General features: G+C 35.2%; 2 protein-coding genes across 3 annotated transcripts; one reads left to right on the top strand and one right to left on the bottom strand.

Annotated features, from left to right (window-relative positions):
• The first annotated feature begins 11,717 nt into the window (after window positions 1-11,717).
• On the top strand, window positions 11,718-13,547 carry NCED1 (9-cis-epoxycarotenoid dioxygenase 1). The gene is given in 1 exon segment (NM_001281270.1): window positions 11,718-13,547. A coding segment is annotated over 1 exon segment (1,830 nt).
• Window positions 13,548-34,386: 20,839 nt separating this feature from the next.
• Window positions 34,387-66,520, bottom strand: LOC100253154 (ubiquitin carboxyl-terminal hydrolase 25). Of its 2 annotated transcripts, XR_009465248.1 has the most exons (10): window positions 65,993-66,520; window positions 65,453-65,915; window positions 65,285-65,360; window positions 65,089-65,181; window positions 53,237-53,323; window positions 52,356-53,119; window positions 50,492-50,620; window positions 34,941-35,072; window positions 34,731-34,829; window positions 34,387-34,630 (listed from the first exon to the last, which is right to left on the bottom strand). XR_009465248.1 is itself a non-coding variant. In XM_059735313.1 (8 exons), the coding sequence occupies exons 1-8, from the start codon at window positions 66,165-66,167 to the stop codon at window positions 34,952-34,954; spliced, it is 1,908 nt and encodes a 635-aa protein (XP_059591296.1). In that variant the 5' UTR covers window positions 66,168-66,520; the 3' UTR covers window positions 34,387-34,951. The 2 variants fall into 2 exon arrangements, 1 of the variants encoding a protein (XP_059591296.1); XM_059735313.1 differs by having other exon boundaries at window positions 34,387-35,072.
• Between the last annotated feature and the right edge of the window lie 5,569 nt (window positions 66,521-72,089).

The following is a 72,089-nucleotide window of genomic DNA, read 5'->3' as shown; positions in this document are numbered from 1 at the left end:
AAATATTATTTTAGTAAAAATTGTTATTAATACTCATAATTGTGGGTTCTAACATGCGGTATCCAAGTTAGGAGATTAAAGAAGATGTAAGGCAAGAAAACCGATGCTGGAATACTAAAAAATATGTAGAATATCAAGAAAGTTGTAATTTTTTTAATAAAATTATGGTTACAGATAATAACTCAATTCAACCATAATTTCCAAAATTCATAACTAAGAATTTAAATAACTAGTGCATTGGGATCGATGTAGGTCTTATTTAGATCTCTAGATTTACGAGATCTAATAATTAATGATTACAAAAAAGTGGTTGACTCGAAAAAATTTAAAGCACTATCAAAACAGCAAAAAGATTTATGAAAGAGATATTAGAAAGTACTCTATGCAAGATTCCAACTAGTACATGAATCCAAATATGAAAAAGTCTCAAAGAAATGAGATATTCTACAAAAATTATAGAAAAATGGTGATCGAAGAAAATGAAGTTGTTGACATTAATTAAGTGGTAAAATCAAAGTCTCTCCTCATAAATAACTTTGAATCAAGATTAGATTAGATTAATCAACTGCAAACTATTGTAAATCATATGTAATGGTGAGAAGTTTGATGATAAAAGAAAAGTAAATAAAGTCATTTAATCTCTAAAAGCAAAACTGAAATATGTTATTGCTACGATTGAAGAAGGAAATGATGTGTTCATTCTCATATTTGAAGAGCTTATGAGTTTGTTGTGTTCACATGAACAATGGTTGAATTAAAGAATCAACTCTATTAATTTGGAGTAGGCTTTGCAAAGTAAAAAATAAAGTTGTGAAGACAACAAGTTGGCAAAGGTCATGGTCATGACCTAGGTAAAGCAAGACACAACAATTCTACTAATAGAGATGGAGATCATGACAAAAACTCTTCTAGAGGGAAGAGCAACACTCTCAAATCTATAGACAAGTCATAGATATGATGTTTCAAATGTAAGAAGCATGACACTAAATGTCAAATAAAATTATAGAATGAACTAGTAGAGTAGGCAAACATTCCTAAGATGGATTAAAATTTGGAATTTAGTTTTACACTGTAATGTAACAACATCAATTGTAGAACATAAAAATGTGAGTACCTTGATGCAAGAGGTAGTAACCACATGTGTCATAAGAAAAACACTTTTCACAATTGGATGACTCAATTAGGAGAAGTTAATTTTAAAAATAAATCTAAAGTTCCAATCATTAACAAAGAGAATATTAAAATAATTTCTAAGGATGAACTTGATGTTACTATAATAGATATATTTTAGTTTCAAATCTTTCTTGGAATTTATTGAGCGTGGGATAATTAACAGAAAAGCAACATATTATTATTATATGTAATAGAATTTGATAAAAATAAATAAAAATAAAAATAAAAAAGATGATTGTTAAAGTGAAAATGAAAAAGAATATGATGTTTCTTATATTTCTTCAAGCAAAAATTTTATTTAGTTTGAAGGCAATAGTGGAAAATAGAACTTATTAGTATTGAAAAATAAGGATTATCAATATACCTCTGAAGAATGTCTCATTGAGAAAAAAACAACACAGGAATAATTTTCTAATTGAAAAATCAAGAAATGTTAAAACTAGAGGTGACAATTCTTGTTAGTGGATTGTGTTCATGTTATGTGAAAGTTTAGGGCAACCCAAACATGACAAGAATAATAACAGGGTTAAACATATAAACTCAAATATAATTGAATTATCAAACAAGTAACACGTTGCGTAACCATTTAATAATCAGGTCTTCCTATTAATAATCAAATTCAATTAAGTCATATATAAGTCTATATAATTATTCTCCTAACCTAACATGTTTGCTACTAATTGACCTATTTATTCAAAATTAAATTTAAAATGAATCACATATTGTTAAATATGGTTAAATATTTAATTTGGGTCAAATTTATGTTATACAAGTGATCCAAAAATAACTTATTTATTAAATAGGTTATTCAAATTAACATAAATTTGACCTGAGCATAATTATATTCAATCTAAATTCACGGAAAGCATGTTGTATTCAATTCATATTAGCTAATCGTATCAAATTTTGTTCATCCTAATTAAAACAATCTTTAATATTGGTTCATACAATGTATGTGACCATAGTAAGGTAAATTCTCTAAGTCACGATAAATATGTTTTGACCTTTATAGATGATTGTATAAAAAAAATTTAATTTATTTATTAAAAGAAAAGTTGGATTTTTAACAAGTTCGTAAAGGCTTATAGTAGAATATTTGCAAAAATAATTGTCAGAAACAATTTTTAAATATAATTTTATGATATTTTCCAAAATAAAAGTTTGTTTAAAAACTTATAATGTTCTTAACCAGTTTTATATGTTTCTAAAAATTTTTTATAAAATGAATTTTATCTGTAGTGCTACATTTTTAATTATTTTTCATATTTGTACAATTATTTTTAAAAATAGCCCCCATAGAACAAGAGAAAATAATTAAAAATAATTAAAATATGTTCTAAAAAAAATATCTTATTTTTAAAATAAGTTCTCAAAAAAAATGTTTACTATTCAAAAATTACCAAACATGTTTCAAGTCTAGAAAATATTTTTGTTTTTGAGAATAAAAAATTGTTTTTAAAAATAGTTCACAAATAAGGTCTAAAATTTTTATTGAAAAACAAGTACTTATAGTATTTAAACATTGAGATCTAATAGAGGAAGGGAATTCACCTCCAATAAATTTTATAAATATTACAAAAGTCAAGGTATTTGATAATAGTTGATAAATAGTCATTCGCCTTTGTAAAATGGTATACTTGAAATAAGAACCAAATAACTATGGAGATTTCAAGAAGCATGTTGAAAGCCAAGTGATCACTTCCAAAAAAAATTAGGCAAAAAGTCATGTAGTGTTCTTGTTGAACAAGAGTTCAACCAAATCAATTTTTGGAAGAACATCAAAGGAGTCTTGAAGTGGACATAAGCTACGTGCTTCTTTCTTACAAGTTTTTAGGTATATTAATTACATATTCTTGTTAGGATAAATCTCTTAAAAGCATGATATGATATAACAATAAATGGTTTTTATAAATATTTATATTACAATTTAGGTTTTCCATTCACTATCTTATCTATGCATTATGTATGTTGAGCATTCAAACATATATCACTTGCATTGTACATGACTTAGGGTGCATTAAAAGTTGCATGAAAAATCTAAGACATGAGTTCCTTACAAGTTAATGAGATGTTCACAATTGGTTCATAAACTTAGGGAATCCAATTGGGGTTATATCTCTTATTAGGAGGGAGGATCTATCTTAGTCATCGGGATGAATTTCTTATGTTGAATGCACAAATGTGTATGATTACACATTAAACAAGACCTATGGTGAGTTATGATATTAACAAGTAGTCATGACTTCACTAATCTACTATGTTGCATAAGCTCTCAACCTTGAGAAAATATTGAGCTAGTGCTTATATCTTCAGGGTTTTGATCAACTAGTGAGACCCTAAGATAGTCATATATTCCTTTGAATTAGGTCATTATGGATTAGGTCACTAGTGATTACGATAGGTTGCAATACATATTCTCAAGACAAATATCATGATATCTCATAGATTTAAGATAGTATGTCCCCTTAGGTGATCCTAAGGACATATGATTCTAAAAAATGTGACCATAGTAATTCCTTTAGTGGAATTTGATACATGCTCTTCGTGAGCTAGAGTGAGTGGTCAATTTATTACAAAATAGAAGGGTCTAAGACTCAAGGATGGTAAAAATGATCTTGAGAGGTTGATGCAAACACTGGTTCATGGGAAGCTTGAATGTGGTTGTTAGTAGGGCATAGGCTTGAGCTTTTATATCTCGATTTAATATCATAGGATATTAGGGCACAATTGGCTATATATAGTGAAATGTTAAGTCAACTTCATAATTGGATTTTAAAAGAGCTAGTATTTTCTTGTCAATGGTTCCCACTCAAGCTTATCTTTCTTGATTACACATTATTTAAGGGATATTTGGGTTCTTTATTCATATGTATGCATAATGACACTTTAATAAATACGTAAGGATGCACAAGAGCTTATAAATGACCTTTTTAGATTGGGTTAATTAATTAATTGATGCCTAATAGGAATTAATTAGAAACCAGTGAGTTGTATTAAGTAACTTAAACTTAAGATGGACTTAAGTCTCTTAAGCCCACAAGGAAGTCTTTATAAACCTTCTTAGAGGTTTAGGTTTAGACACTTCATTCATAAGTTCCTCTAAAGAGAGAGAGGTCTAGCCACCATTCCAAGAGAGAATTCCACCATTCTCAAGTGCTAAGATCCAAGAGAAAGCCATCAAGTGAAAAATCACAAGGTTTCTAGATTCGCATTATTTATTATTATTATTATTAGAACTTATCTAGAACATCTAGATTATAGTTAATATTTTTTAGAGCACATAGATCTAAAGTTTTGTTTTTAACGTTTCCATTGCTTTGATTTAGTATCCTTAGGATTGTAGATGCATTCACCCCATTGATTCAAGGCTTTGAATGGATAATTGTAGATATTCCAACAACTCTTTTACACCAAAAGAGTGTAGAAACAAGTTTGATAATAATTAAAAGCAAGAATTGTATTTTTGGTGGCTATAAAGATGCAACTAAGTGTTACAAACTATATAATCCACAATCAATTTCCTTGATTGTGAGTAGAGATGTTCAATTTAATCAATAAAGAAGAATAATACATGGGAGCAAACCACTTTACCAAGTAGAAAACAAAAACTATTGGTATTAAATGAGTTTATATGACAAAGTATACACTTGATGGTAAAGTTAACCAAGTAAGATTAGTGGAAAAAGACTACAAACAGAAGTCAGGTATTGATTATTTTAAAGTTTTTGCACCAATTCCCAAACTATACATCTTTCATATGATAATTATACTTGCACCTCAAAAAAATGTGGAAATTTTATCAAACAAATATTAAGTCAGTCTTTCTTAATTGTATACTTGTAAAAAAAAAATTGTTGAATAACCGACTAGGATATATCAAGAAAGGGCAAAAGAAACAAGTTTATAAACTCAAAAAGACATTGTATAAGTTAATACAAGCAATACTTGCTTGGTACATGTAGATTGATATCTATTTATTGCATCATGGTTTTCATTAGGTCAAATTCTTATGTTAACTTAATTGTTGTATGTCTCGTGGATGATTTAATTTTTATAGGAAACTATTAGTAGATATTTGAAGATTTTATGTAAGAAGTGATGTTATAATTTGATATGACATATTTGGGATTAATGTTCTATTTTCTTGGAATCGAAATCCAACAAACATATGATAATATCTTCATCTTGTAAAAGAAGTATAACATAGACATTTTAAAACAATTCAAGATGGAATTATCAACAATAATTTGCACTCTATTGTAAAGTAATTAAAGATAAAAATAAAAAATAAATAAATAAATAAAAATAAATATATAAAAAGCTATTGGAGAATTAGTAAATCTCACATAATTCAAAGGTAAAGTAGTAATTCTTTGTTGAACTTCTATTAGACCAAATATTATTTATGGAGTGGGAGTTATCAATCAATTTATGAAAAAAAAAATTCATAAAAGTCACACTTGAAAGCAACAAAACTTATTTTAAGGTATATAAATAATACTTGCGATCATAGAATTTTATACTCCTACTCAAGTAACCTTAGAATAGGAACAATCTCACGATCATTAAAGAAGTAATAAGTTATGATATTATTGACTATGGAAGTTAAATACATGACAACAACTTCCGTAACATGTTAACCAATTTAGCTTCATAGACTGCTTAGTGAGTTGAAGCATGAATAAAAAACACCCTATAATGATTTAATGTGATAATACGTTTGGTATCATAATGACTTTATAGCAACAAAAAATAGATAAGAATGAAGTTTCAAAATACTAGGGAACTAATAAAAAAAATGATAAAATCAAGTTTAAATTTTGTAGATTAAAAAATCAAGTTGTCATTTTTACAAAACCATTAAAGAAGAATATGTTCGGAGATTAAAAATAATACTTGATATGATTAATTTTAAAACTTGTTTCAAAGGAAGTTGTTGAAAAAGTTAATCTGAGTTAAAGTCAAATTAGAAGAATTTTAAAAAATTTACAAATATTAGAAATTATTATTTATTTAGATTTGTTATGTTATTTAAGATTACTTGTTTAATTATGAATTAAGAATTAGAATTAGTAGGTGTTTGGTAAACCAACTTAATAACTTAAAGTGACTTAATAACTTAATTTAAGTCATCAAGTAAATTAAGTATGTTTGATAAAATAACTTAACCGTATGACTTAAAGTCAAAAACAACTTTAAACAATAAGTAAAAACAATTAACTTATTATAAAATTCACATATTTATTTTACTTTTTATTTCTATTTGTCATAATTACCTCTATGATATATTTTACTATTTGACAACCTTCATTGTTACTTAACTTCATTTACACCAATTATAATTTTTGAGGATAAATATGTCAATTTGATGATTTAGAATAAAATTTAAATTAATCTTATCAAACAACCATAGTATTTAAAATAAAAATTAAGTAATAAGTTTTAAATCAATATCTTAAATACAATTTAATTTAAAGTCAACTATTAAAATTTACCAAACACTCCCTTAATGTAAATATACGGAGAAAAAAAATATTATTTTAATAAAAGCCATTGTTTGATAATGGGTTAGGAGGAAGAGGTAATTTGTGCCTGCAACATGGATTCACCTGGTGGCCACACAGATGTTTATATGGTTTCGTAGTTGATACGGACATTTCATGAGCAAGTGGGTTGATTAATGATTATAGGAGTAGATTTCACATGCAGCATCACCAATTATGGAGAGGAAATATGAGGAGGTTTTCCCATTGGGAATACATAGAATACATTATTTGTGAACTTTATGGCGCGTGACGCCAGCACCTCATGTGGCAATACCCAGCATATAATAAAACTAAACTCTATATTAATATAATCCAACAGATATTGTACATGATTCAAAATGAAAAACTAATAGTCAATTGTTACATGCTCTATCCACATGAAACACGATGGTCATCTCTCAAATTATTTTTCAAAGAAATAATATTAATGATTGTGATATTAATTGTATGTTTGGTTTCAAGGAAAATAATAATAAGAAAATCCTTTTATCATGATAAAGATGAAGGAAAATTTTTAAAAAAAAATACATTTTAATCATTTTTTTTTTTTTTTTTTTGGTCTTCTAGTTAGGATGGAAATAGATTATGGATGATAATGGAACAGATTCAAAACAAATAGCCCCTATACCAATCCCACCCCATTTTGATCAAAATGATTCACATCCTCGTTCCATTAAAAAAATTAAATGGAGCGTGAATGTGCAAATACAAAAAAAAACTCACTTCATTCTCATTCATAAAATAGATATGAGTAATCAGAATGAGACTGTGATCAGAATCACCCGCCTCAAATCCAAAGTTTATTAATAAATAAAATATTTTTTTCTAAAATTATGAAATAAAAAAAATTAAATATGCCTTAAAATCACAAAATATATTATTCCGTTACTAAATTGATTTTAAGTAACAATTTAAAATTCAAGTTTTAATATTTACAAATATTTTAATAATTAAATAAAAAAAAAGTTATTAATATAATATAATTAAAAATGACAAAGCTTAAAGTTCTTTCATTATTGCCTTTTACATTTTTCATATTTTTAAATTAAATAAAATAATAGAATAAAATAAAAGTAAGAGAAAAATAATTTATATGTGGGCTCGAATTCGGATTGACATTTTTCTAACATAAGCCTAACACAAGCACGTTCACTTCCTTGCTCACACCGGAACTTCGATTGGGCACAAGTTGAGTTGGTTCGGCCTAAGTTTGGCAGAGGGGAAGAAAAAGGGAAATTGATAGAATTTTATTTTTGAAAGTTCAGAAAAAATTACAATGAGTGTTAAATAAGAAAAAATAGGGCATTTCATGTTCGTGATTTATCTGCATATTTAAAGCATCCCAAACTTCTCAAATCTCTTTTTCCCTTGTTTGTTACTGGCTCTGTTTGGTTCCCAAAAAATTAGAGAGAAAATGTAAGGGAAAGAAAATATAAAGGAAAAATAGAAGAAAAGAGAAAATTAAAGAAAATAAAAAATAGATTAAAAATTGATAAATTATTATTTTTATTACTTTAAACTCATTTTATTTATTTTAACTCATCAATATAAAGATTAAATAATTTAAAAATACATAAATTTTTAATTAATTTTAATTATATTTGATTTTTTTTTTATATTTTTCATAGGACAACCAAATATGAAAAAAATCATTTTTCTTTTTACATTTTTTTTCTTTCCTTAGTATTTTTCAGGAATCAAACATAATCTTAATAATAGGAAGGTACATAACATTATGTTGGTGAGAGCATCACATATGTGTTCTTCATGATTTTCATTCTTCTCAAGAATTTTAAATTTTAAAAGAAAGAAGTAGAAATCTTCAACACAATGACCAAGAAAGATATGGACAATCGAGGGAAAGAAAATGCTAAAATCCATTAGTTGGATCAAAATTTGTGTTTTGGATTAACTAGTTTATACTTAGAAAATAAATTATGGATTATACTTTATAAAAATTTTAAAATGAGGGGAATGAATTAAAGGTGAAGTAGATTTAGATGAATAATAGAATAAATTCTCTTGAATGGAACTTCTATAGGTTGAAAGTCAATCCAAGTCTAACTCAACCTCGCTTTTGACTGAAGATTCTCAACCCAATTTTGATCTCCATTGCTTTTAATACTTATATTAAAGTTATATTTAGTCCTCAAAAAGTATTAAGAAAAAAAATTTAAAGAAAATGATTTTCTTATATTTGATTGTTTTATGAAAAATATATATAATTTAAATTACTAAGAAACTTGTGCATTTTCAAATTACTTAATCCTTTTACTTTTTTTTCTCTATTTTATTTTCCTTACATCTTCCCTAAAATTTTTCGAAAACTAAACACAGCCTAAAATTTTTTCTTTATTTTCTTTTACTTACATTTTCTTGCAAATTTTTCGAGAACAAAATATAGCTTAAATTTTTTTAACCAAAGTAATAATCAATCTTTTATAAAACATCATAAATAAAAATGAAAAATAATATAACTTAAAACTATTAAAAACCTCAATTATTAATAAGATTTCTTTTTATGTTAATGTAAAATAAATTAATTATTCCCTGTAATAATTAATTGAAATATTTGGTTTAAAAAGATGAGATAATCCCAAAATCACGAGTTTAACAATTTTCATGTTTTTTCTTAAAAAGAAACTTATTTCTTGACATAAATGTTTTTTACCATTTCAAGTATTTACATATAAGTTTTAAATAAAATTTTATATTTACAAGAAAATAGTAAGAATATTTTTGTCCAATTAAGACAAGAAATGGATTGAGGGATTAAGACAAAAAATAATTTATCTCTTGACATAGATGTTTTTTTACCATTTCAAATATTTACATATAAGTTTTAAATAAAATATTATTTTTACAAGAAAATAGTAAGAATATTTTTGTCCAATTAAGACAAAAAAAAAATGGATTGGGGGATTAAGACAAAAAATAATTTATCTCTTGACATAGATGTTTTTTACCATTTCAAGTATTTACATATAAGTTTTTAACTGTAATTAATTTATTTAATTAATATAATAATTAATCTTGTGGTCGAATTAAGACAAAAAATGGATTGGGGGATTAAGACAAAAAATAATTTATCTTTTGACATAAATATTTTTTTACCCTTTCAAATATTTACATATAAATTTTTAACTGTAATTAATTCGTTTAATTAATATAATAATTAATCTTGGCGGTGGCCGTGGCCTTGCACGGATAAAAGATGCAAACCCCAAATAGCTACCGACTTTGCCAAAACCAAGGTTGATGAGGTAATTGAAAGCAGGTAATCAAAGCTCAAAAAGGAAATTCAAATTATTAATTAAATATAACATAAAAGAAAGAATAAAGTAATGGCTCGGCCAACCCAAATTGAAAATTGGAAAAATTAAACTAAGTGGATCATATTGTAAGATCCGAATCAATAAGTGGGTCGTCACGAGGAGACACGTGGATGGCAGATGAAATCCTATTGAAAATGTCATTAGAAAGGGAAACAATCTCCATCAGCCTATTAAACCTTATAATACTTCACCTTTAAACTGGCTTAGAGTCATCCATGACATTCAGGACAGTAACCGGATTCACACATGGAATTAATATTAAAATATACGAACCCAAGATATGGTTGCTTGCCTATCATTGGAAGTTACAAACCCGTTGTTGTATTAAACAAACCCAAGTTTTCTCAGTCCACAAGCTAAGGAATCTCTACCTACAATAATTAATCACAACGATAGGAAAGTGGAAAAAGTGAATTATTATATGATAGTGAAGAGAAAAATCTTTGAATGAAAGATATGCTTTGATGTACAGATCAAAATGCCTGTAATCACGCCAATTCTCGAGTAAATAATTCACTTCATTGTTAGAATCGGGAATAGAAAAAGAATGGAAATCTATACTAAGATAGTGTTTGTCTTTTTACTTAATTTTAAATAGAACTTAATCTTTAGTAGTTTGTTTTTATATTATTTTATTTTTATTAAGTATTAAAAAGTAAAAAAAAATCAATATATTATTATTTTTATTTAAAAAAAGTTATATAGACTTTTTTTATTTAGTAAAAGATTTATAACAAATTATAAAAAAAAGTAAAAAAATAAACAACTTAAATTCTAAAAATAAATTACTTTTAATAAAAAGCCAAGAAAAACCCAACACCAACTAAATTATTTTCTAGTACGAGTGATGCTAGTTATTTTCAGTTTACTTCTATTCGAGGGTAAGTGAGAGGAAAAGCAAAAGGCCCAGAAGTGGAGGTGAGGCCCGTGAGGGTGAGGGTGAGGAAAGTGTAGTTAGGTAAGGGTAAAGGCTAAAAGGCCGAAAGGTCAGTGAATGGGAATGAACAGAGAGTGCGTGTGGGGTAATGGATGTGACCTAGATTTCCAGGGGGGGAGAGCGAAGGGACATGGCAAACGAAAAGCATCAAGGCAGCCCCCAGATACGAGCCACGTGTATGGGGGGCAACTCCCATAGTCCTATTGAGGGAGGAACGCGGTGTCAGCATGAGACGTGTTCAAAGGGCCAATCAGCACTGCCACCGATACCACCTCCCCACCCCCACCACCATCTCTCTCTGCATGTAATGGGCCAATAGGGGCTACTTACCACCGCATTCCCCCTTCCTTTTTATTTTCCAAAAAATGACAAAAAATATAAAAAATTATATTAGTCGAAATGGGAATGGGTTGTGGGGGTCGTGTCAAGGTTTGAAGCGGCTATGACCCGCTCACCCCCACCTCGTCTCAATCACTTATTGTGAATCCACCCAGTCCCCATTCCACAAATCTAACACGTGGCCCTCCCTCCCTTCTATATATACCCTCCTCGCTCTCCACTCCCTTCTCACTGCCCAATGCTCTAATTCCATCACACTACCCAACAGCCAAACAAAACATCTCTCCTCTCTCTCTCTCTCTCTCTCTCTCTCTCTCTCTCTCTCTCTCACACACACACACACACACACACGCTCTCTCTTTCTCTCTTTTAATACAATAGGGAAACATGGCTTCTCCTGCAGCTGCAGCAGCTTCAACACCCAATATTAGTGCATGCGTTAAACCCAAATTATGCTATTCTTCTTCTTCTTCTTCCTCTTCCTCTTCAGCTCGTGATTTGGGCTCTTTCTCTTTCCATAGGCCCACCATAAGGCCCAACATAAACTGCTCTCTCCACTCCCCTTCTGTACTCCATTTCCCAAAGCACACATCATCAAGCACTGGCGTTGCTACTGTTAAAACCACGCTCCCAAAAGAGAAGGATGGCTTTTCTTCCTCTGTCTCACCGCAATGGAACTTTTTGCAAAGCGCTGCTGCCATGGCCTTGGATGCCGTGGAGACCGCGTTGGTAGCACGCGAGACCCAGCACCCTCTTCCCAAGACCGCAGACCCCAGAGTGCAAATCGCCGGTAATTTTGCTCCGGTACCTGAGCAGCCCGTCCATCACTCTCTCCCGGTGGATGGTCGAATCCCAGACTGCATTCAAGGCGTATACACTCGGAACGGCGCCAATCCCCTCCACAAGCCTGTCGCCGGCCACCATCTCTTCGACGGAGACGGCATGGTTCACGCTGTCCAATTCAAAGACGGCGATGCTAGCTACGCCTGCCGCTTCACCGAGACGCAGCGTCTGATCCAAGAGCGAGATTTCGGCCGGCCGGTGTTCCCCAAGGCCATCGGCGAGCTCCACGGCCACTCCGGCATCGCTCGCCTCCTCCTCTTCTACGCTCGCGGACTCTTCGGTCTGGTCGACCACAGTCACGGCACCGGCGTTGCCAACGCTGGGCTCGTCTATTTCAACCGTAGACTCCTCGCCATGTCGGAGGACGACTTGCCGTACCAAATCCGCGTGACCCCTTCCGGAGACCTGGAGACGGTGGGTCGCTACGACTTCGAGGGTCAGCTCCGTTCCACAATGATCGCTCACCCCAAAGTTGATCCAGTGTCTGGAGAGATGTTCGCTCTGAGCTATGATGTGGTCCAGAAGCCATACCTCAAGTACTTCCGCTTCTCCCCAAAGGGTGACAAATCCCCAGACGTGGAGATTCCACTGGCAGAGCCCACCATGATGCACGACTTCGCAATTACGGAGAGGTTCGTAGTGGTTCCAGATCAGCAGGTTGTGTTCAAGCTGCAAGAGATGATCAGCGGTGGCTCTCCTGTGGTCTACGAGAAGAACAAGATGTCGCGGTTCGGGGTGCTGGACAAGAATGCTACTGACGCTTCTGGTATGCGATGGATAGAGGCCCCTGATTGCTTCTGCTTCCATCTCTGGAACGCTTGGGAAGAGCCGGAGACCGATGAAGTCGTGGTGATTGGCTCCTGCATGACTCCACCCGACTCCATTTTCAACGAATGCGACGAAGGCCTCAAGAGCGTCCTCTCCGAAATCAGACTTAATCTGAAGACCGGAAAGTCCACACGCCGCCCTATACTTCCGGAATCGGAGCAAGTGAACTTGGAAGCCGGGATGGTGAACCGGAACCGCCTGGGAAGAAAAACCCAGTTCGCCTATCTGGCCGTGGCTGAGCCATGGCCCAAGGTGTCTGGTTTCGCCAAGGTTGACCTCTCAACTGGGCAAGTCAGCAAGTACATATATGGAGAGCAGAGGTATGGTGGTGAGCCTCTGTTCCTTCCAAGAGACCCCAACTCTGGCAGGGAAGATGATGGGTACATCCTGGCTTTTGTGCACGACGAGAAGACATGGAAATCAGAGCTGCAGATAGTGAACGCCACGAATTTACAGCTAGAAGCTTCTGTGAAACTTCCCTCACGAGTTCCCTATGGATTCCACGGCACCTTCATAAGCTCCAAGGAATTAGAGAAGCAAGCTTGATTATGTATAGATTACATATATATGCATATACATAGCTGCTTGGTGTCAGATTGCAGAGGACGAGAGTGTAAAGGACGAGGAAAAGGAGGAGATGTACCAGAGGGATGGTCCGCATATGCGTCCCCGGAATCTCCAAACTCTCTACAGTAACTATCCACTAGCTTCATGTGTTTTTACTCTGCTTAATTTTTTGTTTTCTTCTGCGAGAAAGTTTTGAGGGACCAGCTCGTAGCTTTTGGTGTAGCTAGAATTAGAGCTCAGCTGGTTTCTGATATTCTTTCACTGTTTGTTTCTTATATATGGTTGGAAAAGAAAATATGATGCTATATTTCTGTATTTGTCCCTTCGTCTGTCCATGTAAATTTGTCGTACAACATGTCTACTTTGTAAATGATAACAGATTTATCATCTTTCCCGCCCATTTGCCTTGTGGGGGTAAAATATCTTCAGATGATAAATTAAGATCCAATTCAAACTTTAAGGCATGGGGTCCAGGGAAAAGGTAAGTTAAAAGGACGGGGGCTGAAGATTTTTAGAACAACAGAGTCGTATCTTTCGGTGCAGGGGACAGTGAATAAGGCTAACGGCAGGAGAAGGCAAAAGGGGCGAAGGGACGAGGAAGAGATGTCTAGTTAGTCCCTGTATTTGTCTTCCATAATGGACCTCACACATGTGAAGCTAACTCTACCATGATTAAGGAGCTAATCGTGGTTAACTAACTTTATGATGCTACGGTCTAAGGAACTCGAACTCCGGTTGAGACCCATATTCCTTGAGAACCCGATGCCTATTTATGAACATGGGCCGGGGTACCTCCCTGATCATGTTCTCAGCATGGTACAATCAACACCTGACAGGGCAAATCATATTGCCTTGGAATAGGGCGCCCTCCTCTAATGTTTTTTGTTTTTTGTTTTTTATTTTTTATTATTTTCCAGACAGCTACGAGGGAAAAATTAAAAGCAAAAGAAACTTTTGACGTCTCTACTTCCCATGTGTCATGCTAGGTAGCATCATAAGCACAAAATTTAACTTCAAAATTTTCGTATTGTGAGATGCTTAGAAGCCCTCTAAATCACCCCTTTTTGAATCCCCACATAGATGCAAAATGTAAGTGCACATGAGACACCTTACAAGGTAAAACCCTCAACTTGCATTATTCCTCTAGTAATTATAAGAACAAGTTGAGACTTCCACAATTTTCTTGGTGAATTCATGTTGAGAATGCTTGATGAGGCACACCACACATAGAAACTAAGCACCATTCATAAATTAGGAACCAACGTATTAATCCCACCCACATCTAGGTAATGATTCTTCTGATAGCTTCAACCATTGTTGTTTGTCAAGTTGTTGCATTGTTTGTCTCTGCTCAACGCACTTATCAGAGTAGTTGCATTGCTTGTCTTCGTTGAAATTATTGTTGTCTTCGTAGATCCCCATAATTTAAGGGTTCATGACTAAAGTCATAAACCTAATGTATTTACATTTCCCACATTATACATCTAATGTATATGAAAATATTAAAGGTATAATGTATATATCATGGCCAACAACATGAATTTACTAAATTATATACAAGGTACATTGAACAAAGTCATGTACCTACATTAAAATTTCATATACAATGAATGCTATATGGAATTGATAGAGGTGGATTTATATAATATAGTAGTTCATTTATGACTCGTGATGGAAGGTCACTTAAGTTTGTGAGGTTTCTCATCTTTCATGCAAATATTTTGAAAGGAGTAAGGAGAGAGGAGATACAAGTTGTCAATACCAATTGTGGACCTATATTTTTCACATGTGTCCCTACTCGATGACGATACTCGTTTTTTATTGTGAAAAAATGATTTTTAAAAGTAGTTAGAGTTGCCATTTATTTTTGTTTATTTTTAAAAGAGAAAGTAGAATAAAAAGTAAAACCCTAAATAACTCATTTTAAAGAAAAAACATGTCTAGGAAAAACCAAATTTAGATCGAAGCATTAGGTTACTTATTGGAAAAGTACTATAGGATAATACCCCTCTAAGCCCTAAAAAGATCTCTACTAATCAAGTGAAGGAAACTAAGACAATTAATTTGTAAATTAGTGGATACTGAATGACATAAATAAGAATATGGCAATGGTGATATAGAGTTATATATAAAGAACAATCAAAGCAAGGCATGCACATCAATAGAGTTAAATAAATGAGAAAGAAGGAAAGCGTACCTCAATAGCAAACAACGTGCTTTCACAAAATATGGGATGTGGAAAGCATGCAATCAAGTATGAGAGCATGCAACCAAGTATATGATGTTTAAAGCATACAACAAGCATGAGGTGCTTAAAGCATGCTACCAAGTATGAGGTGTTGAATGCATGCAACCAAGAATGAGGTGTCAAAAAACATATAACCAAGCAAAAGGTGTTACAATGCATACAAACAAGCATGAGGTGTCAAAATGCATGCAACCTAAAGGATACTTTGTTACTCTCATCACATGACACCTAGTTGAGCATAGTGACTCATGAACCTACTTCACCTACCAAGTAGCTACAAGGATTAAGCACATCACCACATGTCATCTCCATGCAATAAAAAAGACACTAATTCCTTTCCTTTAATTGACACCTAAATAAGCATGCAACAAGTCACCTATAAGTTCACTTACTTTATGTTCCTATAAGTAGAAGTTTTCAACTAGCAACAAAGGGAAAAAGAAAAATGTGAAGAAACTCATATTGTGTTATTATTTGAAAGTAGGATTTTTAAGTCTTCATAATGAAAGTGCTACTACAATTCATGTTGGCACCTTAGATCTAAGCAACGAAAGCAATACTAATTTTTTAAAAAATTGATTTTTTAGGGTTAAAGTACTAACCTTTAGGTTTGGATGTTCACAAATCTCAAAATCCAAGTGTTGAAGACAACCTTAAAGTTGTTGGAAGTCTCGTAAACCCACGATCTTTCGCCCGATGACTCAACCTTATTCTTGGCACACTTTCAATGGGGAGGAAAGAAGGGTGGAGACCATGACTTTCTTTCTCTCTAGGTGGTGGAAGACAAAAGTTATGGAAACCCTAACCCATAAAGTGCATTTATAGGGTTCCTAATTGGGCTTAAATGACTTGAGTCCACATGGGCTTAGGTCACTTAATCTACCCCAAAATGGGTCATAATTGATTAATTAACCCAATAGGGCCTACTAAATAATCAATTAATCAAATCCAAATACCTTGTTCACTTACCCCTACGCAACCTTCCATAATTACCAAAACGTTCTTATGCACAAAAGTGAACTTAAAGCTAATTTGACCCTCATAATCCATATCAACAAGGTATATGAGCTTAGAGTAGGGACCATTGGGACCCATAAGAGTACTGGCTCCCTCAGAATCCAATTTTGAAGTTGATTCAGCATCCCACTATAGAGAATCAATTGAACTCCAATATCCTATGTAAATAACAATGAGACACTATGTGCTCAAGTCCATGACCTGCTATCCATTGTGTTCAATCTCCTCATGAACTGGTGTCCATAGTCTAACAAGGTGAAAACTATAAGCCTTTCAAGTCTACCTCTACTATCCTTGAGTTACATATCCTTTTATTATGTATTCAATTGACATGTCTTAGCTCTCAAAGAGCCTATGTCAAGTTCCACTTAAGAAACTACTATGGTCATAGTTTTCATGAACACACCTTCTTAGGATCACCCAAGAAGACACACTGTCTCAATCCTATGAGATATCATGGTTCCTCTATTGAGAATACCTATTGCTACCAGCTTCCATCGATAGTGACCTAATCCATGGGGAATATATAATCAGCTTACAATCTCACCCGTAAGTCAAGTTCATTGCTAACTTTAGCACAAGATCAATATTCTCTCAAGTTGAGAAACAAAACAATGAAGTAGCTTGGTAAGGTCATGACTACTTGACAACCTTAAGTCATGACTCACTGTCGGTCTTGTCTAATGTGTAACCATACATACTAGTGCACTCACCATGGGAAACTCATCCCGATAGCTAAAACCAATCATCCCTCCAATTAAGAGGTAGTGCACTACAACCTCTAATGGGTTGCCTAAACCCATGAATTGGTTGTGAACAAGTCATCTATTTGCAAGGAACCCATAACTTAGATCTTCTGTGCAATTCCTAAAGTACCTAAGTCATGTACAATGCAAAAGATGCAGACAAAAATGCTCATAAAGTATAATACATGAAATCATGATAGATAAAAGTGAAACTGGAACATCATTAAATAAATAACGAATTTCAAATTTATTACATCAGGATATGCTTTTAAGGACTTTATCCTAACAATTCCAACTTTGAATTCTTAGGTGAGTGATCTTATAATTCATGATTTTATTTGGTTCTAGAATTATATATCTCATGCTTAAAATGTTATATGTATTCATTTGTTTTTAAATATCATGAGATTGCTTGGAAAATTTATTGGTCAAATGGTATGTTTATTTGAATATGCGTTCCTTGTATCTTTGATATATATGTATACTAATTGTTAAGATTGTTCAATGATTATGAAGGGATGATTATGATTTAGGGAAGCTTTGTCCAAGGAGGTTGGGTTTTAAGTGAGACTATTATGACCCATCTAGTCTATCCTAGGAACTTACCTAATATGTACTATTCTTAGAAAGTCATCGATACTATCTATGGTATTATTATTGTGTTTTATATAATTTTTATTCGTGTGAGTGTTACATATTCTAGACCATTATTATGTCATTGAGATGAAAAGGCATACCATAGTCAATTTACCATCATATCTTTTTGTATTAAAAGATGAAAGGGGCATTGGAGTAGTTTGAATGAGAAATGTGCCAAGAGATGTAGGCGTATTGTGTCTATAAGACACCATGTTATGTGAGATATGTTTTGCCTACAAGCACATATATCATTTATGTCTATGGAAGAAGGGGCACGATAGCAATTTTTGCATGATACAAGGATGGGTCGAGAGTTCAAGTGGCACCATAGCTATGAATTATGCATGAGGTTGGTTGATTATACTTTAGGTTGTCTAATGTATGCATCTTTGATTATTATGCTAAATGTTATTATGTTTAATGTTACTTGCATGATGAAACTCTCTTTTTATTTTAGACTAACCATCCCAACACCTATGTTATAATATCATTCACTAAGCTTTACTCACTTTGTAGTTCCTTGAATTTTTCATATGAGGATCTAGTTGAACCAAATATCGAGCAAGTTTTGGAGGATGGACAACAAGGCATATAGTTGTTGTTGCCTTTTTCTTTTTGTTTCTTTTTGGTTAAACTATTAACATGTAGCCATCTCCTTACATTTGCACAAGGTTTGTAAAAGGGCTTTAAGGTTGCTTTTATGTATTCAAAACCTGTATATTGGAAGGGTAACGAGTATATAGCTCCTTTAATATGCTTCCTTGTGTTGCTTTAACGCATTATGTCTAGTTACAAGTGAATTTTATTTAATAAGGTTGTATCTTCATCTTAGTATTTAGACTAGAGAGGAGACACTATCTGACATGGATGACACCTACAAGGGTGGGTTACCACACTAAGGTAATCATATATTCCTTATATCATGTGTTCATTCATGTGACTAAATTTACTTTCGCATGGGAGTCATCAAATTTTACTCAATATTGATATAATTGACAAAGAAGATTAGAAAGTTGATATTAATTATCTATGCTACCTATTCACTCCTCTATGTAGTTTCATATCAAGATATAAAGTTTCTTTCAATATTTTTTATGTAGCTATATGATATTAAACAAAGATTTGTGTATCTCTAACTTAATGCAAAGACAATCAACCATATGGAAGAAGAGATGTACATGGAAGACATCCAAGACATTAAAAACCAAGCCCACTTGATTTAGATTAGAACATAGTCTTATCTAACTTAGAATTCTATCATTCATTCTACTTGGTGCCATTAATTACAATCTTTAACTCAATCTCCTCCGATGAACATGTCATCAACTATTCTTTGCATTCAATCTGAAGAAGCCTTGTCTACAAAAAAAAAAGTCTCACACTCTGTACTTGCTTCAAAGCACCCAACTTAGCAAAGAAATAGATGACGAATGATAAGAGATGTTCAATTAACAATCTAAACAAAGATGAAGAGGATGATAAACTTATTCATGTCATCAAACAAACTTATCTTCATCTTCCGTGAGAAGCTATCATACATCTTCAGTGGTAAATTGCAAATAACTTCTCAAAATCTTTTTTTTTTTATCAATTTGGATATACTTCTTGTTTACTATTTTTAAAATTAGAAAATAGCATCTAATGTAATACTCAAATTTCCTATAAAAAATGCTCTCAAATATAAATATGAGAACAAAAGATGAAAATCACTAATAATTTGGAACTCAACTAAAGTTGATTTAGAGTTATGACTTCTAACAAACACTTGTTGATAAGGGTCTAATTTTGTTAGAATCTCAAAACAGAAATTCCCGCACATGTTTCTTGCTAATAGCATTTGCCTATACTTTGTAAACCTTAATGCGTTTTCTTTATACTATAAAAGTCGGAATGTAAAGTTTTGTTGTAATTTTGCTTCATTTTTTATCCTTTTTTTTTTATACTATTTACCAAACTGTCATTCCTCTTTAACTAGCAAGTTAGGTTGATGTTATTGTAGAAACTATCCCGCTTTGATATCTCATGTGAACTCATGTACAACCTTAGTTAATATTTAACAAATCACCTTGGTTTTTTGTCTCACATTCATTGTGTTCTACTTACCTGTTCTAGGTTATTTTTATGCTTTATGTTTTCATTGTTTAGTTTATATATATATTTTCCCGATAACCAAGCATACCAAATTGATGTTGTATTTTCTACAAAACTAAACCAAGAAATTATTTGAAAAATATTTAAAAAATGAAGAAAAAGAAGAATAAAAAGGAAAATTGTGTATCCTCACCCGATCCATCGACCGGCGCGACTCGCTATTTTAAAAAAGTAAAAGGGAAAGCTGATTTTCGAGTTTTGAAAAAGTCATACCAGTAAGGAACGGTTTGTTTTGGAGTCGCCACTTACTTTTTATTTTTATTTTTAAATGGGGAAAACTTAAGTAAGAACAAAAACCCCAGCATGACTCCAGTAAGCGGTCTACGAAAACTAGATTCTGGGTCCAAGGATCAGGTTACCTATCGGGAAGGTACCTTATGCGAGGTAGCACCCCTCTAGGCCCCGAACTCGATCTCTACTAATGAACTGGGTATATGGGAGCATATGGGTCAAAGATCAAACAAGCTTTGGACTAAACAAATGACATGAATCATACAATCCAAGCTAGTATTCGGCATGCATAGGAAATCAACAATCAGAACAATAATGCATGCCTATTCTAATTCAGTCCAGAGCCCATTTAAAACTCTAAAGGAGGCCCACAAGTGCCTCGGAGCCTAAGGGCTCAAGCCATAACAAAAATAGGGGTCAAAACATGCTAAAATGGGGCTGGTCATGTAGGGGCTGTTGAAGCAATTCCCGACTGGTTCAACCAGTTGAGAAAAATTCTAAAATTTTAACAGAAGATTTGTCAAAGAATAAGGAATCCAACAAAAGAAATGGCGCTCAATTCCAAGCCTAGAGGAGGGAGAACCGGCCGAAACAAGGCAACGTGTTTATAAAACAGGGCTGGTCATGCAAGACCAGTTGAACCAGTTCCCACACGGTTCAACCGGTTGAAAAAAATTATGAATTTTAATAGAAGATTCCCCAAAGAATAAGGAATCCAACAAAGGAAATGGGGCTCAATTCCGAGCCCGGATGAGGGAGAACCGGCTGAAACAATGTAACGTGTTTATAAAACGGGGCTGGTCATGCAGGACCGGTTGAACCGGTTCCCAACTGGTTCAACCAGTTGAGGAAAATTCCAAAATTTTAACAGAAAATTCCCCAAATAATAAAGAATCCAACAAAAGAAACAACGCTCAATTCTGAGCCCGAATGAGGGATAACCGGCTAAAACAATGTAACGTGTTTATAAAACGGGAGAATGATTCAAAACAGATTTTTAACATGAACAAAATCAAACGGGATCAATGGCATCAACTGAATGAAGATCATAGCAAACACACAAAGAAACAATTTCAACATAACAATTTGTGGCCCTTTTCGTCCACTCCAATCAATAAAGCATCAAGCATTCTAAAACAACCAGAAAGAGGAACCGAGTGCAAGCAAGAATTCTATGAGTAACCAGAAACGTACCTGAAGAACCAGCCTTTGAGAGGTGCTCCTTAGCTTCAAGTGAGATTGATTCTTCTTCTGCAAAATCCGCCCAAGATCGGTGATCACGATTTCCTTTCCTACTTTCCAAAGCAGACAAAAATTCCTCTTTTTTTTTTTTTTTTTTCTCAAGATCTTTTTTTTTCTTTCATTTCTCACTATCTTTGTTTTTCTTTAAAAACCTTCCCCAATTTTTCCCTCAGACCTCTCTTTTTTCCTTCTTCCTCTTCTCCTCCAGGTCGCCCAAACCCTCAGAGACTCTTAGGAATTTTTTTCCCACATTTTTCTTAGTACTCCTTCAGCAGTGTCTCATCTTAAGATCTCCTTTGTCTTTTTCCTCTTCCTTTTTCTTCCTTTTCAAAAACCTCTCAGACTTCCTTTCTCAGCATCTGCACCACACCATTTTCCTCCTCCTTTTGCTTTGGAAATCCACCCCTTTAGCTTTGGAACCCCCCAACACATTTAGTTTTCCTTTTCCCAAGGTGGGTAGCTGCCCCTCATAACTTTAACATGCCTTACTCACCAAGAATCCACATGGGTTCAACATAGGTTACAATCTCTCCACAAAATGACCTAAATCAGACCTAAAACTATTCCCCAAACCTATCTGGAGCACCCGGGCTCAAACCAGCCAAAAACAGGGCATTAAAAGAGCCAAAAACAGTGTCTTTTACCAACAACCCCAACAAACTAGTTGACCGGTTGGCAACCGGTTGACCACCTCAAAAATTTTGTCAAATCGGTCAACCATCCAGTCGACTGGTTGATCGACCAGTTGAGAAAAATTCTCAAATTTTGATACAATATTCCTTGAAGAATAAGGAATCCAACAAAAAAAATGGTGCACAATTCCGAGTTCGAATGAGGGAGATATGATCAAAACAAGCCCAAGTGCTCTGTATTCGAACCTGCTCCTACGAACTCCAACTGAACTGAAGTTTTGGGAGAGACCTCACTTCCTTCCTTTAGCATGATGTGAACAACTAAGGATTTGGCCATGATAGCACTCCAAAATGAACCACACACTCGCACTACATTGGACCGTAGATGAACCTACATAAGGTTAAAAAATCGATCAAGCCCAAAAGGGGGGCCATGGTGGTGTCATACGAAGAGATTGGGTGCATGTGACACCCTTAAGATAAATGCAAGTGTCGAAGGACAAAATTGAGGGTCTACAAAAACCCCAAGACCAAAAATAAAACATGAAAATAAATCTTCCCCTAATTTTCTTAGCAACCAAATAGAGGTGCGTACAAAACACAACAACAATAAATTTAGGCTTGCAAATTTCAATAAAATAGACAGAGGTGTGTAGAAACACCACAACAATAAATTTTAGGGTTACAGATTTCAACAACTTTTCCCCCTACATTTTCTAGGGAACCAAATAGAAAAAACAAAATACAAGATGAAAAAAAAAATTATAAAAACAAGAAAAATTTTTATTCATAACTCTGAAAATCTCCTTCGTAACTCTAAAAATATCCTTCTCCATGACCTAAATGAATTAAAACATATGCAAATATTTGAATTCCAAACACCAATATAAAATGAAGTCTCCTTGTATATGGAGGTGAAAAAAGTGAATAGAAAGAGAGAAAAAAGAAGTGTGTTTGATTTGATTTTGTTTGAGTGAGGCTTTGAGAATCATAAAAATGGGTGATGATGTGATTGGGATGTGGGAAATGGAAAACTAATGCAGAAATGATCGAAACTAGGGAGAGAATGGTAGTTAAGGGATAAAATAATCATTTTATGAAAATGGAGTAATTGTTCCATTTTATGTTATGTGGATAGTGGACATACATTATATAATCAAATATATTGTAATAGAAAATAATTTATTAAAAAAACATAATTTTATAAATTTTAAGTATTTGCATTTAAAATTTTTATTTTAAAACATGATTTTTTTTATGATGGTTAAATCAAAGAAACATTATGGATTGCACATAGACAACTCCACCTTGGATTTTTATTTTTAAACTATTAATTATATAATAAAAATTATAGTTTATCATACTATTTATTTATTTTTATTATTTAATAATAGATAAATAAATTAGATAAATGAAGATAAGTTTGTATTATTATTTTCTATTAGTCTTTCACCAATCAACTATTGACCTATATAGAAGAGGTTGTTCTTTCATCGAACTTGATGCTTCTATTGATCTTCAAATTCAATCCTACTTCTTTGAATTTATTTTATTTTTTTAAAATTAAGAATAAGTTAACTTTGAATTATTATAGTAAGTGTCATAAGATTGAGTCTACCTTTTTGTTTGTATTATAAATACTCTTACTTTCATGCCTAGCTTTAATACCTTTTTTTTATATATATATAAAATTATTATTGAAAAAATAAAGGCTAAACTTATTTAGGACAACACCCAAGAGGAGGGGTGAATTGGGTTTAAAAAAATTTTCTTTAAACACAATAAATTCAAGCAAAATAAACACAAATATAAAGAGATAGGGTTAGAGAAAACAAACTCAGATTTTATAGTGGTTTGACACTCCTTGCCTACATCCACTTTCTTCAAGCTCCTAACCAAGTGAGGGTTCCACTATACTTGAAGCTTCAACCAAGTTTCCAACTCTTTTACACTTGGATTTTGGCTCCAATGAGCTTTTACACAATCCCTTCAAGTCTCTATTCACTTGAAGCTTCTAACACTTAAATAACAAATTGAAATCTCTTAACTTAGTTCAACAACAGCTCAAATACAACTTGTGAAACCAAGGTTTGGTTAATCTTGATTTTGATGATAACAAAACAAGGTTTAGAACTAATGATCATATTTCAAGAGTGATTAGGCAAGACGACTTCCAAAGTGGCAATCCAAAGACAAATCAAGTCAAGGAGAAATCATGAAGAAGAAGACCACCTCAAAGAGAAGAGTTTTTCAAGACCAAAGCTTCTTAGGATCTCTTTGTAAGGTTGTTGGTGCACTAGGACTTTCATGCATTTCATTCTTTATTTATGCACCAAAATCATCCAAGAGTAATATTGTTTTAAATATCTTAAGAATTGGATGATTTCATGTTTTCAACTAAAACCTTGTGTTAAATGATTTTCAAACTTGTGTTAAAAGGTTTGAAGTTGAAAAAGGTTGAGTGTTGAGCCAAAAAAATGGCTCAACCAGTCGACCGGTTGTGCTCGTCCGGTCGAGGACCGATTGAGGGAGGCCAAAAAGTTTCTCTCTCTCCCAATGGCCTTCTCTTCCCGGTCAAGGTTGAACCTCAACCAGTTGAAGTCTGGTCGAGGTCCGATTGAGGCCCAACGGTCACTTTTCCTAACGGCTAGTCAACCGGTCGACCCCTAGCTCGACCGGTCGAACCCCCAATGGCTAGTTTGGCTTTTTTTCTTCTATAAAAAGGCTCCAATCTTCATTGTTTCATAAGCTTAACCTTCCCAAATCATTCTTGATTATATTTGAGCCTTGGAAGAGTGTTTTTGAGTGCACCATTGTTTCATAACTTGCATATCTTTAGTGCACCATTCAATCCTAGTTTTTCTTGTATCTTTGAGCCTAAAGTTCTATTACTAGGATTTTGAGAGATCATTATTTGTATATCTTTGTGAGGAATTTTCTCAAGTGTGGGGTATCACTTGAGGGGTTGTTCAAGAGTGGGATATCTCTTGAGAAGTGTAAATGGTGCTTGGAGCCAAAAGTCCAAGAGGGTGAATTGGAACCATAATCCAATTGTAAAGAGATTGGAAGCTTGGGTGAAGCTTCAAGATAGTGGAACCCTCACTCGGTTAGGAGGTTGAGGAGAGTGGACGTAGGCAAGGAAGTGCTGAACCACTATAAACTCTCGTGTTTGCACTCTCTCTTCCCTAACTCTTTTAAATTATATGTAATTGTCTCTTATTTTTGCATAGTTTAAATTTGTGAAAAAGAGACCATCACCCTATTTACCCCCCCCCCCCCCCCCCCCCCCCCCCCCCCCTCTAAGGTGATTACTATAGTTTGGATTAGCCTCAAATTCCTAACACAACTCAAATGCTAGGATGAATAACAAAGGTGCACTAAAGAATACGCAAGTGAGGATTTTAATGCACCAAGGAAAGGATGAGAGGCTTTTAAGTTAAGACAAATAGAAAAACAAATAAATGCAGGTCTTCTTATGATCATAAACGAAGTGGGGCTCTCAATTTATAGGTTTCTAGCCTTGGGAGCCAAAATTCCAAAAAGTAGCATCGATCGGTCGAGTTGGGGTTGATTGGTTGACTAGTCATTGGACAATAAATGCATGGTAGGTAATCGTTAGGCCTCGACTGGACCTCGATCGAGAAGGCATAACCATCAACTTGGAATGCAAGGTTACTAGAAGAGAAATAAGATTTTTACATCTATCGACCAACCCTCAATCAAGAAATCAAAACTGACCAATCGGTACCTTAACTGGTTGAATCGGTTAACCAGTGCCTTGACCAATTCACCATTTTTAGCCTAAAAACCTATTTCTTTTCTTTTCTTTTCACATCTAACACTTAGGCAAGGTCTTTAGGTAAATGAATATGCCAATTTTGAAGTGATTTTCTTAAGTTTCATATATTAAAACTCGAGTTTTAATTGAAATTTAACTTTAATACATAAACTGAGTTTCCTATGGTTAAGGGGTTTTCCATTTGTCTTGATTTTGCATCCATTGGGTCCTTCGATGAATTTCTCAAATATTCTTTTGAATTTTCAAACTGAAACCTGAAATTCTTTTCAATTCAAAATGATTAACAACTTGACCATTGTTTGTTATCATCAAAACATAATTAGGAGAATCCTTGGGCTAACAAGCTCTCCCTTTTTATGATGACAAACTTTGGTTATCTAGAAGGAACCAATCATGGATTATCAATAAATATTTAAGAATTTAAAATAAGATGATCAAGCATGTCTGAGAGCATTATGACAAGAGACAACCAATGTAAGTCATCAAATATATAGGCATATCATATATCATATGTCAATAGTATCAGTCAATGCATCATTTGTCCAAGATGCTAAAGTATCACTATCTAAGGATAAACAGTATATGATCTAAAAAATGTATGTCACAAAAAAGATATGCGTGCATGAGTCTCCTATATCTAGCCTCCTAGATCCTAAAATATCTCCTTCTTTGGAACCATAAAAAATTGACAAGAAATTGGGGGAGGGCAGTGTCTCCAACTAATAATCAAAGCTAAGGAGGAGGAGGTGGAAACACGGAATGCAGGTAGGCCATCATCTCCTCATATTGACACTCCATGCGATCCTTAATATAATCAATCCTTTATTGGAGTTACTCAAACTAAGAAGTGAACCCAATCTGATACTGGTCCATCCTATCCTCCATGGAATAAAAGTGTGTCATTGACCACTACAAGCTCCTTCATGCAGGTACCAAGAGAACTTATCTTAATTGAACAATCCATCCAAGCAGTGTGATTATGATCAAGGAGGTGCCTGAGGCGATAGTACCTCAATATTGGTGGGCTTGGTGTAAGTTGGTCTAGAGAAGGTAGGCTCGGCCTATGATGGTTGAGTAGATGGTCCCTCTGTAAAACCACACTCAGTCATTATCGACTCAATCTAAAGATATCAAGCTCAGGCTCACTCGATTGGTCACTTTGAGGGTCTACGGCACCTTGAGGGTCTACCCCACCCTCCATCTACTGAATCTCTACCTTCTCATTTCTAGGGTGTACATGTCCCTATCGCTATCCCTATGATTATGTTTTCTCTACTTTTCTTATCCAAGAACTATCTGGAGCCTTCTCAAACCTTCTCATAGACTAATCATCATGTGTCATATATATTAGGGGCCTCAAAGTCCGTCTCTCTACTAAAGTTAATGTTGACATCCTTGAATACTCTAGAAAGGAAGCAACCATATGGGAATATACACGAGTTGTGCTAACATGCAATCATGTGCATCATCATCATATATCCCAAATGAATCTATCTCCTAGTCAAAATGGAATCTATAAGGAATGCCTCGTAATAGGAGACCTTATCTCAGTGTCCAACCCACGGTAGGAAAATGAAACACAACATTTGATGTAGTACTCTATTGATGAATGTCAAGCTATGTGATGAGGGTTTGCCCATCTCATGGGCATTTGGTAGTCCACAAATCCTTTTAATAGCCTCCCTAGGCTCAAATCTCGACATAATGGGCCACATCTTGGACTTGCATACTCTGATACCAATAAGAGCAACATTAAAGATGCGACAAATGCTCTTCGAGTCCATGCAAATCTCAACTCCTCTGATAGTGGATGTGATCGGGCCACCCATACTATAAGTAGCCCTCGATTAGAATGCTCTTACTAGTGTTGAAAAAATTGTCTCAGAAATTGTAATAGCCAACAACTAGCACATCCTAGTAAACTATCCCTCAAATCCAAAGTACTGAAGCTAAGCAAAGTTGATGTTTCTCCCTGAAACTACACGTTTGTGAGCAAAGTGTTGTTTGTATCATTTGTACTCCTCCACACTACTAAATAAGGTGGTGTTAAAACGCGCCTTTCAACGAGCCTCTAGCTGTGAAGTCTCAGTAGGGCGCTTTCCCTAAGCCCTAGCAGTAGTTAACTCTCGTCCAGGATCCATGGAAGTCAAAAAGAAAGAAGGGAAAACAAAATGAAGCTCGGATGGAGAGAGTAGGTACCTAAAAACCAGAACCTTAACCTCCAAATTAACCTTAGACTTGCAAATATGTGTCCTAGATAGCTCTATCAGCAATAAAATAGCCTCAAAACCTCTTCCAAACCCTAATTGCGACAAAACCCCTTGAAGAATAGTGGAGAAAAATATGGAAAATCGAAAGCGAGAGGCTCTTAAAATTCCTATCCAAAACTTTGCACACATTTTCATTTCTTAATCCTCCCCCTAGCTTTGTCAATTGAATTCCCCAATTTTCTATGCCCAATCCAAGGGGATTTTCATTTTTGGTCAAAAAATGACCCTTCTATATGATGCATATGACATGAAATTCAAGTAATCAAAAGGCATAGACATCAAGCATTCATAATCAAGCATTAGATCATAATAAAATTACCCCTACTTGTCTTCTAGTATCAATAAATTGTTTTTCACTTAGAGGTTTTGTAAAGATATTGGCAAAATTGATCTTTAGTGCTTATAATTAATGTGTTATGTCACCCTTTTATGCATGATCTCTAAGAAAGTGATGTCTAATTTCTATATGCTTAACCCTAGAGTGTTGCACGAGATTTTTTTATATGCTTATGGTACTAGTATTATCACATTTAATAGGAACGTGCTCAAAAGATAAACCAAAATCACTAAGTGTTTGTTTCATCCAAAGATTTTGTGCACAACATAAACTAGCTACTATGTATTCGGCTTCTGTCATTGAAAAAACAATTGAATTTTGCTTCTTACTATGCCATGAAACAAGTGAGTGTCCTAAGAAATGATATGTGTCACTAGTGTTTTTTCTTTCAACCTTACAACTAGCAAAATCGGCATCCGAAAAGCCATTTAATTCAAAATTATCACTCTCAGGATATAATAAGCCTATGTCCATTGTTCCTTTCAAATATTTAAGAATTCTTTTTACGACACTAAAATGAGATTCTCTAGGATAAGATTGAAATCTAGCATACAAACATACACTATACATAATATTGAGTCTATTATCAGTCATATATAGCAAAGAACCTATCATGCATCTATACATAGTAAGGTCAATAGATTTACCTTTCTCATCCTTATCAAGCTTGATGGATGAGGTCATTGGAGTCTTCATTGTCTTGGTTTCCTTTATGTTGAACCTTTTGAGAAGATTTCTAATATACTTTGTTTGATTGATGAAGGTTTCTTCCTTCAGTTGCTTGATTTGAAGTTCAAGAAAGAAGTTGAGCTCTCTCATCATGCTCACTTCATACTCACTATGCATGCAATTAGTGAATCCTTCACAAAGAGAGACATTAGTAGCACCAAAAATGATATCATTAACACTTATTTAAACTAAGAACATATCATTTTCTTTGGTTTTTATGAAAAAAGTTGTGTCAATTTTACCCATTTTAAAACCATTTTCTAAAAGAAATTTGTTCAATCTTTCATACCATGTTCTAGGTGTTTGTTTCAAACCATAAAGTGTCTTTTTCAGTTTAAAAATATGATTCGGAAAATTAAAACTTTCAAAATCGGATGATTGTTCAACATACACCCCTTCAGTTATAAAACCATTTAAAAAAGTACTTTTCACATCCATTTGATATAAAACAAAGTATTTAAAACATGCAAATGCAAGTAGCATCCTAATGGCTTCCAACCTAGCTATGGAGGCAAAGGTTTCTTCATAATCTATACCTTCTTCTTCATTAAACCCATGGTCTACTAACCTTGCTTTGTTTCTAACAATTATGTCATTTTCATCCATTTTATATCAAAAGACCCATCTAGTTCTAATAACACTTTTATTTGGAGGTCTTGGTACTAATTCCCATACTTCACTTCTTTCAAATTGATTTAGCTCCTTTTGCATAGTAATCATCCAATTTTCATCGTCTAAAGCATCATGTATATTTTTGGGCTCAATTTGCGAGATAAAAGCTAGATTATTGAGGATCTAGTTCTTACCCCACTAAATGGATTACCTATGATTTGATATTATGGGTGATTGATGAAAAACTTTCATTTTTTAGGAAGGTCTTAGCTTGATTCACGTTGCACTTGTTGAGAAGGGAGTAGTGCTAATCGTGATCTTTCTTCCTTAGGATTCACTTCTTTCTCTTCTTATTGTCTTCTATCTTCAATTTGTAATCTTCCCATGTAGGTCTCCAAACCTAAATCATCATCAACACTCTCTCTTTCTTATAAAGAATTGTTAGATTCATAAAAAATAACATCCATGGACTTCTCTACAACCATGGTTCTTTTGTTGAAAACTCTAAAAGCTTTACTTGAAGTTGAGTGATCAAGGAAAATTCCAACATCCGATTTTGCATCAAATTTTCCAAATTTATATTTGATGTTTAAAATAAAACATTTACATTCAAAGACTCATGTGTATCTAAAGAATTCATCCACAATAACACAAGTATAAGATTTTCCTTAGAGAGACTAAATAAATTCATATGCAACAACTCAACTGAAGAATTCATCCACAATAACACAAGTATAAGATATTCCTTCAAGACTTGGTGTCCTAGAGAGACTAAATAAATTCATATGCAACAACTCAAGTGGCCTAGTTGTGGAAATGAATTTTTTGTTTTTAAAACAGTTTTTTATTTGCTTTCCCACTTGACAAGATTCACAAACTTTATTTTTTTGAAAAATTATTTTGAGAAGGCCTCTAACAAGTTCATCTTTGTTGAGTTGTGAAATAAGGTCCATGTTAGCATGTCCCAACCTCCTATGTCACAACCAACTTTGATCATGCATGTTTGAAAAACATCTATCATAGCTATCATATTTTGAAATATTTATAGTGTAAAATATTGTCACATCTATGGCCCATGAAAATGATTTTATCATTTTGAATATCCTTAATAATGTAATGAGATGCTTCAAAAATCACTTAAAAACCTTTATCACAAAATTGACTAATGCTTAAAAGATTATGTTTTAAACCATCTACTAATAAAACATTTTCAATGAGGGAGGATATGTCATTACCAATGTTGCCTTGGCTAATGATTTTTCCTTTTGCATTGTTTCGAAAGGTAACATATCCTCCATTTTTCTTTTTAAGAAAATCAAAATTGGATTCATCTCCAATCATGTGTCTTAAGCATCCACTATCCAAGAACCACTTGTCTTTCTTTGAACCCTACAAGACATAACTCAAATTGATTTAGGTACCCATATCTTTTTGGGTCCTTGAGGGTTAATGACCTTGGATTTTTCAACCCAAATCTTCTTAGCTTTTGCATTTAAATTCTTTTGAGAACTATTTCTTAGAGAGCACGTACTACTAATGTGTCCTCCTCTTCTACAAAAGTTGCAAGTAATGGAAGGACTTGTACTTGTGGATTCTTTTACAAAATAGTTCTTAAAATACTTTTCATTCTTTGAGGATTTGAATCCTTGCCCTTATTTTTCAAAGATACATTTTTTTTCTAGCTAAGATCATTTCAAAAGAGAGAAGGTTAACCATTCATTTTTCTTTCTTAAAATGTCCTCTTTTTCAAGATAAGTTTTAGAATCTTCAACATTTGAAAATTTTTCTTTTACTTATCCAAGGTCTTTTTCAAATTGTTGAACTTTCTTTTTGAGAAAAACATTTTTCAAAATCCTCATACAACTTTTCAAAAGCATCATGTATATCTTCATAGCTAATGTTAGAGTTTACCTCATCAAGTTCGTCTATTGCCATGAAGCACATGTTTGTCACTTCTTTCTTCTTTTCTTCTTCGGAGGATTCATCTTCATATCACTCCAAGTTGTCATCATTATCTTTTCTTTCTCATCTTGGCTTCACTTTTGTAGAGGACAATCATATTTAATGTATTAATTTCTTGCACTGGAGATAGGGATCGACCGATTGACTAGCTATTAGGTAATAAATGCATGATAGGTGACTATTAGGCCTCGACCAAACCTCGATCAGGAATGTAAGGCTACTGGGAGAGAGAAGATTTTTTCATTTCTTGATCGACCGAGACATCAAAACTGGTCAACCAAGACCCTAATTGGTTGAATCAATTGAGCAATGCTTTGAGTGGTTCACCATCTTTGGCATGAAAATCTATCTTTTTCTATTCTTTTCATTTCTAACACTTAAGCAAGGTCTTTAGGTAAATGAATATGCCAATTTTGAAGTGATTTTCTTAAGGTTCATATATTAAAGCTTGGGTTTTAATCAAAACTTAACTTTAATGCATAAACTGAGTTTTTAAAGATGCATGAAAAGATATAAAAATTCTAAGTGGACCCATGCATTCAACTTACATATGTTTCCTATGATTAAAGAGTTTTCCCTTTATCTTGATCTTGCATCCATGGGTCCTTTGATGAATTTCTCTAATATCCTTTTGAATTTTCCAACTAAAACCTAAAATTATTTTCAATTCAAAACGATTAACAATTTGATCATGGTTTGTTATCATCAAAACACGATTAGGAGAATCATTGGACTAACAACTATGATTGAAGTATAATTTCTTTTCATTCTAATTTGACAAGAGTTGGAAATCTCTCCTAAATAAGATTACTATTTTACATTTTTCAAAATTTAGAAAATATTATGTGATTAATATTTTATTATTTTTTAAAATTTTTGAAAAAATCTTATCAAACAAATCCTATTTAATTATATCATACTCATCAACACAAACTTCAAAAAATAATAACATATGCTTGCTTGTTAAATAATAATAAAAATTAATTAGATATAATTGTATTAGTTATAATTAATCAATTTAACTAAAAAATAATTAATTACTCTTTATTTGATATCTAGATTTCTATTAAAAAATAATTATGTGCATTGAGTTGTGATGATACTACAATATATTTTAAACCCGAATATTTAAGAGTTTACAAGTTTTATTTCGCTTTAATTTTTATTAAATAAACATATTTGAGTTGTGGTTGTAAAGGAAATAATGAGGTAGAAAAGAAACCAAAAGTAAAGTCAAAGGGTATTTTTGGGGTATAAAAGACCAAAAGGCGTGGACCCAAAAATCACACCAAGTATGAGTATATGAGTATACCCATGATTTCAACAAACTCCTAAGAAATAGGGCTTTCTAAAGAATTTTCTTTTGAAGGGGTTTAAACTTTCATAGATCAACTGTAAGAAGTTGTGGAGTCAAAATTATTTTGAATTCTACCACCACTCGTGCAATTATCTCATTCCTTGTATCAAGAGTTATCCTTGAAAGATAATAATAAAATTATAGAAATTTTATCCAACTATTTTTTTTCTTTTTCTTTTTTCTAAAGTAACTTATTTATTTGTATAGAATTATGAATGAAGATAAATTAAGGTAACATTTATAAAATACCGATTAAAATATAATCTCTTTATTTTAATGTAATAACAATTAGATTTTTTCATGTCAAGAAAAACAATTAAAAATATATATATATGATGGAAACTATCATTTATTAGGTGGTTTCAAAATATTGAACTAGTACAAGTTGGCGTCTTTATTCTCTTTGTGCTGTTTCCTTCCTACGCAAGCAGAGAGAAATTTAAAGACAATTAACAATACATATAATGGAAATTACCATTGGTTTAATTATTTAAAGCCAACCTTTCAAATGTTTTTCACACTTCAATAGCTTTTGAATTTATTAGGATGGTTTCAGAATATTGAACTTGTAACAAGTTATGCGGTGTCTTTATTCTTTGCGTGGTTTCCTTTCCTACGCTAGCAGAGAGAACTATAAACAATTAAAAATACATATAATGGAAACCATCATTGGTTTAATTCTTTAAAACCAACCTTTAAATGTTTTGCAGACTTTGAATAGCTTTTGAATTGATTGGGTAGTTTTAAAATATTGAACTTCTACAAGTTATGTAGTCTTTATTTGGTAAGCGGAAGCGTGCGATGGGAGGAGAGAGAGAGAGAGAGAGAGAGTGAGTGAGGAGTTACTTGAGATGGAAAAACTATGGAAGGCATATGACTGTCGAGATCCTACCAGGCCACATTCTGCAGGAAAATTTGGCGATGTACTCATAAAATTGGGATAAATGCTAAAAATACTGCCAAAAAGGATATATCATACAAATGAATAAAATTCATTTGGACTTTTTCTCTGCCAAAACCGACTGCAAAGGAAAATTTCTGGCAAGATTTGGACTCAGCTTTTGATCTCAATTCCTGGCTGGTAAAGCACCTACAAGTAAAGCAATATTACCATACCAAAGGATTAAATGATGCAGAAACAATCTCCTGTCACAGCCAGCATTTGCTTGAAGATACAGGATATAACATACCCAGAGTTACTGTTCCATGGAAGATATCGCCGTCACTGAAACATCTACTAGTAATACAGATTATATACCAAGCTCCTGGCAGCAACAAATGTCAAGAGTCTGCAAAAATTACCAATGATAATAATGTTATAAAACTAGCTTCCTAATCTGAACTGTTTGGGTTCCAAATTTGAAATTCTGAAAATTAACAGAGGTTACTTCCACAAGTACCATGCTCTTGTTCAAGGACCTGAAACTTGTTTCTCCTGGCTGAATGATTTTAGACGTTCAATCAGCTTCTCTTTCAGTGACTCAGGAATTTGTGAGATGAAAGATTGTTTTGCATCAGCAATAAATGACTTCCTGCATTACAAAGATAGCAAAGAGATGAGTTAGAGTTTCTAATGTATGCAAGTACAAAAAATACAGTTAGAATCTTGTAGTTGTAGATAATAAACAATCCATGAAGCAAAACATTTTTTACAAACAAAAATAGAATTTGAACCTCCAAAAATCAACAAATCAACAAATAAATATCAAGCCATATGATAATATTAAATCAGATCCCATGTTGATTTGAATGGTTTCTCCCTCAACCTCTATTTGTAAGAATTTTCAGAAGAAAAGGAAAAGGGAAAAAAGAATACGACTCCCAACATTTATTTTTGTAACTAGACACAAGTGTCTTCCTTTCTAGAGTCAAATCCCATGTGTTACATTCCAAGTGTCTTGCATGCATCCTTCTAGCATCTAATAAAGGAATGGCAATATTAGAATACACTGGAAAATGCATAATATGAAGAGAATATTGTATAACAGTTGATGCTTATTTTTATACTCATTCATTTGAACATGATAAAACCATTTACTAAACAAAAGGGTTTGCTTAGGCCTGATAAGTTCTTTATCTGAAACAACCTGTATTACAATATCAAAGATGCATCAACATGTAAAACATATTTTTCAACAGATTCAATGGATAATAGATGGGCAAAAAAGCAAAACGGGAAAACTGTGAAATTGTTTAAATGCCTCAAATTTGGGGTGCAAACAGAGTAAGATTGTTAACTCAAAAGTGTTAGGTCATTCACGTCTTTTGATTAGTTGATGCTAGGAAAAACCTTGTATGATATGCATTTGCAAGGCTATGAGGCCATTGCAAAGAGTATTCAAAAAAAAAAAGCAAACAAGCTTAGTGTAATCGAGCCTTCAGAGGAAAATAAAATACAAGTCACTAAGGCCACCAGCACTATCTCCCTGGAAGACATAGATGAAAGAAATGAAAGGTTGGTTGGAGGAACAAAGATAGAGAATCTGCAGAATCTGCAAGAATAGAGGAGGCAAGCCTAGATACTAAAATATATATCAAGATGTACTTGTGGGCAACCAGAAATGGCTTCTATCACTTGGTACTATCCTACATCACCAAATCTAGTTGATGGAAAGAATTTTGGAAGAAAGATGAGTAAACTGTGGACCTCAAAATTTTCAACTTCTGCTTTGCTCAAACATTGGGGCATCCACTTGAATTTGTAAAGCCAAGATATACCCACAGCATCAAAGTGACATGAGAAGAACTCAACTCCACTTAGGAACAAGAATCAAGATTAACTCTTCTTAAACTGAAACTCCTTGCAAAAGATAAGATCCTATCATCTACTTCAACTTTAATATCTAGCAAGTCATCTGCTGGCTTCAATCCGACCTGGCAATTTCCAACTAAAATGTACATGCAATACTTTTGCCAATAATCCATTATAACTAGTACAAGCCTATGAATTTCACTAGTAAGATATAAGGTGCTAGAAATATCCTTGGAAGATTTACAAGTAGGGAAAGGCTGGTTCAAATGCCCAAGACTTGATTTGGACACCAATGATGATTTAAGTTACTCTTGGAACTTACATAATTTTATGTTAAGCTAAGCCTTTGTTAAGTTTTATTTTGTGAAGTTTCTATTTCTTTTAGTCTTCATATTATATTAGGAAATTTTTTATTTCTTTTCATTTCTAAATGATATTCCATTCCTTTATTTAAGCTAAGCCTTAGTTAAGTTTCATTTTGTGAACTTTTTTATTCCTTTAGTTTCTATTTCACCCTTTCCTTCCGTCTCTCTTCTACATGGTATCAAAGCCCTAGGCTCATGAAATTGGAAGAAGAATTTTCTTCAGCCTTCATTGTTGAGTTCAATGTCGACCTTCATTGTTGACTTTCAAAGGTTTGTTTTACTTAAATCACGGCCCCTTCTGCAACAAGTGTGTCGAAGCGAAACACGGGTCTTTTTCAGTGTCGCTACCCTCGTCTTTACCTCGCCTCACCATTGTGCCACTAAGGTCGCACCGTTGCCTTCACGCCATCACAGCAAGCACAGGTTGAACAGCCTCAGCCTTAGCATCTCATAGTGCCTTCATCTTTGCATCATCCAAAAGTCGTCAATCTCCTTGCGTCAGCGAAAAACCATTGTTGTCGTCATTGATCGCGAAACAGACCCTCACCATTGCTGCAAACAAAGATCACGAACACGTTGTAAGCGCAACAGAGCCCTCATCAGGACTTCAGTCATTCCTATGCTGTCAATATCATCGGAAATCATGGCCCGATGTTGCTTCTGTGGTCGCCAAGAGAGTCAAACCTCCAACACGTTGTTGTGGCTGTTTCCATCTCACATCCATAAGCTCTACAAGAGGTTTTTGTAGGTTACCCCCCACCTAAGAGCCTTTTATATTTCCAGTAACAAGTTTTTTTTTAAGTTACCCTCCTCTAAGATTTTATATTCCCAAAAGAAAAGAAAAGAAGAAAAAAAAAAAGTTTGAGATATCAAAGACTACCCCTATCACCACTCAATCTGAAGGAGTGATTACTAGTCACAACACAGGAAAATTGTAGAATATTCTAGCAGCATACAAGCTTAATGGAAAAAATTATTTAAAATGGTCACAACTTGTTCAGGCCTTTTTGAAAGGAAAAGGAAAATTAAGTCATCTCCTGAGAACTAAACCAAGAAGAGGAGACCCTTGACTTGATGCTTGGGGTGAGCAAGACTCAATGATTATGGCATGGTTGTGGAACTCAATGACGCTTGAAATTAGTGACACTTGTATGTTCTTAACAACTATTAGAGACATTTGGGATATAGTTCACCAGACATACTCTTAAGGCATTAGATTCAACACAAGTGTACAAAATTAAAGTCAAGACTAGAGCAACGAAACAGGGAAACAAGACAGTCATGGAGTCTGCTAATATGTTAAAAAAACCTACAACAATAACTTGATCAATATTGATGCATTGAGACAAAATGTCATGAGGATGCTGCAATCCTAAAGAATTATATCGAAAAAAATCAAGTCATGAGTTCTTAGTTGGTTTCAATGTTGAGTTTGATCAAATTAGAGTTCAAATTCTAAGCAAAGAGCTTCCAACTTTGAATGAAACTATCGCTATTATTCGAGCAGAAGAAAGTACATGCTTGAACCCCGAATATGGTAGGCTTGGCTATGATTGCTAACAAAGGGAGTGATCAAAAGGCTATCATTGTTGATAACAAAAAGACTGATCGATCAAGAGCTTCAAACCATGAAAACAAGGATAACTTATAGTGCACTTACTGCCAGAAGCCTAGACATACACAGGAGAAATTTTTTTGGAAACTTCATGGCAAGCCAACCACATCTAGTAAAGAGTGGGGTTACAATGGAGGGCAACAAAGGGATATAGGCAAACCAACTTGTCCTTTGTTTAACCAATTGAAGAAAAACCCCTAGAACAAGGTGGATTCAATCAGGAAGAGAATGAAAAATTAAGAGCTTTGTTAGGAATCCTTAAGAAACCTTCAAGAAATAAATCTTCAAATACCTACTCATTGGCACTTTCAGATAAGTTTCTTATTTCCATTGGATTGAAAGTCTTGGATGAAACCTTTGCCAATTCTTGGGTTTTAGATTCAAGTGCCACAAATCACATGACTCATTCATCACACCAATTTAACAACTATAACCCTTGTCCAAGTAGTAGGAAAAAAGCCACAGTCAATGGTTCATTAACCACTATCGCGGGTGCAAGAGATGTCCACATTAGTCCTACACTCACACTTAGAAATGTGCTTCATATTGCCAAGTTGTCCACTAATCTTGTCTCTATACAAAAGCTTACACAAGATTTAGGTTGCAATGTAACTTTTTACCCTACTCACTGTGTATTTCAAGACCAAGACTTGGAGAAGATGATTGGACTTGCTGAGGAACGAATCCGACTATATTACCTTGAAATATCAAATGAGTCATCTTTATCTTTTCTTTCTGAGCACGATCTTGTCAATAAAGAAAAAATCTAGCTTCATCATCGTAGACTTGGACATCCATTATTTAGAACTCTTAAAATTGTGTTTCCTTCTTTATTTAGGAAATTGGATGTTGAGAGTTTCCATTGTGATGTATGTGAACTTTCCAAACACAAGCATTCAACCTTCCCCACCAATAATAATAAAAGAAGTTCATAGCCATTTCATCTAATTCATAGTGATATTTGGGGCCCTTCCCTTGTTCCTAATGTAATTGGGGCACGTTGGTCTGTGTATTTTATCGATGATTGTACTAGGGTCTCTTGGATTTTCTTACTCAAACAAAAATCTTATGTGAGTTCGGTTCTACCAAACTTTCATAACATGGTAAAAAACCAGTTTGGTGTCACTATCAAGAGGTTTCAGTTCAACAATGCTAGAGATTATTTCAATCAAATCCTAACCTCATACTTTCAACATGAGGGAATAATTCACGAGTCATCATGTGTCAACACCCCATAGCAAAATGGAGTTGTTGAGAGGAAAAATGACCACCTTCTTAATACAACACAAACTTTTTTATTTCAAAAACATGTGCCTAAATCTTATTGGGGGGAAGTCATCCTAACCACCACACCTCATAAACTGATTACCTTCTAGAGTCTTAGGTTTCAAAAGTTCTATGATATACCTTCATCATTTTATCCTAATATGAGGACCATAAACCATCTCATTCCTAAGATATTTGATGTGTCCTTTGTGCATGTTCACAGTCCAAACAAGGGAAAATTGGATCTAAGAGCAGTCAAATGTATTTTTATAGGATATTCCTCAACTCAAAAGAGGTATAAGTGTTACCATCCACCATCCAAAAAAATTTTGTCTCAACAAATGTTACATTCAACGAGAGTGAGTCCTATTTTCCTACTCCTTATCTTCAGGGGGGGTACTTCCATCAAGGAAGACAAGGATCAAGATTCCTATCTCATTGACCCTCCTACAATCTCTGATCCAATATCTATACTCGTAGCCCAATTCTCTGAACCTCTAGTATCTAGACCAATCAGGATCAAGATTCTTATCTAATTGATCCCTTTCTCATTGACCTTCCTATAGTCTCTGGTCTAATGTCTGATCCAGTATCCATACCCGTACCCTAGTTCTCCGAACCTCTAGTATCCGTACCCCACTTCTCTAAACCCGAGTCTGAGCCTACTCCTAAGAATCGAATGATTAGCAAAGTGTACTCAAGGAAGAAAGTTGCAATTCCTACACTTATACAAATCTAAGGATCTAAACCACCTTTTGGAAATGAAACAATTTCTCATCCTTCCTCACAAACCAAGTCAATCTGAAAAATCTATTGATCAAAATCTCTCCATTGCCATCAAGAAGAGAACGAAGGAATGCACTAAACACCCTTTGTAACCATTTTCCCATGTGTCATTCGAAAAGTTGTCTTCATCCCAAAGGAGTTTTCTCACAAATTTGTACAATATTCATATTCTTACCACTCTATCTGAGGCTTTATCTAATGAAAATTGGAGACAAGCCATAAATGTAGAAATGGATGCCTTGGAGAAGCATAAAACTTTGGAGATGGTAGATTTGCTTGCAGGAAAAAAACCAGTGGGATGTAAATGGGTTTATATTGTTAAGTATAGAGCATATGGGACATTAGAAAAGTACAAGGCAAGACTGATGACTAAAGGATACACTTAGACATATGGTGTGGACCATTTAGAGACATTTGCGCCGATTGCCAAAAAGAACACTGTCAAAATTTTGTTATCTCTAACAACAAATTAAAACCAAATATACAACAATTCGATATCAAAAACGCATTTTTGAATGGAAATCTAGAAAAAGAGATTTATATGGAAGTCCTTCCTAGATTTAGCAGTGACCTAACCACAAAAAAGGTGTGTAAACTGAAGAAATCTTTATACAGATTGAAACAGTCTCCAAGGGTATCGTTTGGAAGGTTTGCAAAAATGATGAAAAACATGGGATACAAACAAAGTCAGAGAGATCATACGTTGTTTATCAAGCATTCACATTCAAGGGGAGTTACAGCTCTTTTGGTATACGTAGACGACATCATCATGATGGGAACCAAAGAACTAGAGAGGCAAACTTTGAGACAATGCTTGACTAAGGAATTTGAGATTAAAGAACTAGGAAGGTTAAAATACTTCCTAGGAATTGAGGTTGCACATACTAAGCAAGGAATTTTTATTTCTCAACAGAAATATGTAACATACCTTCTCAAGGAAACAAGGAAGTTGGCGTGTCAACCAGTAAACACACCAATAGACCCTAATCATAAGCTTGGAGACACTAAGGAAGATATTGTGCTAGATAGAGAGATGTATCAATGTCTGGTAGGAAGACTCATTTATTTCTCTCACACAAGACCAAAGCACATGTGGTGAGTGTGATTAGTCTATTCATGCACAATCTAAAAAAGGTTCATCTGCAAGCTGCTAACCGAGTACTACATTATCTTAAAGGGTCTCCAGGAAAGGGCCTCCAGGAAAGGGGCATCCTATTTAAACGAAGCTCAAGATTAGTACTTGAAGCATACATAGATGCAGATTATGTTGGATCTGTAGTTGATAGAAGATCAACTACTGAGTATTGCACCTTTCTTGGTGGAAATTTGGCAATATAGAGAAGAAATAGCTTGGTAGCAAGGTATAGTGCAGAAATAGAATTTCGAGCAATGGCCTAAGGAGTTTGTGAACTACTATAGTTGAAGATTATTTTGAAAGATTTGAACATTGAATGGGATAGTTCAATGAGACTTTACCTTGACAATAAATCTGCAATTAGTATTGCACATAATCTAGTACAATGTGATTGAACGAAACACATAAATTGACAGGCATTTTATCAAAGAGAAACTAGATAGTGGATTGATATGTACTCCTTATATATCTATTGTCCGTCAACTAGCAAATATACTCACAAAAGGTTTAGACAATACAAAGTTTCAAGTAGGTGTATCCAAGCTGGGAATGGAAAATATCTATTCACTAGCTTGAGAGGGAGTGTGGAAGAATAGAATTAGGGAAGTTGTGATTTTGTAGAAGAGAATTAGGTAATCCCGTGATCAAAGGGATTTGTTGTAATTGATTTCATGATAAGTTGGATAAGGAAGCAGATCCTACAATTTTCTCAAAGAAAGTGGCTACCACCAAGGATAAGGCTCAAAGATGAGTGGAAAACTTTCGAAACAAGGAATGGCCTTTATAAGTGGATATTTATGTCCATTTGGTCTCTTTGAAGCATAGAGCACCATTATGAGGGCCATACCACAAGTACTCTTAAACCTTCATTAGTCAATTTCTTGTTGTTTATTTTGATGATATACTATTGCATTTCACACATACCACAAGCAATGGTAGGGAAAAGTAGTTCAACACTTTAAAAAGAAAAGTTTGTTTATGACTCATGTTATATTTTTTAGCTTTGTTATTAGGGTATGGAACCTGATCCTTCAAAGGCCCCAACCTTCAAAATTTGCATGAAGCTTGTAGTTTCCATTTTCTATAGTAGATTATTAGAAATTTCAGCATAATTACAGCTCCAATAACTGCTTGTATGAAGAAAGGCATCTCTTCCTACACTGGCAGCAAGCAAAGCCTTTAAAGAAGTGAAACAAAGGATGAGATGGAAACACTTGTATGTCACCTATTCTAAAGTTTTTGAAATAGCAACAAATGCTTTTAATGTGAGAATTAGAGGGGTTCTCAGGGAAGAGGGACATATAACTGCATCCATGAGGTTCTCTTCAAAGGAACTCGGTTGTGTTTGCATAACGCTTCCCTTAGAGAACAAATGGTACAAGAACTACACACGTAAGGGGTAGAAGGTCATTTTGGGCATCATAAAACAATCACCATGTTGGAATTTCCTTTCTATTGGCCTAGCTTAAAACGAGATATTGCAAGGATCATCTCTCATTATCGTAATTGCCAACTCTTCTCAATACTTTTTCCTATTCTGCATGCCCCTTAGGAAGACCTTAGGATAAACTATGTCCTAGGCTACCATAGACCTTTAGAGGTCATGATGTCATATTCATGATGTTGATCGACAATCAAAGATGGTTTTCATTCCTTGTTCAAAGACATCAGATACTGGCAAACTTGCTAAAATATTTTTTTCAAGAAGCCATTAGCTTATATTGTTTGTCTAAGACTATTGTTTCAAATTAGGATATAAAGTCTATGAGCTATTTTTGGAAAATTCTATGGGGGTGGCCTAATACCAAACTAAATCTCTCTTCATCATTCCAAACCTAAACAAATAGGCAAATTGAAGTTCTTAATTGTAACCTTGATGATCGTTAACATAGATTGTGACGATACTAAGCATTGGGACCAATTACTTACCATGGGAGAATTTGCTTATGACAGTTCAATAAAATGGCGCAATGGAGTGCAGTCCTTTTGAACTTGTAACTAGCTTGAAGCCTCCAAAGCCCATTTGTTTACTTCTTTTGCCACCAAATGCAAGATTGATAGCAGAAAGTGGAAGCTGTTGCAAGTCACATGAGGGAAGTTTCATGCTGAAGTACAAATTTGCACTAAACAATCAAAATACAAGGTTCATGTTGATTTTAGGAGATGTTTTGTTGAACTCAAGGAAGGGGATATGGGTTGATTCATATAAGATTCAATGACAAAGCTAGGAAACTAGTCCAAGGGGGTGAAAAATCCAAAACTCCTTTTGTAACTTAGGAGATAACTGTAGAATCCCTGCAGAATTGTTGGGAAGGGGATCAAATCCCTAATTGTGCAAAATTTCTTTTTAAATTTTAGGAATTGCAAGATCCTACGTCAAAGTCAGTCTCATGTAAATACATGGTACTTTGGGGACAAAACAACATGGTATCAAAACATTGGGAAAAGAATTACCTCTACAAAGACACAAGCATACAGAAGTGAATTCAGAAAAGCACAAAGAGACCCTCCTCCCTCACCAAAAGCCAAATCCTTGGTATAAGGATTCAATAATCTTCAAGTTCTTGAGGCCTATTTCAAGTGATAAGGGGTTGGGAAGGATTGAGGGAAGTTCCATTAAGTATATATATTATTATTATAACAATAATAATAAGGGTCAAATCCCAGAATTTTATTCTTTGAATAAGGGTCTTATTATTATTATTATTGTTAAAAAATCTCATTTTTCTATATTAACTTAATTCAAGTAAACATATTTATAAATATTTTTTTCTTTTTTATTTTATAATGAGTAATATAAAACATAAATCTCAATGGACAAGGTTCAGGAATAAAGCTGAATGATGAAGAAAACAATAAATATGTAAAGAAATTATTTGCGGACAACAATTTTGGATAGTTTGGAAAGAAAGGAACATTATTGTTCTTGATAATGTGGAGCTTTTGATCCAAAGGATGAAAAACTCTTTTATTTGTAATTTGTGGTCTTGGTCTAGGGTGTTTGTGGATGAGGGCTTGTTGTCTCTAATTAGCTTTATTGATTGGCTAGGATTTAAATGAGGGCAGGTGATGTTTTTTGTTTTCTTCCTCTCTCTATTGGTTGTGCCTCTTGGTGGCCAATGTATACTTCTTGTATACTTCGGGACACTTATTTGGTGCCTCCTTTTTATATATGCTATTTGTTTTTACCTATAAAAAATTTTAAATAAAACATTTAATTCTTTGAAAATCACTTTAAAAAGGCTACATTTTACATACTTCTCAAAACTGGTGCCAAAGTGACTCAGATTCTTTAACAATCATTTTTATTTATTTTACCTTTTTTTTATTTAGGTAAATGTTATGATAATAATTTTTTTTTTTTTCATTTTTCTTGTAGGTTTCAAGCATGGTTTCATTTTTATTTATTTTACTAAACACATTAGTCATAAAAAATTATGCAAAAGTGATTTTGAGGTACTCAATATAAATAAATGCAATCATCACCTAAATATTGGCACCATAAGAGTTATACATCTTGAAATATCAAACTCTTAAGACCTAGTACCAACTTTAGCATAACTAACTTGAGCCAAAAATATAAAATAAAAGTAATGTCAGATATCACAATCAGTTTAATAACTTACAAGAAAAGCAAGCTTGATTTTCAAGGGTGGACCTAGGTTTAAGTGTACAATATTACAACCATAGTCCTCAAAGGTAAGAAATGGAGGTAAAAACTCTTTCCCCCCTCATGAGGCATAAAATTTAGGAATAAACTATAATGATTAAATCAAGACACAGAAATAAAACTACAATAGAGGAAATACAAATAAAATAAAATAAAAAGATTAACTTAAAAATGAGAAATAAAATTACAGTAAAAGATCATAGAAGAAGTGCAAAAAATAAAATAAAAGAAAATAAAGATTAATTTCATTGCATGACATAGAAGTTTAAACACAAGCTTAGAATAAGATTACCCTTCTTGGATTCTGGTTCTTAGAACTTTTTTATACCACTCTATGTTTACTGTCAATTAACCACATTTCTGGATTATAACCAAGTATGCAAAGTTAGGAGCATCTCTTTTTATAGACCAAGGGTCTAGATAAGTACATTTTTTTTTTTTTTTGATAATCGTGGATGTCCGGCCCAGCTTACGCGCACCTCGACTAATCCCATGGGGCCCTGAAGTTAACGACCGGGTAAACCTCCAGTGGCCCTGAGGGGACTCAAACTGGTGACCATTGGGGAGCAAACCCAAGACTGGACCAACTGAGCTACCCCATAGGATTTGGGTCTAGATAAGTACATTATAACAATGTTTAATGATATATATATATATATATATATATATATAGCATTACAAATCCCAAATGTCCTAAATAACATCTAAGTTTAATTGAACAAACATTACAAGATTTCTAACTCTGAAAAAGGGAGGTTCTCTATCCTAATTATATGATGCAATAGCTTTATGTTTAATAGGCACATATAGGATATATATATATATTGATAGGTAAATGTAGATTATATTAAAATTAAAAAGTGCACACATACACAATGCAACTAAAAAACCAGAAGGTGTGAATACACAAACACGAGCAACCCCACCCTATGAAGAGTCTAACCAATTCACAAAATCTAATAGAGACAGAACATCCTCAATATACAATCTAATCCAATCCCAAAAAAGATACAAAAAAAAACTTTTAATCGCTTAGTCCAAGCTTTCACAATTCTCAAAGGTTCTCCTATTTCTCTCCCTCCAAATGGACCAAAAAAGGCATAAAGCAGCAATATCTTAGCCCAAGTTGCTTCCCAAGCAAAAAAGCTAGCTCTTCTAGGAGCCCAAGAGTTCCAAATTGTACTACGAGGGAATGGCTTTGCTCTCCTACTAGCTAAGGAGTAGAAAGACTTAACTAAAAAGTCCATATCATAATAACATCAATACCCAAAGAGATGGAGTAATCATGCAACCTCCCAAAAAAGGCATCTACTTCCTCCAACTCTCAGTCATTCAGTTATCTAATAAACCTAGGACCCCAACTACCACCATCCCAAACATCAAACCACCCAAGCATCTTTTGTAGAGGCTATAGAATAAAGGTTCAAGAAGGAATCCCTCAAAGACAAATCCCCTTACCAGTTATTCATCCAAAACTCCACCTTACTCCATGAGCCAACATGAAAGCTAGTTTTATCTTTGAAAGCCTCCCATCCATTCCCAATTGCCTTCCATACCCCCACTCCATACCTCTCTCTCACCTATTTTGAGCACCAATCCCCATCATCATGCCCATACTTACCAACAATTACCCATTTCCAAAGAAGATTCCCTTCACTCACAAATCTCCAAGACTATTTCCCCAAAAGAGCCTTGTTGAGGATCAAAAGGTTTCTTAAACCTAAGGCCCTTTTCTGTTTTTCCAAGCAAACCACCGACCAATTCACCAAATGGGGCTTGTTAAACAAAGCCCCTCCTCCCCGAAGGAAGTCCCTTTGAATCTTTTCCAGTTTAGCTACCATACACACACACACACACAATCTTGTGTCAACTGAGCATCAAGGATGTCTCTCAGGGTATTTTTAAGCAACAAGGAAAAGCCTGCAAAAACATATAATAAATATGTTTGCAATGAATTTCTAGGTATGCCCACAAGAACAATACACTAGACAATAGTTTCCAATGCTAGCTTTATTGCCTTTGTCCTAGAGAAAGCTTGGAGAAGAAGGCCTAGAGGCCACCACTTATAATAGAGGCAACTTCACCAATAAGTTCAAGGTTGATGGGGAGTGGTTTTCAAAGGTATCCAACATTAAGTTATGGGTCTTAAACTACTTTTAGTAGTTAAACTACTTGGCATAAAGGGAGATGGTTTCAAATCTATTGACAAGATTGATAAAGGGCTTGAGGAGCATTTGAGTGAAATGTTTTTGGTTGTCATATTCAACTTAGGATGGGATAAAGCTCCAAGTCTAGATGAGTTGTCGAATGCTTTTTGGCAAAATGGTGGTAAAGGAATGTGGTGACTTTCCTTAGTGATTTTCATTTGGATGGACCTTTTGGGGCAGAGTTTGAATACCATGTTTGTTTTGTTGGTACCCAGAAAGGGAAGGTGGAGGACATCAAAGATTTTAGGCTAATTAGCTTGGTTAGTTGCATAAATAAGCTACTTGTGAAGATCTTGGTTTGTGATGCTGGTCATAATCCTCATTGCTAATGTTTAACTCTAGAAACTAGACGGTTGAGGTCGCTTGCAAATTGAACAATGAAAAGGTCTACAACTACTAGTGTTGTCAACAATAAAAGGCATTGAGAAGGTGATAAGAACCTTATTTGCCCAAGGTGAAAGACAAAAAAATAAAATAAAATGAGGCAATGCAAAAAAAAAAAAAAAAATAGCCTATGTGAAGCAAGGCAAGATATTTTATTTTTTTTCCTTTTAGTTTGCCAAAACAAAATAAACATAATGCTTACCTATCAAAAAATAAATAAATAAATAAATAAACATCATACTTACCATCATTATCTTGTTATCATTCTACAATCAACACTTAATAAGAGTTCATTTCTTGTGTTGTGGATTTAACTAAATAATACTACTCATAATGGTAAACATCCTCCCATAATCCATATCATAATTTTACAAACATCAAACAGTTCAAAATACAAGAAGACAAAAATCCTAGATGAACTTTAGGTGTCATCATCATAATCATCATTGAAAATCAAATTCTTATCACTTCCATCAACACCATGTTGACGACTCTTCTATCCCATTATCTTCCCATCCAATGTCCTCTAAATTAGCCTCCTTTTCAAGATTGGGTTGTGAAGTTGAATCCATGGAAAGCCAGTTCAAGAAGAGATAAGAGAATTAAGAAAATTATTTCACTCCAATTATGAGGGAAGTCGGATAGAGATGCAGACAAGAGCGATAACGATCAGTCTTTGATTCCAATTTCTAAATGAAATTTGCATATTCTTTCTTAGAATGTGAGAGGTCTTCATGATCCAAATAAAAGAAAGGCTATCAAATCAGTGATGAGGAAGAAGTCGGATCTGATATGTTTACAGGAAACCAAACTTAGTGAGATGTTTGTACAGGTGGTGAGAAATTTGGGGATGGGAAGGAACCTGGAGAGGGCCAAAGGGGTTATGTATTGGTGCTAAATTGAACCCCACTTGTTATGTGCTGTGGAGGTTTATAGTTGCAGAACAATTTATGGAGGAAAGTTATTATGGACAGGTATTGAGTGGAGAAGGGAGGTCAGTGTCATCTATCAGGTAGAGAATTGCTCAAGGATAAGATCTTTGGGAAGCTATAAACTCTTCCAGTCTTGCCCTTGCCTTTGAGTAAACAAAGGTTCCAAAACAAATTTGGGAGCTCCACTTTGAATCACTTGCTGGACTTAATCAACAAATATGATTGGTGATTGGTTTGTTGTATCCAGAGGATGGCCATGGTAACTAGAACTCAAGGTTTGTGAGGGGTTATCATAATTGGGAGTTGGAATTAATAGTCATTCTTGAGTCGTAACTCATGGAGAGAGTAAGGATATGTTGATGTCAAGGAACAACAAAAAGGCTGCTTCTTTATGAAGTCTTTCTGCAAATATTTGTCTTCAGGAGCCTATGCCTCATCTCTGACTAGGGAGTTGTGAAGTTCTACAATCCTAAGGTTTGATTATTTGTTTAGGAAGAAATGCAAAAGTAGTTTATAGATCAACTCATGAAAAGAGGTTAGCCTCTTGATAATAGGTGTTATTCATGTGAAGAAAAAGAGGAACCAGCAAATTATATTCTCATCAATTATGGTCATATGGGCAGGTTTATGGTCTTTGTTATTTGCATTGCTTAGGCTGCTTGGGATTTACCTCATTCTGTTTAAGGTACTTCCTGCCATTAGATTGTGAGTTTTGTTGACAAGGAAGGTTAGACCCTTGTGTTTGTTTTGGAATGTTCTGAGGATTTTGATCGGTATTCAAGGATTTCCTTTGTAAATCTCTATTTCCATAATTAAGAAATTCTTTGGTGTCAAGAGTCTCATTTTTAGCATGTGCATCTATTTGTGTAACTTTCTTTTGCCTCCATAGAAGAAAGACCCAAGCCCATTATTATGGAGGTTTAAACAAAGACAACTAGTTTAGTTCCCATTTCATCATGTTATGGCTCAAAGCCAGTGCAACTATAGCTTCTAGAATGGTTCTCTCCAAGTGTGTTTGATTTTGTATCTTAACTTTTTGATAGGTAAAATAAAAGTGTATTTAAAAAAGGGGGCACCAAAAGAATGTCTTAACTTGTTCTCTTAAGGGATAAGATAATTGTTAAACAAGAATGGTTTGGAACATTTTTAACATGATAAGAGCATAAACTTGGTGTAAAAAGATCACTTTTGATCAAGTTTCAGGCAAAATGTTACAAGGCATGTGGAAAGATGTCATATATGTCATGGTCCAAGGACACAACTACTAATGCAGGACTTTATATTTCCCTTTAGGAATCAAATCAACCATAGGTAGCACTTAGCATGGATCTTTTGCATTATAATCATCCAATAAAGGTCAGCTTCTAATATAATAGTGGTATTGGACAGGTTTTCAAGAATAGCTGACTTCAATCCTTGTCAAAAAACAACACACACACACACACAAATCTTTTTCCTTTTCTGGAACTGCATCACAAGATTCATGTCCACAGTTCATACCAAACAGGAGATATATCATGTTATAACACTAAAATTCCAAATTTGAGATTTAGAAAATTATTTATTAAAAAGCATATAGTGCATGTTAGTAGTGTCAATGTGTTTCAATGAGTTTCGTGCAATTTGAATGATTGATTAGTTCCACAGAAATAGAATTTCAAAACAATCTTGGTCTTGTATCAATTTCAAATATTAGCCTGATTTGAAATACAATCCCATGAAAAATGTAGGCTATATACCATGCAAAAACTTTTGCATAAGAAAAGATGTATTTGAATTTTGAACTAAAAAGAAATTTCATAAAAGAAACATGTAATGTAAAAACCTATAAAGACTTACTTTGATTCATTGCTGCTTGGAGGGTCTCCTGATTTTTGAGCGCATAACCTCTTCCTTGAATGCATGAAAATATAAAGCCTATCCGTCCAACCACAAGATCTCAGAACCAAAGAAGCTTCCTTCTTGAGACTGAGACATACACAAGACACACACATATAAAGAAAGATGTTAAGAGTCAGAGAGGACAATAATTATTTTGGAAGGATAAAATGAGTAACCAGTTTTAAAGCTAACACAAGGAGACAATACATAGAAGTAAAATAAATTATCAGACAAGACAATCTGAGACATTGAGTTCATAAAATAGCATCATAGATATGAAAGAAGCAAGGTCTTCATAATATCTTAACAAATAATAAGGTGGAAATAGCCATCGAAGTACATATGACATCAGTTAAAATGCAAACCCCCAATATAACAGGAAATATCAGGCTATCCACTCACATTTTCTTCAGTAAATTAAATCCATTAAATAGTTTTTTTAAACAAGGAATGAGAATATCATTAAAAGCAAGCTTGTTAATGAGAAAAACAATACTGAGTGCTTCATACAAGTTAAAGAACCCAAGATAAAATCAACAAAGATCCTAAGCCCAAACTAACAACCAAAACCTAGGCCAAAACGATAAAAAACCAGCTGACAAGGGACGAAATGCCTCTCAAGAAGGTAGAAATGCTCTCTTAAGAACTTCAAAGGACAAATCTAATCATTTAGCCTAGAAGTCAACCTCCAAAACTGACATGTGCACTCCAGAAGAAATATGAACAGCCTAAAGAGGAGATAAGATCATTGATCACCCATAAGAAAGCACATCTCCGAAGGCAATGAGGAAACCAAGGTTGCCTAATTAGTAACCACTTGATGAGACCCCCTTCAACACCTCAACATTTGACATCCCCATACTTAAATTTCCATTGGTTCAATTAACATAGCCAACAACTCCACCTTGACAGCATATTGGAGAGGATCAGTTAGAACACAAAAAAAAAAAAAAAATGACATCAGAAAACCTTCTTCCACCTAGTGTATTTGGAATTACCAAACAGCATCACAAAAACTTCATCAACCCCAATGGAGGTGCAATCCAGATACACAGACTTACTTGTCACACCATAGAATAAATAAACCCAAGCAGAAATGAAAAGATAGAGGGGACACAATTAAAGACCTTTTTTTTTTATCAGACACAATTAATGACTTTGGTAAACCAAGAAAGAACAATCTTTGTCCCAAAGCTAAAATAGAAGGAAAATGAACCTACATATGCTACAAAACCTTTCTTTTCTTTTTTCTTTTTTTTTTTACAATAAGAAACAGAAAGAGAATATATAAACAGAATTACCATACATAGATAGCCTTAATCAAAGGATACCAGAGACATTGCCACATGCTCCTCCACATATATCATCCACCCTCATCTCTCCCACTTCAGCTATTTTCAGTACCTCACCAGGGAGATTAAAGGGTAGTTTCATCCTGTGGAGTGGTGCATAAGTTGGCAAATTTTGAATGTATAGAATAAGTTCACTCTTTGTCACTTCAACTAAGAAAACAGAATCTGTATTTTAGTAATCTACGTCATACGACCATAAACAGACTTCCCTATTATAGAAGTAGTTATAAAATTTCAACCAGATCATATTCCATGACCCTCAATTAGAGAAACTATTATAAGAATCAAGAATGTAGGATGCACGTATAAGACAGGCATGGTAGCTTTGAAGCTTTATGAAGATGTTAGCAAAACAAAGTCGATGCATAACTAGGGCAACTTTTAGGTGCAGTTTGCACTTATATCCTACTCAACAGAAGATAAATCAGAAAGGAACACTTCAGAAGCATTTGAAGCCAGGCATAACATACCCATCTTTGAATTCTTCAACTTTTGCCAGAGAATGAGCATCTTGTGCAAGTAAAATGCATGAACCCTTGTCCTGTGATTTTCTCTTAACCCCTGAAACACCAGGGGGACATTTGACACCACCATTATGCACTTCATGGAAGTTAGACCTTCCTTCTGCTGTCATCCTGCTTTTCACAACATTACCCTCATACAAATCCACTTTTCCCGAATTACCACTAATATTCTGAAGTTTATCATTTTCATTTGCAGATACAAAGCCATTCACGCTATCAGCAGCATCAACTCTTTTATTTATACTAAAACCATTGCTGTTTGCTAAAGATGGCGTACCTTTCTCGCTTTTCTCCACCACATCCCCATTCTTTTCCAATATTTGATTCTTATGCACATCAAGTTTTCCATTACCAGTTGCAAGAACCCTCTTGGAAACAGTTTTTTCAAAGCTATTCGATTTAATCTGTAGGCTAGAAGGCACCTTATCAACCTTAGATATAGTGGAAGTATCCATTCCAGAGGAATGTTCGACATTTTGTTTTGTATGCCTTGTTTTCACTGGAAGAGCTGTCCTTGGATTTTTAGATGTATTGTTGCCATTGCAATCTCGGTTCTTCACATTATGGGACGCAAAAGCTTTGCTGGGGGGTGAGATCCTTGCATTAGTACGAGAAAAGAAAAGAATGTAAACCTTCTCTGACAAAACCCCCTGCAGGGTTGAAAGTGAAACATAAGAATCGTTGCAGCAATACCAGCGACCCATTGCATCCTATACACACATAAGTGCAACCAAAAATCAGGGAAAAAAAAAAGGACAAAGCTGCTTTGTCAAACCTGAGTACCAAAAGCAAGAGTAGAGAATAGAACAGGACAGGTGAAGAGATACCTTGATATATGCATAATAGTGTCCTGACTCAGGTGAGTAGCCTGAATGCACAATAGTAGCAAAAAGGTTATACTCGGGATGTGAATCCTGCCAAAGACAGTACCAAAATAGAACAAGGTAATGAGCCATACATAAACAATAACAAACAAGCAAGTGTTCCATAGCAATGCCCTGGCAACTAGAGTGGAACTGAAGTTCTCTCACAAGAAAGCAGTGGATTTTCTAGCAGGTAAAAAACAAAAGCATGACAATAAAAGCAGTAAAACAGCCATAAATTTGATAACACAAAAGATAAAAAATAAAAATATAAAAAAATTGTGTTTCTCCTTATTCAAACATGAAAGCATATATGTAAAGGATAGATCTAAAAGAATTACAAACCCAAGTCCTTTATGGATGTACCAATGGAAAATTCACAAATCAAAGTCATTGAGGTACTATTAATGAACCAATGTTTGAGATTGGCATAGTTTATCAGATTATTTGTACAATATAATAAATCACCTTTTTTTTATAGGTAAAAGAAATACGTTAAGGTGCTTGCAAGAAGGCACAAAAAAGTAAACACAGAGCATACAAATTAGGCCTAAAAGCAAGCCAGAGAAGGAAAAGAGGAGAAAAACCCACCACCCTAACAACAAGCAACCCCAACCAACAGAAGGAGAAACAAAAACAACCCTAACTAAAAGGCTAAACAATAGAAAAACTCTGATTCCAAATGCAACCCCTTCTACCAAACCCTGGCACCACTCCCCTTTCCCTTAGAAGTGAACAAAGAGCTATTATAATTAACTGAACACTCTAGCTTTTAGATTTCCCTCTCAAAACAGGAAGAAGACCTTTTCTTACCCCCTAACACCCTCACCCCACGTCCTTTTCTTGAATCTAATCTTCTGACAAGAGAACAAATTTCCTTCTCAAAGCTCGCAATTGGCATCCCCAAACAATTACTAAACTTGACAAATCTACTAGGAAGGCAATTAAAATCCTCCCCCTCTAGGGTATAACCAAAGTCCCTTGGTTGTTCCAAATCCTCGACCCTAGACAAGATGTTAATGATGCCACTAGACAAGGCTCACTACCCCCCTCACACCTCTCAGTCACTAGGAAAAGGACATTAGAACCACAGGATGACTCGACTCTAAGTGCCTCTTGTGCCAATGTTGTGCCCTGCCCTCGTCTCTCGACTGAAATTCCATTTCTATCCCCTTGTCTTCTCCCCGCCTTGCAAAGAACACACCCCTCCTATGCCTTCACTTTCCCCTCTACAGAGAGAGCAAGCCTTAATAAGCCCACATCTCCTTTTGAAGCTTCACTTAAAGGCCTATCCTCCTCTAAGGCCACCCCCTCATTTCCCCTGGAACAAACTTAGGCCAGGCCCAAACTTAGTGGACCCTTCTCACTTAAACCTGAAGAGGTAGAGGCAACCCCAGTTTCAACACTGCCTTTTGAGTGGGCCTATCCTAACCCCTATCGGCCCAAGCACCACCCCACCAACCTCCACATTGAAGCACAACCCAACTACACCACCTTCTCCCATGCTAGTTATGTTCATCTTTTCACCACCTAGGAATTCCCCCTCCCCCAAGCAGCTTTAGCTACAATGGAAACTATACACTCTCCTACCAACTTTGGCCTGCAGCAAGTCAACCCACCAGCATTAGCTTTTGCATCATAGCCTATTGCACCCTCACTAGCCACCCAAAGCAACTTGACAATGACTACAAGACTCAAGGGTTGCAACCCTCTTCAACTCCCTTAGTCAACGTGTGAAAACTCCACTCCACCCCCATCTTCATGCTTGTTGGGCTCTTCTTCTCGGCTCCATAAGCGAAAAGCTTAGCAAAGTTTCCCACCACAATTGTAAGGAGAAGTTAGAGTTGCCCACTACTACTTGTAGTGAGCTAGGCAAAATTCTCCCAACATGATGCACCAAAATCCTAGCCCAATGTAGATTAGACATTAAAGCAATGTCTTCATCCACAACAACAAAACCTCAGCATTCATCCAAAATCTTCTTAAACACCACCCAACTCCACAGGTGTAACAGGAAACCCAACACCCTCACCCACATCTCCTCGGCATGACCCCCCTTACCCAGGCATCCAACCTTGGGAGTCCACCTTACCAAGTGCAACATTCTCTCCTTAACTCTTCGCAAACCTCTTGCAAACACCCTTTCTGCCTCAACAAGATCCTCAAAATAAAACAAGAGCAAGGTATCTCCAAAACCTGAAATTTTCAAACCACCCCCTCCCCTTCAAAGACCAAAGAGTGGTCACAAAGGTTTTCAAAGAGGATAATTGAGGTGGTTGCTTTGAAACCTCACCAAACCAATCGACCAAGCATCTACACAATGAATCCTCCCTGCCTCACACCTCACTTTCTCCAAGCTAAACCCAGATAGCTTCGCCTACTACTCCACGACCCATCCTCACAACATCAGCAAAAGACCCAAGGGTTGTCTCCTCCCTTAAGACACTCCTACCCTAGCAAGGGAGCCCACTCTCCTAGCCTCAAATGAGGGGACAACTCCTAAAGAATGCAGCTTCTCCACCAAAACCAACCATCCATCATGAAAACCTCCCTTCAAGGAAAACCAACGAGAATCTCTTCACCCCTTCAACCACAACAGAGCAAAGTAAAAACCTCCCTGCCCCATTCAAGCGTCGTTCCAACTTGAACCTCCTACCCCCTTCCACCCAACCTTTGCTCCATCTTTCCAAGTCTTCATCCCTGCAACAAGCTTCTACCCCTTCCAACAAGTAACACAAACTCAAATCCCCAAACCTAATCCAACCTGAAAAACCTCTGCCCTTTTCCACAATAACACCTCCCAATTTCCCCCCAACCTCCTCTACAAAAAGGTCAAAAGTTTTTTAATCCACTACAAACTAGCACTAACCACCTTTCACAACCATTCTTTTAGCTCATTCTTCACTCCCTTTTAAATCCACCAAAATATACACACCTTTGGCATCCTTGACGCTCCTTCAAGGACTTTGCTCTAATAAGTAAAGTCACATTTTTGGGCATTCTAGAATAAATCAGCCATTCTGATTAGTGAAGAAGCACATTGACCTCCATAACCTTCTCTTCCATGCAATTTAAATGCATGTGGAAACATCTATATAGATACCAGCCAAACTCACCAAAAAGCAACAGAATAGAAGAAAAAGCAGTGTCACAACTGCCAAACAACATCCATTTCACTTTTCAGAAAGAAGTGCAACCGACTTGAATTTGGTGCCTTCTATTAAGTCATGCACCTCAAACCTTTTAGTTGTCACCTTGTTGTCTTCTTTTCACTAAATTCCCTTCTCATTTTACTAAATTCTGAGTACCTACATCTTTTACCTTTTGCCCCATATGTAATGGCGTAGCCTCCACTAGGGTACCTCAAAAAAAACAAAAAGAAGAAAATAGGAGGGGGAAGTGTAACACCACAAACCAAATTATCCACCCCTTTGTAATTTACCTTGATTTAATTAAGTGGGGAATTAATAGGCATTCATGTAAAAGAAAAAAAAAAACATTTGATAAGAGGCCTAAACTAGTAAATCAAGCCTTGGGGCATAGCAGTGATTAAACGGTGAGGACAAAAAAGTAAAGTGCAGAATTGCACTTAACCTAAATCAGATTTCAGAAGCTGAAATTCTCTTGTAGCCATCTGAGAGAAAGCACTAAAGAAAAATAGTTTTCTCCGTCAAATTCATCAATTTTGAGGTACAATATTTGCAACCGCCGATTCTTTTCCTTTCAACTAAAATTTGCAGACCTAAGATTATATATCTCACATCTAATAAGGGAAAGAGGTTCTGACATTATATATACAATGGTTCTGCTTAACTATGTAAACGTATTTTAAAGTCGTAAGAGTTCTTTAAGCCCAAAGCGGACAATATCTACACAATTGAGAGTAGATTGTTACAAATGGTATTAAAACTAATCTCCAACCCCAATATGAGCCTCTATTTGTTCAAGCCTGCACGGTATAGCACATCATGTCTACATGGAAGGTGATTGTGATATCCCATGTCAGATAGGAAAAAAATTTCTAACACTATATATGTATAAACTCCATTTAACCATATAGACATGTTTTAAAGTTGTGATAACCCTTTGGGCTCACATGAGTGTCTATTTGTTTGGCACAACAATCCCGAGAGACATGACAAGGATGTTCTGTCTACATGGGAAGGTGATTATGATATCTCACATCGAATAGGAGAAGAAGTTCCTAACACTATATATATATATATATATATATATATATATATATAGGGTTTCTCTCAACTATGTAGATGCATTTTAAAGTCGTGAGAATTCATTGGATCCAGAGCAAACAATATTTGCATGGGAAGGAGTGGGTCATTACATTTAGGACCATAAGTGCTAAAAAAATTGGGGTAAATTGGGGTAAATTGGGGCTTGATCAGGTTTTAGAAATAAGGCTTGTTTGGTATAGTAAATAAGATAATATAATAGATGATTTAAGATTTGTTGGTCATGCCAATACTTATTTCAAGCTTAAATTGTTATGGGTGGTTATGGTTTTAAAAAATGGGTTGTAGTTGCAGAAAAGAAATAATGAAATAGGAAGAATTGATAAGAAAGAGAAAACTACTCACATCGCATTGGTAATCCAAAAGAACTACACCTTCAATCCTTAGGTATCACACCAAGAGTTAGTTTTGTGTCATACTTTTTGATAGGAAATAAGAAAATCTATAAATATAAAAGTATGTAAAGCACATGAACCAAAGGCACTACAAAGTACACAATGAATACATTTGATGCCAAACAACAGGTGAAGTTAGTTTTGTATCATACAATCCTTTACACTATCCAAAGTTGCTAAACCGTCAACCATAATGTGTCCTCCCTTTTAAAGAAAGGCTCACAAGCTTAAATGTAGTCCACCAATTTGACAAATCCGAATAGAATGAGAAAAACAGTCAAGCTAACAACAAATTCTAGCAAAGAAACTAATTGATTTAACTAAAATTAAATAATAAAAATAGACCACTGTAAAATTAGATAAAAACTAACCAATCCAACCAAAACTCAAAAACTAATCCAGATGAAAAAAAAGGTTGGGGTTAAGGGATTTCCTAAAAGAACTCCTTTGTGAGCTCAGAGACTTTGTCAAAGTAAAAATTTCCTAACTAAGCTTAGAGGTTGGATTCTTTGAATATGTTGAGAAAATTCCTAGCAAAGCTCTGCAAGCTCTCATAGAGGCCTAGCCATGCTTTTTAGTGGACTTGGAAAGAAGACATAACATTTTCTAAGGCAACCAACAAAGCTTTTGTCATATTGGTTCAAGCTTCAAACCCCTTGAGGGACACTGTTCATAGGCCCTCAGGTTAGATTTGATCAGGGAGAGCTCTGAAAGGCCCATTAGATTGGACAACACATGTCAATCTAAAGTTAGGAGACAAGGCTTTTCCCCTAATAATTAATAACTCAAGTATTAGACTCTATCTAGAAAACTTCACCTTTTGGAAACACCATTCACTTTTGGTCTAGCTAGTGTATTGAGTTGTTTTAATGACTCTTCTATTACATAGTCTATTAAGTTACACATCATGATAAGGGAGCACATCCTAATTTAAATTATCATATGCTTTGCACAACAACTATAGTACACCTTCCATACCACCATGGATCTAGGTAATCTTAAGGTTTTACTCTCATTATCTTAATGGGTTTTTGTGGTTGGGTCTACTCCACTATAAAACATTCAACTTAACCCTAGTTAGAAAACTTTTTTTAATATTGTTTGGAAGAACTAGGATTGGTTGCCTCTCTATTCTTGCTTGTCTTCCTTCTTTCTCTTTCTCTTCACCTCTCATTGGTGGCTCACATTGTAGATCACAAGCTTGTTTTCATGCATCTGTTTCATTGTGTTCCAAGAGGTTCAATGCACTATGTTGCACCTACTCTCTTGGAACAGTAATGGATCCGCTAAGAATGATTTCGGCAGATGGTAGGGAGGATGTGGTTTCGGTTTTGGTGGGTAGAGGGTCTGGGAATACCGAGGAATTATCAGTAGGGGCTTTGGAAAGAGCTTTCCAAGAGGACGAGGAGGAGAGGGGCAAAGAGGGGGATCTGTGTTGGCAGTCCAGTAGTTTGGCTAAATTTAGCCGCTATCTAGGGATGCCGACGGAGGGATTTGAAGGGGAAATATTGTTCCTGCTCAAAAGAATGAAAGAGAGGAAGCTTCAAAAAGGCAAGTTGGATGGTAGAAAAAGGAGGAAATTAGAGTTGTCAAAATTCGAAAGAGAATTGAGAAAATTGGAGTGGACTGTGAACTATATGGGAGGTGGAGGAGGAGGAGAAGGAGGGGGAAGCATGAGCAGGTCTAAATGAAGCTACGAATGATCACCTGGAATGTAAGAGGGGCCAATAATTGCGACAAAAGGAAGGTGATCAAAGCCTTGATTAGGAAAAATAAGGTGGACTTGGTTTGCCTTCAGGAAACCAAGATTCAGGAAATGTCAATGGGCATTGTTAGAAGCTTAGGAGTGGGTAGATTCCTTGATTGGGGAGCTGTAGACTCAAGGGGTGCAGCCGGAGGAATAGTGGTGATTTGGGACAACAGGATGTTGGAGTTGGTTGACATGCAAAAAGGATTGTTTTCCATTTCATGCACTTTTAAGAGCTGCGAGGATGGCTTTATATGGACGTTTATAGGGGTTTATGGGCCAACTTTAAGGAGGAAGAGGGAGAGTTTTTGGGAAGAGCTGGGGGCCATTAAGGGGCTGTGGAATGGGCCGTGGTGCGTGGCAGGGGACTTTAATGCCATTCTGAGACCGGAAGAAAGCAGCAGAGGAGCGAGTTTGAACTCAATTATGAGAAGGTTCGCAGAAGTAATAGAAGAGTTGGAGTTAAAAGATCTGCCCATGGTGGGGGGCCCTTTTACTTGGACTGGAGGAACGGATAACCAGTCTTTTTCAAGGTTGGATCGTTTTATGGTTAATGAGGAGTGGGATAGCCATTTTGGAGATGCGAGGCAGTTTCTTCTTCCAAGACCTGTGTCCGATCACTTTCCGATTCTTATGGATGGTGGGGGTCTGAGAAGAGGCCCTATCCCGTTTAGATTCGAGAATATGTGGCTGAAAGCGGAAGGTGTAAAGGATCTATTGAAGCTATGGTGGGAGGAAGGCAAGTTCAGCGGATCCGCAAGTTTTAAATTGGCTGAAAGACTAAAATTTATGAAGGTTAAGCTGAAGGAGTGGAACAGAAACAGTTTTGGAAGGGTTGAATATAGAAAGAATATGGCCTTGGAGCAGATGGAGTATTGGGATGCAAAGGAGAAAACCAGCAGGCTGTCATTGGAAGAGCTAGAAGCAAGAAACGAAGCGAGGGAAGAATATAAGAAATGGGTCTTACTTGAAGAAATCACGTGGAGGCAAAAATCTAGGGAAGTGTGGCTGAAAGAGGGAGATAGAAATACCGGCTTTTTCCACAAAATGGCCAATGCACATAGGAGGAGGAACAATGTGGACAGAATTAAGATTAACGAAGCTTGGCTTACGGAGGAGAATGATATTAGGGAAGGGATTGCCAATGCGTTTAAGACACTGTTGTCTAACCCGGGGGACTGGAGGCCTTCTGTTTCTGGGCTGCAGTTTGAGATGTTGGAGCAGTTGGATGCTAATGCATTGGAGACTCCTTTTATGGAAGAGGAGGTATATGATGCTCTAGTGGGATGCAATGGGGACAAAGCCCCAGGGCCAGATGGATTCTCTATGGCTTTTTGGCTCTTTGCTTGGGATTTCGTAAAGGCTGATGTGATGGACTTCTTTAAGGAATTTTACGAAAACGGCAAATTTGTTAAAAGCCTAAATGCTACATTCTTGGTCTTAATCCCAAAAAAAGTAGGGGCTGAAGCTTTAGGGGATTATAGGCCTATAAGCTTGGTGGGAAGCTTGTACAAGTGGCTGGCCAAGGTTTTAGCCAATAGGCTAAAAAAAGTGGTTGGAAAGGTGGTCTCCAAAGCTCAAGGGGCGTTTGTGGAAGGTAGACAAATCCTAGATGCAGTGTTGATAGCTAATGAAGCCATTGATTCAACCCTTAAGAATAATGAGAGCGGCATTTTATGCAAATTGGATATAGAGAAGGCGTATGATAAAGTGGACTGGAATTTTATTCTCACAATCATGAAGAAAATGGGATTTGGGGAGAAATGGATTAGATGGATTCAGTGGTGCATATCCACTGCTAGTTTCTCAGTGATGATCAATGGAACCCCTACGGGTTTTTTTCAAAGCTCCAGGGGTTTGAGGCAGGGCGATCCCCTTTCCCCCTACCTCTTTGTCATTGCTATGGAGGTCTTTAGTGTGTTCATTAAAAGGGCAGTAGAGGGAGATTTTCTATCTGGCTGTAGGGTGAAAGGTCGAAGCGAAGAAGGGGTCCTAATTTCCCACTTGTTGTTTGCTGATGACACTCTGGTGTTTTGCAAACCTTCACAAGATCAGTTGACTTATCTCAGTTGGCTTCTTATGTGGTTTGAGGCGGTTTCAGGATTGAGGATAAACTTGGAAAAAAGTGAACTAATTCCAGTAGGGAGGGTGGAGAGTATGGATGATCTTGCTGGAGATTTTGGTTGTAGTCTGGGTAGTCTTCCAACCACCTATTTGGGGATGCCCCTGGGTGCTTCTTTTAAGTCAGTTACAGTTTGGGATGGTGTGGAAGAGCGCTTTCGAAGAAGGCTATCTATGTGGAAGAGACAATATTTATCCAAGGGAGGAAGGGCGACTCTCATTCGTAGTACACTATCGAATTTACCCATCTACTTAATGTCTTTATTGTGTTTACCAAGCTCAGTTAGACGGAGATTAGAGAAAATCCAAAGGGATTTTCTATGGGGTGGGGGCAATCTGGATCATAAGCCTCATTTAGTAAGATGGGAGCTGGTGTGTTTAAGTAAGGCAAAAAGAGGTTTGGGGGTCAAAAGCCTTTCCCTCCTTAACAAGACTCTTCTTGCAAAGTGGAATTGGCGTTTCGCAAATGAAAGAGAGGCCTTGTGGAATCAAGTGGTTAGAGGCAAGTATGGAGAAGCCAGAGGGGGATGGTGCTCGCGGGAAGTGAGAGAGGCTCATGGGTTGGGTTTGTGGAAAGGAATTAGGATGGGTTGGAAGTTGGTGAGTGATAGGCTGGCCTTCATAGTTGGTAATGGGAGAAGGGTGAGTTTTTGGAGGGATAGATGGTGTGGGGAGTCTCCTCTGTGTATGACCTTTCCCTCTATTTTTGCTTTGACGATTGAGAAGGAAGCGTGGGTGGCAGATATTTGGGATCCCTTGGTTGAGGGGGGAAGGGGGGGTTGGAACCCCTGTTTTTTCAGAGCTTTCAATGACTGGGAGATTGAGGAGGCGGAAAGATTTATGGAGAGGATTCAGAGTAAAAGAGTTTTTGAGGATGTGGAGGATACGGTATCTTGGACTGAAACCAAAAGCAGTAAATTCTCAGTCAAGTCCCTATTCATAGCTCTTGAGGCGGGTGGTTCATCTTTGTTTCCTTCAAGATTTATTTGGAACGTGAATGTGCAGCCCAAGATAAGCTTCTTCGCATGGGAGGCTACGTGGGGAAAAGCCTTAACATTGGATTTAGTCCAGAAAAGAGGATGGGCCTTGGCGAATAGATGTTTTATGTGTCTTGAGAAAAAGGAGAACATAAACCACCTTCTTCTTCATTGTACCAGGACGAGGGTGTTATGGGATCTTCTTTTTGCTTTATTTGGGGTGTCTTGGGTTATGCCTTTTTCAGTTAGAGAAACCCTCCTAAGTTGGAATGGTTATTTTCTGGGCAAAAATCGCAGGAAGGTATGGAGAGCTACCCCTCTTCACATTTTTTGGACGGTTTGGAAGGAGAGGAATAAATTAGCTTTCAAGGATGAAGCGTTGTCAATTCAAAGATTGAAACACTCTCTTATTCTTACCTTATGGGCTGAGGCTAAGTTGTTCATAGACGATTGCCCTATAACTATAGCTAATTTTATTGATTGGTTAGGGTCTAAGTAGGCTGTGGCAATCGGTTTTCTTTTTTGTTCTTTGGCCTTTGATGGCGGGTGTATAGGTTTGTATTCTTTGAGTCGCTATTTTAGCGCCTTTTTTAATGAAATTCATTTACTTATCAAAAAAAAAAAAAAAAAATTATATGCAAAAAGTCAACAATCCAATGGTGAGCAAGGATTTACCTTAAAGGACTTTGAGGATAATATGTGGTCAATTCATTACTATAGACAATGAGCGATGAAGTGTATTTGATACAAGAATATCCAATAGGCTTACCAAGGCAAAGGGGGCCCACCAATTGACTTAGCTGGGTTCACTAGTTAGTGTGAAGTCTAATTTTAAAATTTTATTTTTTCTATTGCTTTGCTTTCTTATGTATTGTATTAGTTTTATAGACTATAATTTGGATCCTAGTTTAAGTGATTATCAAAGAGTAGTATAAATATTTTTAGAAGTTAGTCTAAAGACATACAATGTTTAACACACCTATGCACCTCCTTCCAAAACCAAATTATTGACAAATATACCAAGAGAGTCCCAATTGACATGGCAATAGGTGTTTTTCATATCTAGATTATACCGCTTACACTGCACTCCAACTTTGGTACTCTTCCATCTGGAACCAAATGTCTCGTTAGCAATTAAAATTAGAAATAAAATCTATCTTCTTTCCACTTACGAGCATTAAGACTCAAACACCAACAATCCAATCACCTCCCAAGTTGTTCGATCAAAATATTACCAATTGACTCATATTTTCCACCCACCAAAAACTGTTTGGTGTAAAATCCCCAAAATCCTTTTTTATAGGAAAAACATCCCTTCTATCCAAAACGTCCCTTCTATCCTCCACTCCACCCCACCTTTCTTTGGAATTAACACTTTTTTTTTCACAAGTCTTTCTTTGGAATTAACACAATATAGGTTACATTTAAGTTCTTTCAAAAAATCAGTGCATAATGGAAATCAGGTATAAAAGCCATGTCATCCTCCCCAACCATTGCCCAGTTCCAGAATGTTGTAGTAAAACAATCTGATCATGGCACCTTATCCAACCCAAGATCTTTCAAAAATCAATATTCTCCTGAAGAGGCCCTGTCCAACCGTTCTCAGTCCACCCCCTAAATAGACATAAAGCTAGCCCCCTTGAGTCTTGGGTGACACACCCCTTATCCAAATATAAAACCTGAAAATTTTGAGAAAATCCCACTTTGTCCTTTTCTCTAAATTTCACTTCCCCTGGGTCCTAACTTACTAATGCTATTACCCTTCTACAGGTGTTAGCCATCCTGTTAGAAAAATTATATAAATAAAATAAAATAGGAATTACCATCTCATCCCCTTTCTTAAGTCATAAGACTATAAACCTTTGCCTTTAACTTATCTCCTCCAAGCTAGTGGGTTATAGATGCAAGTTTACAACCTTACAGCCTGGAAGGTTCTAGAATTCCTCAAGCACCATTTTGGAAATTGGAAACTTGAAACTAATAGCATCACACATGAACATCAACTAACATCCAAAAATGAGGGGAGAAAAAGAGGAAGCTTATACCCTAATTTATGGAACCATGAAATCCCTCTATAGATCATAATATGTATTTAATTTCAACAACTTGGACAGCGACTCCACAAAATTAAAAACTGCCAACAAACTAGTGAAGGTTTGAAAATGAAGAATACTGACCAAATTCATTCCAATATTTATTAGAGAGATCAAGCTCATAAACTATTCACCTATCAATGAAGGCATATAGGAAAAAGCAATGAAATTCCAAGATAACAAGCCAAAGATGACAAGATAGGTGAAAACAGGAGGTTCACAACTTAACAAACCTGGCTTGCTTTGTTCATATAGCTCGAGAGCACCAAAACTTCTTCAAATGCAATCAGCTTATCAATCTTCCCACCATATAAGCCCTCAAATCTCTGCAAACAAACCCAAAATTAGGCCATCACACAAAAGCAGAATGCTAGTAACTGAACTAAGACAAAGGCAAAAAAAAAATGTAAATAAACATAAAAAGAAAACCTTGAGCTGGATTACAAGGACATTGGGTGCTTGAAGAATAGACATTTGCTTCCTTGCTGACACCAATTTCTTACAACTAAATAAGCATAAGTCTGTGGTTAACAAATTACAGGAGGAGAAAGAAAGAAAGAAAGAATAAACAATATTTGAAGAAGAAGGTAATCTTACTTGTCACATTTGTACTTGTTGTTACCGTCCAAAACCTCAGGCTGGAAAAAGTTTTGTAATGCTTGTTTAAGAGAATTGAAATGCAAGACATCAAGGCTTATATCCATAATCTCATCGGTCTTGTTGGACTCAGCCCCGCAAGAGAGACACTTGACCTGACTCTGCAGAGCACCCCCAAAGATGTCCTTGACCACACTAGTAGTAGAGGGCCCATTATCGTTGTTCCCCTTGCGCCTCAACTTTTTGAGACGAAGGCAAGTGTTGTGACAGGCGTCAATTACATAGCGCAAGAACTCGTGGGCATCCTCTTGCCGCCCCAATCGAAAGTGTTCTGCAAATATCCGGAGACAGCTCTGGATCTTGGAGGGAGCGTCCTGGGTGAGATCCATGCTCAAAGACCGAACAATTCGCTTCTCCAGTATGCAGAAGGGGCACTCGCGTTTTCGATCCACAGCGGAATCGCCTGAAAATAAATTAGTGTTAGAAGTGTCTCTTGTTGCGGAGGAAAAAAGAGAGAGAGAGAGGAAGAAATTCATTTACAGAGTGAAGAATGGAGGTGATTGAGGCAGAAATTGGCGAGGGGAGGTGTGTATGTCAAGCACTGTAGGACGCTGTTGAGATAGCAGGAGTTGCCGAGATTCTTCAACCCTAGAGGAGGACCATTCTTGCGTTTCTGGTGGAGGAGACTCGGCTGCCAAGTCATTTGCAAGGCCATTAACGACCTCTTTCCTCCTCACTTCCCTCTTCTTTTGCCGCATCGGACGACGTCCTTCTGATACTACTCCCCCACCACCACCGCCACAACCACGATCGCATCTCTCCTCCCTTCCTATCCTCTTCTTTTTCCCTTTGAGGGGTTTTTGCCCCTTCTGTTTTTTCTCTTTTCTTTTCCCCCTTTTGTTTTGTTTCCTTTGAGTGCTGGGCCGTCCGGTTGATTGAGGCTCTTCCGGAGGACTTGGGACTTCTTATCTCTCTTGATTTTCCTTTTTGTTACGATGGAAACAGGCAGCAGCCAGTGCAGAGGCAGTCCCACCGGGCAACGATCAACCCCTAAATCGCTTCCAGACCATTATGAATCGAGTTTTTTTTTTTTTTTTTTTTTTAATACTAAAATAATTTTTAAAATATCATATTTTAAAAAATGTGTCCAAATCTATGACATCTTGACCAACAAAGTCTCACTTAGATTTTTTTTTTTTTTTTTTCTCTATTTCATCGTTGTGATTTAAAGACATAATTTTAGTGTATTTTACTAAAATTGTAATTTGAAGACACAATTTGGTGTATTTTATTCAAATCGTATTTTTAAGATACAATTCCAATACAAATTATTAAAGACTTTGTTAAGAGAAATTAAAATAAAAAATAATAAAAATTGCACATGAGGTTTAGGAAATAATAGTAATTTAATTAATAAATTTGTTAAAAAATAAATTGAAAAAGAAAAATAAACTTTAGTACCTTCTTAGAAATTATTATGGTGATTTTGTAGTCGTGAATTTGACAGTCTCTTATCTTGAATCTTGATATATTAGCATATTAAGTCAATATGTGATTAGAAAATAACAATAATTAAATTCATAATATAAATGGATAATGACACAAATCCTGTCTTTCATTATTCTTTTTTCTCTCATTATGTAAAATATATCTACATTTGTAATACACTTTTTAATCAACAAAAAAACTTATTCCTATAAGAGAAAATCAACACATGAAATACTTGAAGTTTATTCATGGGTAAATAATATTTGCATCTACTTTTTTAATGAATTTTTTTAAGGACAAAATATCCTTTGATGAAATCCTTAAATTACCCTCGTCTTGTTCATTCACTTCTTATCTTCTACTCTCTTCGCAACTCTTACAAAATTTATTAAAAGTTATATTTTTTTATCAATGGATAAGCAAGCAATCATTTCCAATGATGATACAAGTGCAAAGATATGTTTATTATATATATATATTGTATTTGTTGAGCTAAAAATAAAAAAATAAAAATAATACTAAAAAAAAAAGTGTTGTGAATAGTGTTTCAACACATAAAATATTTAGAATTGTAAATTATGACACTCTTTTAGGTGTTTGAAACTAGACTTTTTTATACCCAATGTTTGAAATATCGATAAATACGGATATATCAGTACTTGAATTTTACGGATATATTAGAGATATCGGAAAAATATCAATGGATTCATAAAGTCTTCCACTTTTCTCTTTGAATATTGCCATAAACTTTCATGTCTTTGTACTTCATATTTAAGTACTTGTAATTTCATAAGGAGATGGTGGTTCTATACTCATACCTAACATCCATATATAATTAAAGTATATAAGAATATTTTTGGCATTCATACTTTATAAATAATAACGACATTATTAAAATAAATAAAACTTTTAAAGTTATAGTAATTCACTGGTTGTTGTGCACCAACAATTATGTTCTTGAAGTGGTGAAAGTTTACTTTATTGAGCACAACACTCTCATATATGAAGAACTTACTAATCAATCATCCCATGGTTCCCTTGATGACACCACCTTTGAAAAGATTTTTAAATTTTTTTTCTGTTTTGCTACTGAAGATTTGTACATTGAGGGTGCAATAGGCGATGATGTATCTGAATGTCAAACACTTTACGATCTTCGCATATGCCTTGTTGGATTAGTTGGATGTGAAGACTAACCTATTGCAATTATTAAAATTAAACATTGTGGACCCTGCATTTCGACTCATGCGTTCTCCACTCGATGGCGAGCTCAATTTTGATTTGAAAAAATAATTTTTATTTGATTAGGAAAAATGACTTGGAGTCGCCACTTATTTTTGTTTTATTTTTAAAAGGGTAAACAAAATAAGAAAGAAAAACCCTAAGTATGACTCCTGGTTTTGGAAAAGGTGATCTACGAAAAACCGAATCGGGTTCGGGGGTCAGGTTACTTATCGGGAAGGTACGGTAAGGACCGTAGCACCCTTCTAAGTCCCTAAAGTCGGGTCTCTACTAATAAAATGAAGTTGACGTGGCAATTGATAAGTGAAACGATGAATATCCTGAATGATGATGCACACATATGAATCGAGACATGCATAGACAACGATTAGAGGGAAAATGGGTACATACCTGGGCAACGAGCCACCATGCGCTATCAATAGAGAGGGTTAGTACACCATGTAGAGCACAAAACATATCACATGCATCACTAAGCAGGGATTAAAATTGTTCGAAGAAAAAAAAACTGGATTTTTGAAATTCATTTGAGAATCGGAATCTTAGAGATTATTTGAAAATTGGATTCTTAGGAGTTAAATGTAAGAATGAGAACTTTTAGAAATTAAATTTGAAAGAAAATTGGGATTTTGAAGAATTATTTGAAAGTTCGGGATTTTTAAGAAAAATCAAGTTACGAAAATTGGGATTATGGGAGTTAAATTTTAAAAGGGATCAGAATCGTAAGTTATTTGAGAAGTAGAAATTATGAGAGTTAATGTATAAAAATTGGAAATCTTATAAATCATTCGAAGGCAGAATTTATAAAAATAATGAATAAGATGATAGTAATAATGATAATAATAAGTAGCGGGACAAATACAGGAATTGGAGCATGGGAAACCGAGAATTGAGTTCGGAGATAGGATAATTGGAATTTCAGATAGCTAGATTTAGAAATCGGAATCTTGAAGAATTGGACTTTAATGATTGGGATTTTTAAGAGAAATAAGTGGGTAAACATGGAATAATGCTACTAATTAATCAAAACGATATTAGAACGGATGAAAGTGAATAGTGAGATTTGTGAGATTAAAAATTAAATTAGGAAGTCAGATTTTTGAAGAATTGGACTCTAATTATTGGAATTTTTAGAAGAAAGGAATAAGCAAATGTGAAATTTATAACAATGATAACGAAGATGATATTTGAATGAATGAAAATGGATGGCGGAATTTTTGAGTCTCAAGGTTAAATATGAAAATCCGGTTTCGAAGGATTGAATTTTAATGATTGAAATAAATAAATAAACACGAAATAATGATACTAATTAACAAAAATAATGTCTAAACGAATAAAAAGGAGAATAGTGGAATTTTTCTAATTGAGAATTTGAATTAGGGCGTCGGATTTTTAAAGGATATGACTTTGAGTAAATAAGTAGGTAGGGGATTATAATACTAATTAACGAAAATAATATTTTAGGCGAATAAAGATGGATAGTAGAATTTTTGGGATTTAAGTTTTGATTAAGGCATGGGGTTTTCGGAAGATTGGACTTTGAATAGACATGGAATAATGATTCTAATTGATGATGATAAAATTTAGACGAACTATAGAATTTTTAGGATTTGAAAATTTGAGTTAAGACAAGAGATTTTTGAAGAACTAGGTTTTAAATAAATAGACGAATATGAGATAATAACCCTAATTGATGAAAATAAGATTTAAACAAGTATTTGAAGAAACTAAATTAAGACAGAAGATTTTTGAAGGATTAGATTTTGAATAACTAAATAAACATGGGATAATAATTCGATTTATGAAAATAAGATTTAAACAAGCATTTGAAGAATTAAATTAAAACTTAGGATTTTTGAAGGATTGACATAGATAGATAGGAGAATATAGGATAATAATTCTAGTTGATAAATATGAGATTTGAAAGAGTATTTGAGGAATTAAATTAAAACATGTGATTTTTTTTTTATAGATCGGACTTTGAATAAATAATAATACGGGATAATGATTTGATTTATGAAAATATGATTTAAACAAATATTTTGAAGAATTAGAATTAGGTTTTAACGAATGAGAGTTTAAAATGTGATAAATAGATACATACAAAATAATAATAATAATTAATAATCGTAATGTTTAAGTTGGTGAAGTTGATTAGTATAAATTTTGAGATGAGAATATAATTAATAATTTGTCTTTAAGTTTGAGCTAACTAAATTAGTGAAGATAAAATAAAAATAAAATAAAAAAAGAAAAAAAAAGAAAAAAAGAAGAAAATGGAAATGCATGAGTAAATTAATAACTTACTAAAGCTAAAGATTTAAAACTAACAATTGTTAAGACATGAGATAGCTATACGGGCTCACTTATCATGGACCTAGGCTGGGCTCCAAAAACAAACCCTTATCTAATACTATGGGCTAGCTGGATCTCAAGCTTGGGCTGGGCTCCAAAAAAAATAAGCCCAAATCTAATGCTAGCATGGGCGGGCTCAAGAAAACATCTTCCAACAGCATTTTAATTTTAAAAAAACCAAAACTACAAGCTTGAAACTGGAAAATCCATAGGATACCTATCCAAACATGGAAGTGGAGCCAAAGGCGACCCGTGACTTTCACCACCACAGCATGCCTCAACCTAAGACTCCATTCTGCGATGCGAAGAGTGAAGACGACGAGAAGAAGAGAGGCTTGGAGCACTTACGACGGCTTCAAAGGAGATGGGTGTGAAAGATGGCGGCCGCTGTGCTGAAGCGAGTGGCTGCTCACACTTCCCTGGGCGAAACTCGGTCTCCGAGTGGAGTAACTCGTGGCATGGGAACTTGAGGAGCCGCCGCTGCTGCAACTGTTGCCGACGTCGGAGTTGGGAGGCGGCAGAGCACCGGAGATGGAGACGGAGTCGAAGTCGCCGACCGCGGAGAGGGAGAGATGAGTTGGATAGATGAATGATGGGTGGGATGGAGTAAGAGATGACTAACGAGGTGCGCCAATAACAGGATGCGGAGAGAGGTGGACCGGTTGAAGGGATTCAAGATGATAGGTATGTGTGATGGAGATGTTGACATGTGGTGGTCATGGAAAAAATGGGTATCAGCATGGATACGTGCATGGAGATAGTGGGATGAAGTTGAAAGTGATGGATATGGTAGATGGCGACATCCGTGATGGACGAGCATGGTGATGGGGTTGAGGGTGGAAAGTTATGATCACTTTTATTATGTTATGAATCCACCCAGTTGCCCAAAGCTCTCACATTCCTACATCTACTAATGGGTAACCAGTACGACCTTGTCTCCAAGCCTTAAAGTGGACATGGTCAGCATGCCATCGGAAGTGCTTCGAGCTGCTAAGCAACAGTCCCTCGTGAGTGGATGAGAAGTTGAAACAAAGATAACGTGAATATTCTCTTAAGCCACGTACCCTGAGAAAAAGATCCACACTCTTTTCCCAGACCGAGTTCCCTTCTTTCACCCACTGAAATTTCTTCTTGGTCTTTCATGTCAGTATTTCTTTCTGATGAATGTCCCCAGAAACGAATCTATCCACTCAGAAACCTTTGAGAGATCCGTTTTCGAAGGTCTCATTGTTGCAAACAACCATGGGGTCGTCTAAGAAAATGAGCTCGTCTGTGTTCAAGAAGTTCTACCCTTGAAGCCTCACTCTCACAGTCCTGGACACGGGCTCATATGAAAACCAATGACCATGCCAACCAAAACCTTATTTTCAGCCCGAATAAATTCGAATGACCATCATCTTCCAGATTGGGAGCAGCCAAGGTTTTTTTTTTTTCAAAGGGTGATGCACAGTCCAGGGCATTATCACAGTTAAGCACATGCGAGCATAAATGTATAAGGGGATGAGAAAGCTAAAACAGAGTAAAGATGAGAGACTCAAGAAACTATCAGGCACTA

Source organism: Vitis vinifera, chromosome 19 (genome assembly GCF_030704535.1).
Source record: "Vitis vinifera cultivar Pinot Noir 40024 chromosome 19, ASM3070453v1".
Taxonomy (NCBI): Eukaryota; Viridiplantae; Streptophyta; class Magnoliopsida; order Vitales; family Vitaceae; genus Vitis; species Vitis vinifera.
The sequence above is the reverse complement of the archived record's forward strand: the minus strand, read 5'-3'. Positions and strand labels throughout refer to the sequence as shown.

Excerpts from the sequence above, each read along its gene's own strand:
- LOC100253154 (XM_059735313.1), bottom strand. The coding sequence starts at position 66,167 with ATGGCCTTGCAAATGACTTGGCAGCCGAGTCTCCTCCACCAGAAACGC. Across the intron at positions 65,361-65,452 it reads AACAAGTACAAATGTGACAA|TTGTAAGAAATTGGTGTCAG; the intron begins GTAAGATTACCT and ends ATGCTTATTTAG. Across the intron at positions 65,182-65,284 it reads TCCTTGTAATCCAGCTCAAG|AGATTTGAGGGCTTATATGG; the intron begins GTTTTCTTTTTA and ends GTTTGTTTGCAG.